At 38.1% G+C, this 59,633-nt stretch overlaps 1 protein-coding gene across 2 annotated transcripts; it reads left to right on the plus strand.

Moving 5' to 3' along the window:
* The first annotated feature begins 7,511 nt into the window (after positions 1-7,511).
* Positions 7,512-40,214, plus strand: F9 (coagulation factor IX). Of its 2 annotated transcripts, none has more exons than XM_050775538.1 (8): positions 7,512-7,637; positions 14,182-14,345; positions 14,534-14,558; positions 18,253-18,366; positions 25,527-25,655; positions 28,227-28,429; positions 37,616-37,730; positions 38,393-40,214. In XM_050775538.1, exons 1-8 carry the CDS (start codon positions 7,550-7,552, stop codon positions 38,938-38,940), a joined length of 1,386 nt encoding a protein of 461 aa, XP_050631495.1. In that variant the 5' UTR covers positions 7,512-7,549; the 3' UTR covers positions 38,941-40,214. The 2 variants fall into 2 exon arrangements, with proteins under 2 accessions (XP_050631495.1, XP_050631496.1); XM_050775539.1 differs by lacking the exon at positions 7,512-7,637 and adding an exon at positions 7,678-7,775.
* Positions 40,215-59,633: the final 19,419 nt, after the last annotated feature.

Here is a 59,633-nt window from a genome sequence, read left to right on the forward strand (position 1 = left end):
CAAAATCCAATACCCATTCATTGTTTTTAAAAATGTCATCAAGTCAAGAAAGAGGGATATTACCTCAACTAAATAAAGAACATCTACAAAAAGCTTATAGCTAACATACTTATTATAGAAAGACTGAGTACTTCCCCCATTAAGATCAGGAAAAAGGAAAGTATGCTTCTCTCACCACTGTAATTCAACATATGGTGGAAGTTCTAGCAACTGCACTCAGCAAAAAATATAAAGGCCTACAAATTGAAAACAAAGAAATAAAACTATACTGTTTGCAAATAACATGATTATATTTGTAGAAAACTCCAAGCAATCTACAAAAAAATGAAAAAGTCTCCTAGAACTACTAAATGAGTTCTGCAAAGTCAGAAGATGCAAAATCAATGTGCAAAAATCAGTTGCATTCTTATTTCATAAAAATGAATATGCAAAAACAGAAATTTAAAAGACAACAGCAAAACTCCTGAAACTAATAAGTGATTGTATAAGGTTGCAGGATACAAGGTTAATATACAAAAGTCAATAATTTTCTTATATACAAGCAATGAGCAAGTGGAATTTGAAATTAAAAACATAATGACGTTTACATTAGCAGCCACAAAAATGAAATTTGTGCATATAAATATAACAAAATATGTACAAGGTCTATATGAGAAAAAGTCCAAAACTCTGATGAAAGAAATGAAAGTAGAACTAGAGAAATATTCCATGTTAATGGATAGAAGACCCAATATCATAAAAATGTCAGTTCTTCCCAATGTCATTTATAGATTCAATGCAATCCTGATCAAAATCCCAGCAAGTCTTTTTTTTTTTTTTTTTGGATATTGGTTGGTTCTCACACAGCCATAAAATAATATCCAAGAACAGGTAATTTATAAAGAAAAGAGATTTAATTTACTGACAGTTCTGGATGGCTAGGGAGGCCTCAGGAAACTTAAAATCATGGTGGAAGGGGAAGCAAGACCTTCTTCACATGGTGGCAGGAGACAGAAGGGCAAGTAAGGGAAATTCCAGACACTTATAAAACCACCAGATCTTGTGAGAACTCACTCACTATTATGAGTAAAGCACAGGGAAAACTGCCCTCATGATCCAATCACCTCCCTCCCTCCACACATGGGAATTACAGGTCCTTCCCTCAACATGTGGGGATTACAATTTGAGATGAGATTTGGGGGGAGACACAGGGTCAAACCATATCATTCCACCCCTGGCCCCTCCCAAATCTAATGTCATTTATACATTTCAAAACCAATCATGCCTTCCCAACAGTCTCCCTAAGTCTTAACTTATTCCAGCATTAACTCAAAAGTCTAAGTCCAAAGTCTCATCCGAGACAAGTCCCTTCTGCCTATGAGCCTGTAAAATCAAAAGCAAGTTAGTTCCTTCCAAAATACAATGGGGGTACAGGCATTGGGTAAATGTGCCCATTCCAAATGGGAGATATTGGTCCAAACAAAGGGGCTACAGGTCCCATGCAAGTCCAAAATCCAGAAAAGCAGTCATTAAATCTTAAAGCTCCAAAATAATCTCATTTGACTCCATGTCTCACATCCAGGGCACACTGATGCAAAGGGTGGGCACCCATGGCCTTGGGCAGCTCCACCCCTGTGGCTTTGCAGGGTACAGTCCCCCACCCTAGCTGCTTTCACAGCTGGTGTTAAGTGTCTGTGGCTTTCCCAGATACATGGTGCAAGCTGCCTGTGAATCTACCATTCTGGGGTCTGGAGGACAGTGACCCTCTTCTCACAGCTCCACTAAGCAGTGAACCAGTGGGGACTCTATGGAGTGGGGGCTCAAACCCCACATTTCCCTCTGCACTGCCCTAGCAGAGGCTCTCCATGAAGACTCCACCCCTGCAGCAAACTTCTGCCTGGACATCCAGGCATTTCCATACATCCTCTGAAATCTAGGCAAAGGTTTCCAAACCTTAATTCTTGACTTATGTATACCTGCAGGCCCAACCCATGTGGAAGCTGCTAAGTCTTGGGACTTGCACCCTCTGAAGCAATGGCCTGAGCTGTACATTGGCCCCTTTTATCCACAGCTGGGACACAGGGCGTCACGTCCTGAGGCTGCACAGAGCAGTAGCATGGTCCTGGGCCCAGCCCAGAAAACCATTTTTCCTCCTAAGCCTCCAGGCCTGTGATGGGAGGGGCTGCTATGGAGATCTCTGATGTGCCCTGGAGACATTTTCCCATTGTCTTGGTGATTAACATTTAGATCCTCATTACTTATGTAAATTTCTGCAGTTGGCTTGAATTTTGCCCCAGAAAATGGGTTTTTCTTTTCTACCACATGGTCATGCTGCAAATTTTCCAAACATTTACACCCTGTCACCTCTTGAACACTTTGCTGCTTGGAAATTTCTTCTGCCAGATACCCTAAATCATCTCTCTCAGTTTCAAAGTTTCACAGATCTCCAGGACAGGGGCAAAATGCCACCAGTCTCTTTGCTAAAGCATAGCAAGAGTGATCTTTACTTTAGTTTCCAGTAAAATTATCTCCATCTGAGACAACCTCAGCTTGGACTTCATTGTCCACATCACTATCAGCATTCTGGACAGAACCATTCAACAAGTCTCTAGGAAGCTCCAAACACTTCCACATCTTCCTGTCTTCTTCTGAGCCCTCCAAAGTATTCCAATCTCTGCCTGTTACCAAGTTCCAAAGTCACTTTCACATTTTCAAGTATCTCTATAGTAGTACCCCACTTCTGGTACCAATTTACTGTATTAGTCCATTCTTACACTGCTATAAAAAAATACCTGAGACTGGGTAATTTATAAAGGAAAAAGGTTTAATTGGCTCACAGGCTATAGAGGTCTCAGGAAACTTATAATCATGGCTGTAGGAAAAGGGGAAGGAAGGACCTTCTTCACATAGTGGCAGGAGAGAGAAGGGCAAGCAGAGGAAATGCCAGATGCTTATAAAACCATCAAATCTCATGAGAACTCAACTGCACAGTATCACAAAAACAGCATGGGGGAAACCACCCCCATGATCCAATCACCTCCTCCCTCCACACTTGAGGATTACAATTCAAGATGAGATTTGAGTGGGAATACAGAGCCCAAACCATATCAGATATTGACAAAATGATTATAAAGTCTATGTGAAGAGGCAAAAGACCCAGAATAGCCATTACAATATTGAATGAGAAGAACAAAGTTGGAGGACTGACACTACCAGACCTCAAGACTTATATAAACCTACAGTAATTAAGACAGTATGATATTGGCAAAAGAATATATAAATATAATAGATCAATAGAATAGTATAGAGAGCCCAGAAGCAGACCCTCATAATATAGTCAACTGATCTTTGACAAAGGAGCAAAGGCAATAAAATTGACAAAAGATAGTATTTTCACCAAATGGTGTGGAACTGGACATGAAAAAAAAAACGAATCTAGACACAAACCTTACACCCTTCACAAAAATTAATGCAAAATGGATCACAGCCCTGAATGTAAAGTGTAAAACCAGAAAACTCCTAGAAGATAACATAAGAAAAAAAATCTAGATGACCTTGTGTTTGGTTATAACATTTTAGATATGACACCATAGGCAAGATATATGAAAGAAAAAAATGATACATTAGAGTCCATTAAAATTAAAATTTTTTTGCTCTATGATACACACTGTCAAAAGAATGAAAATATAAGCCACAGACTGGAAGAAAACATTTCCCCAAGCTATATCTGGTTAAGGAATGTTATCAAAAACATACAAAGAACTCTTAACAATAAGAAAATAATGAGTTATTTTCATGTAACATGGGCCAAAGAACTTAACAGACAACTCACCAAAGAAGAAACACAGATGGCAAAGAAGTATATGAAAAATTGCTCTACATCATATGTTATCAGGGAATTGCAAATTGAAACGACAATGAGATACCATTATATATCTATTAGAATGACCAAAATCCAGGACCCTGACAATACAATGCTAATGAGGATGTGGAACAACAGGAGCTTTTATTCACTTATTGGTGAGAATGCAGAGTGGAACAGCCACTTTAGAAGACAGTTGGGCAGTTTCTCACAAAACTAAACATACTTTTAACATATAATCCATCAATCTCACTCCACGCTATTCACTCAAAGGAGTTGAAAACATACATCCACACAAAAACATGCACACAGACATTTATAAAAACTTTACTTATAATTGCTAAAACTTGGAAACCACCAAGATGTCCTTCAATAGGTGAATAAACTGTGGTACATTCAGGCAATAGAATATTATTCAGGGCTAAAAAAGAAATGAGCTATCAAACCATGAAAAGACATGAGTAAAATTTAAAAGCGTATTACTAAGTGAAAGAAGCCAATCTGGAAATCTGGAAAGGCTACATAGTATGTGATTTCAACTACAGTCATGTACCACATAACATCTTGGCCAATGACAGAATGCGTATATGACAGTGGTTCCGTAAGATTATGATGGAGCTGAAAAATTCCTGTTGCATAGTGACATCATAGCTGTTGTAACATTGTAGCACAATACATCACTCAGGTGTCTGTAGTGATGCTGGTGTAAAGAAACGTACCGCACTATCAGTTGTATAAAAATATAGCCCAGTTATGTACACTACATAATACTTGATAACTAAAAACTATGTTACTGATTTGTGTATTTAATATACTATATTTTATTGTTATTTTATAGTATACTTCTTCTACTTATAAACAAAGTTAATTGTAAAATAGCCTCAGGCAGGTCCTTCAAGAGGTATTCCAGAAGAAGGAATTGGTATCAGAGGAAATGACAGCTTCATGTATGTTATTGCTCCTGAAGACCATCCAAGTGTGGAGGTAGAAGGCAGTGATATTAATGATCGTGACCCTGTGGAGGCCTAAGCCAATATGTTTTCTTGTGTCTTAGTTTTTTAAAAAAAGTTTTAAAGTTAATAAAAATAGAAAAAGCTTATAACGATATAAAGAAAGAAAATATTTTTGTTCAGCTGTACCATGTGTTTATGCTTTAAGTATTATTATGAAAGGGTCAAAAAGGTTTAAAAACTAAAAAGTTTATAAAATAAACACATTACTGTAAACTAAGGTTAACTTTTTTTTTTTTTTGAGACGGAGTCTCGCTCTGTTGCCCAGGCTGGAGTGCAATGGTGTGATCTCGGCTTGCTGCAACCTCCGCCTCCCGGGTTTAAGCAACTCTCCCACCTCAGCCTCCCGAATAGCTGGGACTACAGGTGTGTGCCACCATGCCTGGCTAATTTTTGTATTTTTAGTAGAGAGGGGGTTTCACCACCTTGGCCAGACTGCTCTCAAACTCCTGACCTCAAGTGATCCACCCATTTCTTGGCCTCCCAAAATGCTGGGATTACAGGCATGAGCTACCACACCTGGCCAGGTTAAACATTTTTTTAGAAATTTGGTGTGTAGCTTAAGAGGACAGTGTTTATAAAAATCTACAGTAGTGTATAGGAATGCCCTAGGCCCTCACATTCACTCACCACTCACTCACTGACTCACCCAGAGCAACTTCCAGTCCTGCAAGCTCCATTCTTAGTAAGTCCCCTATACAGGTGTACTATTTTTTCTTTTCTTTCTACTGTACTTTTTCTGTTTATGTACACAGATACCATCATATTATAATTGCCTACAGTATTCAGTATGGTAATACACTGTACAGGTTTGTAGCCTAAAAGCAATAGGCTATCATATAGCTTAGTTGTGTAGTAGGCTATGTCATCTAGGTTTGTGTAAGTACACTCTGTGATGTTCGCACAGTGATGAAATTGCCTAATAACACATTGCTCCGAATGTATCTTCATCAAACTGTACATGACTTTCTGAAGGAGTCAAAGCTATGGAGACAGTAAAAATGATAAGTGATTTCCGGGGTTGTGGGGAGATAAGGTAGAGCACAGAGGATTTTTAGGGCAGTGAAACTACTCTGTATAATACTATGATGATGGATATATGTCATTATACATCTGTCCAAACCTTTAGCATGGACAACACCAAGAATGAAACCTAAAGTAAACAACTGACTTTGAGTGATTATGATGTGTCAATGAAGATTCATCAATTGTGATAAATGGACCACTCTGGCTAGGCATGTTGATAATGAAGGAGGTTGTGCATGTGTGGGGAGAGGGTATATGGGAGATCTCTGTACCTTCCACTCAATTTTGCTGTGAATCTAAAACTGCTCTAAAAAAAAATAAAGTCTTAAAATGAAACACAATAGCATTCATAATTACTCCAGAGAAAATTAAATCCTTACGTATACACTTACTAAAACATGTATAGGATATACATGTTAAAAATTACAAAAAGCTGATGAAAGAAATAAAAGACCAAAATAAGTGAAGAGACACATGTGTTATGTTCCTGGATTGAAAAACTCAACACATTGAAGGTATCGATTTCCCCAAATTGACATACAGGTTTTACATAATTCCTATAAAAATCCCAGTAAGTATCTCTTTAGATACATATAAGATCATTCTAAAATTTATACAAGCCCTTAGAACAGTTAAAAACATCTTACCAAAAGAAGAATAAAGTTGGAGGAATCACTCTACCTATTATAAAGTCTTACTATATAGCTAGAATAATTATGACAGTGTGGTATTGGCAGAGGGATAACTACATCAATGGCACAAAAATAGCTAGAGAAACTGGAAGTAGACCCAAAACAATATGGTTAACTGACTTATGAAAAAATTTCGCAAGCCATTCAATCAAGGAAGGATGGGGTGGTTTTTTCGCTTTTTGTTTTAACAAATTGTGCTAGGTAAATTGGACATCTCTATGGAAAAAAAAAAATAAATGAAGGTGGACCTAAATGTCATACTTTACACAAATATTAACTCAAAATGGAGCATGGGCATAAATCTAAAACTTCAAACTGTAAAACATTTAGAAAAAAATCATCAGGATCTAGTGTTAGTGGAAGAGTTCTAAAAGTGATCCATAAAATAAAAAAATAAATAAACTGAACTACATCAAAACTAAAAAATTCTGCTCTGTGAAAGACCTAATTAAGGGAACAAAAGACAAGCTACAGGCTGGAGACAATATATGTAATCCACATATCTATGAAAGGACTCATATCTAGAATATATAAACAACCTTAAGAATCTGACAGTAAAAAAAAAAAAAAAAAAAAAATCAAATAAACTAACTGGACCACTCATACGTTGCTGATGGAAATGTAAAGTGGTACAGCCATTCTGGCAAACATCAGTGATCTCTTACAAAGATAAGACGTGTCCCAGTGATGAATTGTGCTGCCCCAGTAAAAGTAGCCACTATGCCTATCTTCATTCTGAAGATGTATCACTTCCTGTTTCAGCCTCAAATCAGCCACAGTGGCAGAAGCCCACAAAGTCAGAGGTGAAATTTAATAATGACCACTGCCCATTCTCTTCACTTGTCCCAAGAGGCCATTGGAAATAGTCCAAAGACCCATTAAGGGAGATGGACATTATTTCCCAGAAGTAAATACAGCTCAGCTTGTACTTTGGTACAACTAATCGACCTTACCACTTGCACAATCAGCTAGCAAAGGTTATGCAGCGTGTGAACATGATCATGGCAGAATCACCAGGCCTCATCACCATCTGCCTTTTAGGATATCTACTCAGTGCTGAATGTACAGGTTTGTTTCCTTTTTTAAAATACATTGAGTATGCTTGCCTTTTAGATATAGAAATATCTGATGCTGTCTTCTTCACTAAAGTTTGATTACATGATTTGACAGCAATATTGAAGAGTCTAGCAGCCAGCATGCAGGTTGGTAAGTACTGGTTCTTTGTTAGCTAGGTTTTCTTCTTCATTTTTAAAACTAAACAGATCAACAATGCTTATGATGCATTTATGTTTAACAAACGCTGTTCAGTTTATGATTTGGTCATGTAATTCCTGTTAGAAAACATTCATCTCCTTGGTTTAAAAAATCAAAAGTGGGAAAACAAAGAAATAGCAGAATACAGTGAAAAAATTAACCACATTATTTTTTGTTTGGGCTTACCACTTTGAAATCAAAATAGGAAATGAAAGCACAATGGTCTTATTTACACAAAAAGTCTGATTTTAAGATACATGACATTTCAAGGTTTTAGAAGTATGTAATGAGGTATGTCTCTAATTTTATAAAATATATATCTTCAATTTAAAGTTTTAGTTAAAACATAAAGATTAACCTTTCATTAGCAAGCTGTTAGTTATCACCAAAACTTTTCGTGGATTAGGAAAAAATCATTTTGTCTCTATGTAAAACATCTTGGAGTTGATATTTGGGGAAACACAATACTCAGTTGAGTTCCCTAGGGGAGAAAAGCAAGTCTAAGAATTGACATGAAGAGTAGGAAGTTAGCTAATGCAACATATATCACTTTGTTTTTTCACAACTACAGTGACTTTATATATTCCCCAGAGGAAGGCATATGGGGAAGAAATTATCCCATTTGGACAAACAGCATGTTCTCACAGGAAGCATTTATCACACTTACTTGTCAACCTTCTAGAATCAAATCTAGTAGCTGACAGTACCAAGATCAGGGGTGCCAACCCTAAGCACCCCCAGAAAGCTGACTGGCCCTGTGGTTCCCACTCCAGACATGATGTCAGCTGTGAAATCAGACTGAAATGCTGAAATAATGATTAAAAAAATACAGAGGTTAAACTAGCAACGTGAGTAAAGTCAAGGGATAAAGAAAATTTGTTGGAAAACTCACAAAGCAGGACATAAAGCAAGGTCATTAGACATATCTCATTAGTGTGACATCTGGGAGGACAAAGGATCCAAACCCTTTCTTCTATAGAAGTGGTGAGATGATCAAGGTAGAGGGCTTCTGCCTCCTTGAAGACTTCAGATGCTGGGGAAAGGACAGATAAGAATAAAGGTGAACCAGGCTTTTGGAGCAAGGGAAATAATGACTAGAGATAAACCTGAAGGGAAGTTAAATATATGATCCCCAGACAATACTAAGGAGAAAGGCAATGTGATTCTGCAGCCATTGTAGCCAGAGATAATAAGCCCTTGAGGAGGGGGCCAGGGGAATTTTTCTAAGGATGGACAGTATTAATGCAGCACTCTCTTCTGCTATTAAAACTCTCATTGGCTTCTAAAAGGAGTTTCTGTGAGTGATTTGCTGAGATGTTGCATTTTCATGGCTGCTGCCTTTAGGTATTATTGCAACAGTTTGGAATTTTGAAATTAAAACAGTTCTGCAAAACCGGTTTAGTTTTGTAAAGTGTATGCATCAAAGATGTCCTTCATTCATTCAGACATTACTGAGTTACAACTACAGTGCCAGGTACTGTGTCAGGGTATTAGGGGTATGGGGACAAACAAGACTCTCTCTTTGATCTAAAGCACCATGAGGCCAGGTGAGAAGTTTCAATATAATGTGATAAAATGTGCACCAGTTACAAGGGATCATAGAGAAAAGAACATATTAAATGGGGACACACTTGATAGAGAGAAAGTATTTTCATCTGGGTCTAAAAAGATGAGGTGTTCTCTCTCTTTAAATGTCTGACATAAGGGCATTTTATGCAAAGAAGATCACTCATGTGCAAAGACTCAGATTTGCAAGAACGTGAGGTATTTCAGGAGTTTTGTATGGTTCCATATGGAGTATGACAAGTGAGGCAGGTAAACTAGGCAGAGCTGGTCATCAGATAATGAAGGCGTTAACCTAAGGAGACTGGGCAATAAAATGCAATATAGAGGTACCAAAGTATAAACATAAGGAGTACGACTGATGGCTGATTTAGGATGCCCAGTCTGGCAACACTCTAATGAAATGATAGCTGGGGAGGGAGGCCATACCCAGACTAGGAGAGAGCAGTCTTGAGACTATTGCAATTATCTACGGGAGACACAAAGGCTGGAACCTGAACAGTACCTGTACAAAAAAAGGGGGGAGTTCAAATGATATTAAGGAAGTAGAAGTGGTATGACTTAACCATCTGGGTATAGGAGGAGAAATGGCTAGAGCCTTGGGCATTTTGTGTTTGATGTGATTATGGGCCACAGCATAATGTCTAGGAGAACTGGCTCGTTAGTCTGACTGCCAGAGTCTGAATCCTGATGTTTTAGGATTTTAGGTCTGATGTTTTAGTATGTTACCTTGGGCAAAGCCCTTAGCCTCTATGAATCTCAGTTTTCTTCATTTATAAAAATAAGATGATAGTGCCTATCTCGTGGGACTTTTGTGAGGATGAAGTGAGATAATGGATGCAAAGTTACTGAGCACAGTGTCCAACACAGCAGAAGCATTACATATACATCAGCTATTACTGGCTACATTATGATAATCGGTTAGGGAGTTAGAAAGATAATCTGAAATTCAGGAGACATATCTGACTATAGATGAGTATTTGGAACTCAGTGTTCTGTAAACAGTAGTTACAGCCACGTGTGTGGGCATCTAGAGAGTGAGCATGGATACTGTGATGCCTAGTACAGTGCCTGGCAGTAGTGGTTGTATGCTCAGTAAATTTTGTTAACAGGGTCAGGGCCGGACTAGGGTGTGGTAAGCAAGGCCTATAGGGCATAAATATACTTGTACACCCCGAGAAGTGAGGACCTCTTAAATATTGTGCCCTACGTGCCTTGTTTAGTTCACTCTTGTCCCAGCGCTGGCAAGTATGTATAAAGTGAAAAAGGAAAAAGCTGAGGCTGGAGCCTGGGAGAACCTTGGACTTCTCAGGGCCATGGAGAGGAACAGGAGTTAATCAATTCAAGTGCTGGATGGATAACAGGAGTTACAGCCAAGAGGGGAACCGGAATAGAGTGATTATTATAAAAAGAGTTTCCTAAAAAGGGAGAGATCAACAATTAGAAAATATTTAGAGCAGCCAGTAAATACATAAACTCAAAATTATTCTTTAGGTCATTTTGGATCGTGACAATAGTCATTTCATTATATAAATGTGATAAAGGAAGGAAAAGAGCTACACAAAAGTTATTAAAGAGCTAAAGAGAATGAAGAAATTTAAAATGGAAGAAAGTAGGGCCAAACATGAAAGGAGTAGGGAGAAAAAGAGATAACCAGCATATTGTCTCACTGATCCTGTCAACACCTGTGAGGTAGATATTCTTATTATACTACTGTTAAACCTATTTTACATTTGACAAAGTTAAGGTTCAGAGCTTATGTGACTTGTCCAAGGTCACAGGTCTAGAGGAGGCAGATACTTGATTCAAACCTATTTCTGTCTGATCTGATTCTAAAGTCTGTTTTTTCACTCAACCTCACTGTACAGTCAGTTCTCCCTGTGAGTTCCATAGCCACAGATTCAACTAACTTGCGGATCAAAAATATTCAAGAAAAAAATGGATGGCTGCATCCCTACTGAATGTGTACAGACTTTTTTATCTTTCATTATTCCCTAAACAATACAGCATAACAACTATTTACATAGCATTTACATTGTATTAGCTATTACGAGAAACCTAGAGATGATTTAAAGTATAAAGGAGAATGTGTTTAGATTATATGCAAATAGTAAGCCATTTTTATATCAGAGATGTGAGCACCCACAGATCTTGATATTTGCAGGGGGTCTTGCCACCAATTTTCCATGGATACTGAGGAACGACTGTAAATGGATGCAGGTATGGATGCTATTTAGGATTGTCCAGGGCCAAATAAATGAGTTGCTGAGCAGAGAGGTGGGTGGAGGCTGTGAGGCATCAATATGTGGTGGCATCCATCTGCAGTTCGGTGATTTTTTCCTTTATAGTCCTTGGCTGTCTGGGAAGAGAAGGATGAAGGCAGATGGCTGCTCAGATTTAGGGACTAGGATTGCAGGATAGGCACAGCATTGCAAAGAAGTGAAGGAAACTGAGAAATTTGGCAAATGAAGAGTTGAAGAGAGGCCTGGCATGGTGGCTCACACCTGTAATCCCAGCACTTTGAGAGGCCCAGGCGGGCAGATCACTTGAGGTCAGGAGTTTGACACCAGCCTGGCCAACATAGTGAAATGGTGAAACCCTGTCTCTACTGAAAATACAAAAATTAGCTGGGCATGGTGGCGGGCACCTGTAATCCCAGCTACTCAGGAGGCTGAGGCAGGAGAATAGCTTGAACCTGGGAGATGGAGGTTGCAGTGAGCTGAGATCGCACCGCTGCACTCCAGCCTGGGCGACAGAGCAAGACTCTGTCTCAAAAAAAAAAAAAAAAAAAAAAGTTGAAGAGAAAAAGTCTAGGCTAAATTCAAAGACAAAAAGTGAGCCCAAAAGGAACCTGAAGGGCAGGGAAAAGCAGGGATGTCAAGGGACTAGAATACTCCATAAAGTGAACAGCTGCAATGAAAATAAGGGAAGAAAGTTTAGTTCATCTCCGTTGCTTTCCTTTCCTTTTTACTTTCCTTTATCTTCCTTTTTGGAGTTAATCAGGAAGTAGTCCCAAATACCCCAGAAAGTTCATCTTATAAGCCCTTCGTCCTCTTGAGATGGTATCAGATATATTGCTAGACCCTTGAAGAAAGGAACAACTCCAGCAACTTCTTGAGTCCCTGTTATTAATCTTATACATACACACACATATATGTATATACATGAAAACACACAAACACGTGTGTGTGTATACAGCCATGCATTCCTTAACAATGGGGATATATTCTGAGAAATGTGTCATTAAGCAATTTCATCATTGTGCGAACATAATAGAGTGTACTTACCTAAACCTAAATGGTATAGCTTACTACATACCTAGGTTATATTTACGTGGCCTATTGCTCCTAGGCTCCTAGGATGCAAACCTGTACAGCATGTGACTGTACTGAACACTGTAGGCAACAGCAACAGTGGTATTTGTGGATCTAAACATAGAAAAGGCACAGTGAAAATACAGTATAATAACCTTACAGGACCACTGTCATATAATGTCATCATTGACCAAATGTCATTATGCAACAAATGATTATCATATATATATGATATATATATGTGTGTATATATAAATGTATACATGTATATATATTTATGTCATTATGCAACAAATGATTATCATATATGATATATGTGTGTGTATATGTATATGTGTATATATACACGTATACATGTATATATACACATGTATACGTGTGTGTGTATATATATACACACACACACACACACATACATACACAGAAAGAGAGAAAGAGAAAGAGAGAGAGAGGAGAGAGGAAGGAGGGAGGGAAGGAGAAAGATAATTCAGATAGAGACATCAATCCTAAAGGGTTCAGGAATGTCTCTACAGACTAGGTAGATGTAGCTTAAAAAAACCACACCCTGAATTCTAGAGAGATGTTCAGATCACTGCAATTCCTATTATAACCTTATGGGACCACTGTCATATAATGTCATCATTGACCAAATGTCATTATGCAACAAATGATTATCATATATATATATATATATGATATGATATATATGATATATATGTGTGTGTGTGTGTATATAAATACACACACACACATATACAGAGAGAGAGAGAAAAAGAGAGACAGAGGAGAGAGGAAGGAGGGAGGCAAGGAGAAAGATAATTCAGATAGAGACATCAGTCCTCCAGAGTTCAGGAATGTCTCTACAGACTAGGTAGATGTAACTTAAAAAATCCACACCCTGAATTCTAGAGAGATGTTCAGATCACTGCAATTCCTATAACACTTGCCAACCAACAGTGCTGTTGATCTGAAATTGCTTTTTCAAATTAATGCAGTGGTTTTTCTTTAACATCTAGTCACAGACATTGGGGTCACATTTGCAGCTGGACCATAATTAGGCTTCTGTTCTTCAGGAGACATTTGTTCAAAGTCATTTGGGCAACCATATTCTGAAAACAGCCCAGCCAGGGTGATGGATCACCTTGCAAGGATCCGCAATGAGCTATTTTCAAGTGATGACAAAGTGTGAAGTTAACTGCTCATTTGAGAACTTTCTTTTTCATCCAAAGTAAATTCAAATACGATTAGAAATCTGACCTTTTATTACTGGAACTCTCCTAAAAGTAAAATTGAATTTTAATTCCTAAATCTCCATGTGTATACAGTACTGTGGGAACATTACAGATTTTGGCTCCATGCCCTAAAGAGAAATTGGCTTTGGGATTATTTGTATTAAAAACAAAGTCTTTCTTAAGAGATGTAAAATTTTCATGATGTTTTCTTTTTTGCTAAAACTAAAGAATTATTCTTTTACATTTCAGTTTTTCTTGATCATGAAAATGCCAACAAAATTCTGAATCGGCCAAAGAGGTATAATTCAGGGAAATTGGAAGAGTTTGTTCAAGGGAACCTTGAGAGAGAATGTATGGAAGAAAAGTGTAATTTTGAAGAAGCACGAGAAGTTTTTGAAAACACTGAAAAAACAGTGAGTATTTCCACATAATACCCTTCAGATGCAGAGCATAGAATAGAAAATCTTTAAAAAGACACTTCTCTTTACAATTTTAAAGCATCCATATATATTTATGTATTATAAATGTTATAAAAGATAGGGAATCAATACCAAAACACTTTAAATATTACCATTAATTTGTCTTCTTTTATTCTTTATAGACTGAATTTTGGAAGCAGTATGTTGGTAAGCAATTCATTTTATCCTCTAGCTAGTATATGAAACATTTGAGAATGATGTGGGTTTTTTCTCTGCATAAATAGACAATATATTAAACTTTGCCAAAGAACCCAGAAAGATCAGTCCAACCCTCTAACCCAAATTGAATGGTGATATACTACAGGGTTATGCCAGTGTGGGAACTATTGCTGGTAAATAAGTTTAATCCTCCCTAGGTCTTCACAAAGAACATTGTTCCACCCCAGGAAGGTGGAAGGAAGAGACTGAAATGATTGTGTCTTAGGACCTGATGAAAGTTTGCATTCCTCAGTAAAATCAGAGAATGCTGATTGACTTAAATGTTTATAGCTTCCAAGTCCTCCTCATTATCATGGCCTCCAAACCCCTCCATGATTGTCCTTCCCCACCCTCCCCATTACCCTTTTTGCCTCCTCTGCTACTTCTCTCCTCGCACACTGGGCTCCAGCCACCCTGATCTTCCTGCCACTTCTTGCACACTCTAGGAATGCTCCCACTTTAGAGGCTTTATCTGGCTGTTTCTCTTATCTGGCTGTTCCCAACTTCCTGTGGGCTGGCTCCCTCACCTCCTTCAGGTCTTTGCCCAAATGTTACCATCTTAATGAGGCCTACCTTCACCATCTATTAATACTTCAACCTGTCCCAGTAGCCTTACCACTCCAGACACCTGTACAGTACCCCACTCTATTTTTTAACAGAGCTTTTCACCATCTAATGTATCATATAATTTCTTATTCATACTATTTATCATTTATTTTTTCCTACTCCACTAAAATGCAAGTTTCATGTTGGCAGGGATATTCAATTGTTTTGTTTATTGATATATTCCTAGCACCTAGAACAGTATCTGGAAAAGAGGTACTCAGTAAATATTTATCAAATGAATTGACCAAAAGAAGGAAAACTCAAAACTTTCATAACAACTAATTTTAAAACTACAATAACTTAAAATTCAGCAGTAGGATTTTGAGGGAGGGTAAGTTTCAAAGAGTGACTTACCTAGGACTGTCTGCATAAATAAAAAGAAATTAATCCAGATATCAAATTCACCAACTTCCATCAACTGGAAATTCAATTCTATTTCCTACAGTTTATGTTCTAGAGATACTACTGGACACTCTTTTACTCTGGTAACTCATAATTCCTCCACTTTTGTTTTTAAATCATGAGAGAAAAATAGTTGACTCTGTTACATTGTTTTATCTAACTTTTCTTGATCTTAGAAATGAATACTACCATGCCAACTTCTACTGAGGTGCCCCCTAAAGTTAGTCCAAATAGGTCTTTGTAATCTCCATTCCGGCAGAATTTAGAACTTTGAATCACATGATTTATTTCTAAAAGTAAATCCATGACTATTTTCCCCACCAAAAAATTCCTGACAATTAAACTCCTACAATCCCTTCATTGCTCACTCCTCACCCCCAGGATCGTATTTTAAAGTTGGTCCCTTGCCTTTTGGGCCACATAGGTACGCTGTTTGCTATACCACAGGTATAGCTATCTGGAAAACATGGAGGGCATTATTCTTTCACTACTGCTTCGTCAACCAAAAAATAGAACAACAAAAACAAGAACAAAAAAGAAACAAACTCCCTGCCTCTTTTCACTTGCAGTTGAGATTCCTAACCACTACAAAATTAGCCTATGTTTCTTCTCGCACATAGTAGAAACCCAGGCTTCTCACTGCTGTGTTATTCTGTACCATCAACTCACCACATAGAGAGCCTGGTTGAAGAAGAATGATTGTAGAATCACATTACTAGCATCCGTCAAGGACTTTCCAGTTTACAAAAGGCCTATCACATTTAACCCTCACACCATCCTTGTGACCAAAGCATTATTAACTCCATTTCACAGGAGAGTAAACTGAAGCTTAGGGAAGTTAAAAGAACTGCCAAAGGTCACCTAGTTGGGGAGTCATGAAGCCCGGAAGAGAAGCCAAATTCTCTACTGCTCAACCCCTTGCTTTCACTATTACACCTCATGGCCTTCAAATTTAAATGCAGTTACTCATTAAACAGGAACCTGGTAGTCTTAAACAGGAATCTCTCACTTGGTAAGGTCTTGTCTCTTGTTGTATTTGACCCCAACTGTCTATGGCTTTGCCTGAACCCAAAGTACACACAGACACGAACCCAAAGGAGAACCAAATGTGGGATAAAATGACACTCATTTTAGCGACATGTCTCGGCAAATGAGTTCCTGTGTAGCTGGCTGAAAGCCCAGACCCTTTCAGTAAAACATCCTGAATAATTCACATTTGTTGGTCTATAATATAAAGGGCAAATGTAGCTCATTTTTAGGCCAATTCTGAACATCAATAATAATAAACCAGAGATAACAGATTTTGTTTTCATAGAATTGGAACAAATTGAAGTATCTGTGCAAAAGCATATCAGATCTAGGGGCAAAGGGGACAAGGTCTAATTTTTGCAGCAAGCAAATTTTCCAGGGAGGGACTATTTATGATAAAGGGATATTAGTCTCTTAGTCAACAGAACCTGGATACACACTTCCGACAGAGAAGAGGGAGAAAAGGCAGGAATCTACACACCACATATCAAGGAGATTTGCTCTAAAATATGACTGATAATTAGAAATTTCTCAGTTTCCCCCTTTTCCCTCATTCTTTGATTCTTCTTGTTATCTTTATCTCTTACTCCTTTGTTTCTCATGTATTGAGTCTTACAGATCAAGCTCCCATTTTTTTCTTCAGGGATATTTTTCTAGTTCAAAGTGCCTACCATCTCCCTTCTGGTTCTATTCATCATTCTCTCCCGAAGCTCCTTTAGAAGTGTGGATTAAGGCAGAGCACTAAGAAACCAGACTTAAAGGTTCCCTTCTCATTCTGACTTTTCTCCTTTTGCCTATTCCTTCCTCCTGTTTTCTTACCATCAGTGTCTTCAAAGACTTTCAAGTACACAGTAAGTGTAGAAACTTCAAGAAAGGCAGAATGAAAACATAACCAATGCATACATAAATAAAGCACACTGTGGAATCTTTTTAAATTCTGTATGATATATCGAATGCTGTCTCTCACATTACCTAGACTATTTGAAATCTAATTTATAGAACACAGACTATCTTTAAGCAGTAACAGATGCTTCTGATATCTTTTCTATTGTCTTGAACTATTACTGCATATGATACATCAAAGTTAAGTGACAATACAAGAAAGCAGATTCATTTGCTCCATGCCTAGGCTGTCAGTTCCTAAAGTGGAAACACCATATATTATCTAGCTCAGTTTGCTCTACAAGACCTGCAATAGAGCCTTGTGTGACACAGAGATAATACTTGTTGAAGCAATTAAATTTGACTTGGAATTAACTCTGCCATCATTCTACAAGGAAGGATTGAAAATCCTCACCCTGTTCTGATATAGTACATTTCTATACAAAAACGTCCTGCTCCATCTTCCCTTGCATTGCATAAACTATGTACATGCCTTCCTCAGGGCACTTTCCTAGGACAGTGTCAGCCTAAGGATCTTTGTTTGGGTGGCTTTTAGAAACTCAGGAAGACAGGAGCATCATATGCCTATAGGCAGCTGGCTTCCAGGTCAGTAGTTTTGCTCTGACCCTAAAATCAGACTCCCATCCCAATGGGTATCTACAGGGGAGGACTGGGCATTCTAAGCAGTTTATGTGCCAATTCAATTTCTTAACCTATCTCAAAGATGGAGATCAGTGTGAGTCCAATCCATGTTTAAATGGTGGCAGTTGTAAGGATGACATTAATTCCTATGAATGTTGGTGTCCATTTGGATTCGAAGGAAAGAACTGTGAATTAGGTAAGTAACTATTTTTTGACTACTCATGGTTCAAAGTTTCCCTCTGAAACAAGTTGAAACTGGAAAATGCAATATTCGTGTATCATAATTTTTCTTAAAAACGTACTTTCAACGCTCATAAACATTTCATTTATAGTTATGGTTTTCAGGATATGAGTTGGAGAAGCTATATTAAAATCAATAACAATATTTGGTAACTAATATTAAGTGATAATGATGTTCTACTCACTTATTAATCCTTAATACAACCATATGTGGTTAGTGTTATCATTATCCCCATTCTATGTAGATGAGAAAACTGCAACTCTAACATCCAAAAATTACAGAGGCACAAATGGTTTAGACAGGACTTAAACTTCAGTGTGACCAAAACCCATGCTTCTAACTACTATATTTAACACTCAGAGAAAACTGAACCCAGAAAATTGAAATCATGACTAAATTGCTATCAACGTAGGTAGTGAAAGTCAATTAAGTGCAGAACTGGAGTATGACTGGCCAATTATCCCATATATTAGGAATTCTCCACATGTACAGACCACTTCATATGCTAAATTTGTTGACAAAATTCAAAGCTCATTCCTGAATTTGACTATATTGATTACATCAAAAGTATTACATAACAACCTTAGAATCCTTGTGTACCTTTTCTTCTCAAAGCCTAGACTGTTTCATTTTTCGAGGTTTCAGTAATTGGAGCAGTAAACCCATGTCCTTTGCCTACTTGTTTATCACCTCCAGATGCAATATTAAGGGTACTGTGATTGTGAAATGCACACAGTGCTAATGAGGAATTCACTTTCTACTCTGACACTCCAGAAGAATAGAGATGCAATCCTAAGGAAGAATTTAACACCACAGGCTACCTGACTAAGGATAAAGAGTAGAAAATTAGCAGGACTCTATTAAGGCATTATAGCAATCCACCTGACAGATGAAAAAGGCATGAAATGAAATGAAATGTAGCAGCTACACTTGTCCTATTGAGATAGGAAAAAAGTCGCCTGTAATGTTGTTCAGAAATCCTTTCAGTACTAAAAAGAAATTCATTGACCATCTTCCTTTGGGCTCAAAAATTTCTTAGAAGGTAAGAAAAGGAAAAGGTGACAGGGCAAAGACATTTGAAAAGAAAGAAAAGACTGAATGAACTTGCACACCTGGCTTGGACTCCCATTCCTTTAGGTTTCCATTGTGGGGACAAACTAATGCCTGGGTTACCGTTCTTGAGAGTGTGTTAATTGATTCAACATCTCTGAAGTGCTACTTTCATCTGAAAGGTTATAATTTGAAATTCAGATTTACCTGGATAAATTTGATCTTGCTATTGTGGAAACCTCTAGAAATCCTTGGAGTAGTTACTCATTATCAGCTTAAATAATATAACCGTTGGAGCTGAGAGAATGAGTAACTCAATTAGTCTCAGTTACAACTGAAGGGCACATTGTGGTAAACTATAATTGAAAACATAAATATCTTTACCTAGTTTAAAAATAAAGATGCTTTAAAAGGAGAAAGGGAATAACCCTGAGGAATGTAAATAGAAGCACAAACTTTTACAACAGAGTTTACTACATGTGTGGCTATGTTCCACACAGCAAAAATGCTAAGTCTACAACTGACACAACTTGGATACTCTCATGTTCCCACATTTTGGTTTGGTCAGGGCTGTGCAGTTGTACTGCAGCCACCACCACTCCTGGCCTCTAAGGTATATTGATCTGACCCACCAATCTGATCAAGTTTTAGAAAAATATTTTCAGCCCAGTTAGCTCACAAACAAAATGAGAATTCCCACAAATTGCTCTTTATCTCAGACAATAGAAGAAAGCAACAGCAAAAGCATAAACAAATTACCATTTCAGTTTGTTGCTTCCAGTTAAAGACTAATTTCAACAGCTACTAGATAGCAGAGTTTATGGGGCATCTCGGCCCCAAGTCTTTTGTCGTATGTGGTCTTGAAAAAAAGAAAGGAGATTTTCATCAATACGTTTTTTTTGTCATCTTTTTCCCTTGTTCATCAGGCCCTTCACTGCGAGAGAGAGGTATAAACATTCAGGGCATGCTTTCTAGTTAAAGAATATTAATTGGCTATTGGGTCCCTTAGGTTAGAATAAAGACCTCTGTATGATGTTCCCAGCTGTACATCAAATCCAAATATCTCTCAGATAAATGAAGGTCTGTAAGAATTTGGTCATTCCTGTCTCTTCTAAAGAGTAACAGAGGCATTTTCTCAGAATAAAGCAGAATGGAAAGAAAAAAATCACAAGCATGTAAACACCTTTTTCAATTTTCCAGCATGTCACAGACACTGCTGTCTTATTTGCTACATATTTCTGAGGAGTGAAAAAAGGAACTATGTTGAGTTTAGCTGAAGCACAGCATATTTTGTGGTAAACTTGTTAAATAAAACATCTTTTGTCCAAGCTTTGGTTGTCATACCAGTGGATATATCAGTAAATATAAAGGCAGAATAAAATACAGCAGAACATACTAACATTTGTAGTAGGCATGAAGGGAATTAGAAAGTGTTTGTGTTAACATGGAGGGAGAAAAACAGATGCTTTGAGATGTTCTTCAAAAGATATTCTAGGCACTGAGACCCCCTTCAGGACCAGAGAGAGTCCATACCCACCACAGTACCTGACATATAAATGCTCAGTAATTGATAAAGGAGTCCCATTCTAACTGTTCCTTAGGCCCTGCTCTATGGAACTCTCCCCTGGAAATCCTTGTGCCATTATTTTATTTCTGGAATCTTCAGCCTTTTAGCTGAGGGCAAAAGATTGCTGATTAGGAAGCAATATTTCCCACCTCCTGCACAAAACAAGCCAAAGATCAACAGCAGCAGCAACATACTGGGCCCTAAAGGGCAATGACAAATGTGGATAATGATACAGAGTTCTGGTTACTTCTTAGCCAATGACACAGAATCACAATTGAGAAAACACAGAGTTTATTCATTCCCATTGTGCATGCCCTGGACAAACCGAGCTGCACCTTTCGTAATGTATCACAATCTCATATTGACGGAACACTTTCTACAGGTAATGTTTGATTTGGCTGAACACTTTAGCATTGCTTCGTAGCAACAAAATGACAGCTAGTAACAAAAAAAAAAAAAAGATCCAGGGATATTACCACTGTTAGTGAGGAGAAAGGCCTTTAAATTAATTAATTAATTAATAGGACCAAGTGCCATCTTTCTGGATCATGCCCTTAGTGGATTATTGGTAGCAAAGGTTAAAGCTCAAGCTGGTTCCTTTGTCCCCCCTGCCAAGAGTTGATTTGCCTCCCTTTATTTCCTGAAGTATCAGTAAGGACTAAGAGCTAATTATTACAGTTGGCTATGCTAGCACATGTAAAATAGAGTTTAAAAGTTTAGATTCGTCACTCAAAAATTCATATTCTCCAAAACCATACAGTCACTCTGTTAGCCTGTGTTCCCCCAGAAAAAAAAAAAAGTCACAAGCTTATTTATTAACATGTGCAATCCCAGGGGGCAAGAGAAAAGAACTGAAGAGTGAGGCAGAAAGGAAAAGAAAGCCAATAAGAGGATGAGTTATCAAACTACTCGTATCTAACTGCAATTGATTGCTTAACTTCCTGGGACTGTCTCCAATAAGTCAAATTGGTCTCAGGTTAGTCCACCTGAATGGGAAGAAGAGGTGAAAGAATTTGTCAGTATCTGTCTCTTATTGGTTAGAAGTTCGACTTATGGGGAATTAACTCCCTCACATTTCTTAGTTGGATATGCTTGGGTACCGAGAGGGTCATATGGCATCCATGCCTCAGCATTAACAGGGAAGCTTCAAGGCAAAAGACACCTAGTGGAGCTGTGAGCCAAGGCAATTCAAGGATACACCCATAGGAGGTCGGGTGAAATCCACCCAGAGCTAATCACCACCATGCTGGAAAAAGACACAGGTGAAGCTGAGCAGAATGAAGGTGGTGCATAGGAGGTATCTAATGCAGTCACTCATTTTCAAACTTTTCATGTTATGATTGCACTGGCCACTGAGGATTTCTATTAAAAGTGTTACTGTTGTCAAACATGCACATAAGGGGAAAGGTGTCTTACATTGTTTATATTCCTGTGCTGCTCTAGAAACAGAAATAGGCTCAAGAGCAGAGCCTGTGTTTCTTAATTCAGCAGGTCTAAGCTAACAAGTCCCGAAACATGCTACTTCCTGTTATTGGTATTGCATAGGAGAAACAAAAGGAAAGCACAGTAATTAGAAAATACAAAACAAGATGGCAGGAATCACCCAAATATATCAGGACACACAATTATTGTGAATTGGGGTTAAACTAATCTATTAATAATGACAACTTTCGGTTTGGAGTTAAAAATTTAATTGTATACTGTTAACAAAATTGATACCTAAACTAAAATTACACTGGGAGGCTAAAATGAAGGGATGTGAAAAGAACTATCAGGTAAAAACTAACAAAAAGAAACTAGCAAAGCAATCTTAATATCAGACAAAATAGAATCCAAGAGGAAAATCATTTCAAAAGACAAGAGATATTTTTTATTAATAAGGGGAATTGCATAGGAGAGTAAAGAAAATGTGGGCCACTGGAATGCTTAGCACTAATGACATATTGGTCTTTGGTCTTCAGTTACCGTACAGGACCCTATTTCATTCTTTTATGTTTGATATGTAACCACCTCAGCCAGCTTCAAGTTGCTTTTTGGCCCTAATGGACTTACTAACGCTATAATTTCCTTTTTAAAAAATGTTTTATTTTAGGTTTAGGGGTACATGTGAAGGTTACATAGATAAACATGTGTCACAGGGGTTTGTTGTACATATTATTACATGATGCAGATATTAAGCTCAGTACCCAACAGTGATCTTTTCTGCTCCTCTCCCTCATCCCACTCTCCCCTGTCAAGTAGACCCCAGTATCTGTTGTTTCCTTCTTTGTGTTTATAAGTTCTTATCACTTAGCTCCCACTTACAAGTGAGAACATGCAGTATTTGATTTTTGTTCCTATGCTAGTTTGCTAAGGATGATAGCCTCCAGCTCCATTCATATTCCCACAAAAGAAATAATCTTGTTCTTTTCTATGGCTGCATAATATTCCATGGTATATATGAACCACATTTTCTTTATCCAGTCTGCCATTGATGGGCATTTAGGTTGATTCCATGTCTGCTATCCTAACACTGTAATTTCTAAAGACTTCCAGGTTTTACTTTTATAGGTAACCTGTTAAACAGTCTAGCTCGGGATGCCAAGCAATTTCTAGAATAACTAAGCAATAGAAATTACACTTCAATTCAGAAAGGCAGTATCTACATGAGATTATGGAATTGCTGTTGCTTTTTGTGTTCACTGAAAAAAAATTAGTAAAACTGTAACTTTCAGAAAAAATGCTTGTACATATAGAAAACCCAAAGCATCTAAACAATTAAAATAAATAAATAAGTATAGAAAGGTTACTGGATACAGAGTCAACATACAAATATCAATTGCATGTCTATGTACCAGCAATGATTCAAAAATGATTTTATAATAGCATTAAAAATTAGATGCTTAGTAATAAATGTGAGAAAGGTGTGCAAGAACTCTACATAAAAAATTATGAGACACTATTGAGAAAAATTAAGGCAAACCTAAATAAATGAATAGGCAATGTCCATCAATTAAAGGATACAATATAGTATACATATCAAATATTTACTAATGGATTCAATGCAATACCAAAGTGCCCAGCAGGCTTTTTTTGGTGGGGGGAGGTCGGGCAGGATTCATAAGCTAATTCTAAAATGCATATGGAAATACAAAGACCCAAGTATAGCCAAGACAGTTTTGAGGAAGAATAAACTTGTACTACTTACACTACTAGATGTCAAGACTTATTATCAAGTTACATTTATTAAGACAGTGTGGTACTGACACAAGGATAGACAAATAGATGAGTGAAACACAATAGAGTGCTCAGAAGCACACCTGTACTTATATAGAGGCTTGATTTATGATAGAGGTGCCAGTGCAGTAGAGAAGGGAATTGTTGGTGTTTTCAATAAAAAGTGATAGGTCAATTAGATATTCATATGGCATGAAGTATAAAACAATAACATTTTATATTCATAACTTGCAGAAAGTAAAAATTTCTTAAAATACAAAAAGTGATCACCATAAAGGAAAAGATTGATAAACTGGACTATATTAAAACTAAGAACTCCTGTTCAGCAAAAGACACTACTTTGACTGAAAAGACCAGTCACAGACTGAGACAAGATATCTGCAATACAGACACCTAATAACTGAACCCCATACAGTGATGGTGGGAATTTAAGTTCGTACAATCATTTTAGAAAATTGCTTGGCAGTATCTACTAGATCTGAACATCTGATCCAGTAATTTCACTCATAATTATAAGCCAGTAAAAAGGCATGTTTATGTCACCAAAAGATATATACAAGAATGTTCATTACACTATTATACATAACAGCCAAAAACTGGAAACAAACCAAATATCCATTAACAGTAGAATGAATAAATAAAAGCTGTAATAGTAATACAATGGAATACTACACAGCAATGTATACTGCTACACAAAACATGGATTAATCTCATAGACAAAATGTTAAATGAAAGACGCAGACGAGTACATATTGTGAACTTCTGTTTATAGTTCAAGAGCTGGCAAGAACTGTTTACTGTGTTAGAAGTCCAGGTAATGGTAACCTATAAAAAGGAAAAAGGGTGGAATGATTGGGAGGGAGCATCTTCTGGGGTATTGATAATGTGCTATGTATTGGTCAGTTTAGTGTTTACATAGGCTCATTTACTTCGTGAAAACTTATACTAAAATTTTGTGTATTTTTTGAATATATGTTATACATTAATAAATAGGGTTTTTAAACCTGTAGTCTACGATTTAGTGAAAGTAGAATATCCAAACAGTTAGTTTTAAACCAATCCATTATAGTGCTACCACCATTTTTATGCCTTATTGAGAAGTTTATTTTACCTTTCTTTCCACTCTTAGTTCAAGGCTCCAAAATTTCTCTCCCCAATGTACATTGGGGGCAACATGAATGCCCCCAACGTATATTTGACCCATACACGAGTCAATATTTCCATGTACTTTTTAGAAATGCGTGTTAAATTATGCTGTTACTGTCTATTTTGCTTCTTTTAGATGTAACATGTAACATTAAGAATGGCAGATGCAAGCAGTTTTGTAAAAATACTGCTGATAACAAGGTGGTTTGCTCCTGTACCGAGGGATATCGACTTGCAGAGAACCAGAAGTCCTGTGAACCAGCAGGTCATAATCCAAATAAGAGTTTTTAAAGAAAATCTGTATCTGAGCCTTCAACATTTTAACAAACCTACATAATTTTAATTCCTACTTGAATCTGCTTCCTTTTGAAATCATAGAAAAGATCAGTAGCTTGAATTAGACCAATTAATTTTCTAGATTGCATCATATTTTAAACTATGTAATCATCTACAACCTGAATTCTTTTCTGTGTCCAATTTGTCCAATTTTTTCTCTAACATTTATATCACAAAGCAATTAATTTGTGTGATTTCTGCATATATATTTGTAATTCATCAAGTCAAATCAATGTAGTAATACTATATCATAAAATATACACAAATAATTGAGTGGATAGGCTTCTAGTACAAGGACGGTAAGTTTGAAGCATGATTCCATCTGGGCTGGCTAGTTTACTCTGAGAAAGTTATTTTTTATTGTTGGGTCTGAAGCTGAGTTTACACAATTGGTGTCAGAATGATTCCGGCAATGAACTGTTTTAAGTTCTGCTAGGCTGGTCAGCACAATCTATATGGCTGTGAACAAAGCAATGTTTCCCAGTCATATCAACCATGCCACCATTTTAACAGCTGATTAGTGTATTCAGAGCATCTCCACTCCATGTTCGTATGGCTCTTATCTAAAGATGAAAGCAGTAGACACTTTTATGTTTTGAAAAATTTAGGCTCTTCAGGGTCAATTATATTTGATAAATGAGGGGCTTTTTTTGAAGCAAACTAGATATAATTTCTTTTGCATTTCTAAAGCATAATATCTTATTAAATTGGTACATTAAATCGTGTACCATTTCTCTGTAACTGGTTCCAGTACCTATCTCAGCACTATACCAGGCAGAGGAAATTAAAGAAAGAACCAGTGCCGAGACCAGCTTGGTCAGGGAGACCCTAACCCAGTGGCACTAGAGGAATTAAAGACACGCACACAGAAATAGAGTATGGAGTGGGAAATCAGGGGTCTCACAGCCTTCAGAGCTACGAGCCCCGAACAGAGATTTACCCGCATATTTATTGACAGCAAGTTGGTCATAAGACTTACTAAAACTATTCCTTATGGGAAATAAAGGGATGGGTCTGGCTAGTTAACTGCAGCAGAAATGTGTCTTTAAGGCACAGATCACTCATGCTATTGTTTGTGGTTTAAGAACACCTTTCAGTAGTTTTCCGCCCTGGGTGGGCCAGGTGTTCCTTGCTGTCATTCTGGTAAACCTACAGCCTTCCAGCGTGGGCGTCAAGGCCATCACAAGCATGTCACAGTGCTGCAGAGATTTTGTTTATGGCCAGTTTTGGGGCCAGTTTATGGCCAGATTTGGAGGCCTATTCCCAATAAACCAGAAGGCAGGAATATATATCCTGCAACTAAAATGAAGAATCTCTAAGGCTTCGGGGCCTGCCCACTTGTCCTTCTGCCTGGTTCTTCACATATGCTGTCTCAAAGCTAGTCTACCTTGAGAGGAGCATGAATATGTGTGTGGGTGTGTGTCTGTGTGTGTATTTTAACCTTAAAAACCTAACTTCCAGTATAGACAGATGGCATAGTAGCTAAACCCTTACAAGCTCTTCTATGCTATAAAAGAGAAACAGAATTGAGAACCACCTCCAACTATTAAGTGTTATATTTGAATATAGCCTTAGCTTTAGCAGAACAAGTAGGCCAAACTTAAAATAAGCTTTTCTGCCTTTTCAACGATAATGGTCCCTTTTCTGTAGCCATTGTTGATCGTGTACATTTATACATAAGTATTTTGAACTAATTTCCTGGTTTCTCAACCACTTGCTGTCTTCACGATACTTTGTCGCAGCTGGTTGCTATAGAAATGTCTGTTACAAGGAATGTGGCTTGAAGGAAAGTGAGAAATGAAAATGAAATCTGAAGTGACTTTGTTTGACTACAAATTCCCATTCTGGTAGTCCCCAGTGTATCAATACATTATTTTTCTTCAGAAAATAAACGAACCCAAGGAAAAATGGTGGGCAGGTCCTGGTGAATATGACTGTGATAATTATATTAGCAATCTCTTTGGCTAATATTTGAAACCCAGGTAATTGAATCACAATGATCTCTCCCCAGAAAATAACGTAAAATGCACCTTGGAATCTAGAAGGCATTTTAGTCTGCAAAAGAAACCTTCCTAATGATAAGCAGCAGAAGTCCCATTTACCAAATTGGAAAGTTAAAGTTACAAAGCATCAATCTTCAGACTTCCATTCAGGGATGGCAACTGGGAGTAAGACTTTTTAGTAAAGAAACTAAACAGAAAGTCATTAGACTCTATAAAAGTCTTACCAAATTTGATTCTGGAACACCTATTCTATTTCCGTAAAGATGATGAATTCCAGAGCCAAGTGTTCTTTTCATGAAGGATTTGAAAACTGTCCATGAAAATAATGCAATCAACCTTTTAGCTTGAGATTCTATTCACTGATTAGATTTTTTTAAATACTGATAGGCCTGCTTCTCAGAAGTGACAAGGATGGGCCTCAATCTCAATTTTTGTAATACATGTTCCATTTGCCAATGAGAAATATCAGATTACTAATTTTTCTTCTGTTTTTCTAGTGCCATTTCCATGTGGAAGAGTTTCTGTTTCACAAACTTCTACACTCACCCGTGCTGAGACTGTTTTTCCTGATGTGGAATATGTAAATTCTACTGAAGCTGAAACCATTTTGGATAACATCACTCAAAGCACCCAATCATTTAATGACTTCACTCGGGTTGTTGGTGGAGAAGATGCCAAACCAGGTCAATTCCCTTGGCAGGTACTTTATACTGATGGTGTGTCAAAACTGGAACTCAGCTGGCAAGACACAGGCCAAGTGGGAGACTGAGATTATTTTACTAGACAGCCCTATTGGGATGTGAGAAGTATTTAGGTAAGTTTCAGCACTAACCAATGTGAGAAAGCCTCCAGAGATGAGCAGCTGGTGAAAGAGAGGCCCAAATCAGCTACTATACAGGTCAGGAAGAATTTGGCATTAAGGAAATGCATAGCATGATTCCAGACAGGCAACTGGTCAACGACATGAAAGTCTGGAAGAAAGGTCACAGGGTACTACTTCAGCCTCAGCCCTTGCAAAAACTGGTGAGAGTTGGAAAGTCTTTCGGCCAAGAAAAATTGGATTATTTAAAAGGGGGTAAAGAAAGGGACTCAGGGAGGAAGGATTAAGGCAAGAACTAGGTTCCAAGAAACAGCATCAGAGAGTGTCTTGGTCTACAGCTATAGTTCTCGTGGTAGCATCAGAATCACCTGGGAATATGGAAATGCAAATTCTCCTACCCCCACCCTAGACCTACCAAATCAGAATATCTAGGGGGTGGGGCCCAGCAATCTGTGTGCAAACAAGCACTACAGGTGATTTTGATGCACTTTATAGTTTGAAAACTAGGCCAGGTGCAGTGGCTTATGCCAGTAATCCCAGCACTTTGGGAGACTGAGACGGGAGAATCGCTTAAGCCCAGGAGTTTGAGACCAGCCTGGGCAACATGGCGAAACTCCATCTCTATAAAAAAAAATATATATATGTAAAAATTAGGTAGGTGTGATGACTCCCACCTGTGCTCCCAGCTATTTAGGAGGCTGAGGTGGGAGAATCACCTGATCCTGGAAAGTTGAGGCTGCAGTCAAACGTGATCACACCACAGCACTTCAGCCTGGGTGACAGAGTAAGACCCTATCTCAAAAAACGGAAAAAGAAAAACACTGGCCCAAAGGAAATGAACTTGTTACAGAAGCCAGGGTTCAAAACACCAAATGATGGACTTGTTGTACCTAGTCCTTCCAGTGTGCTCTGCAGACATTTCTCCAAGTGTGGTCTGCAAACAACCTACATATGTAGAATTACCTATGCACATTTTTCATTTAACAACCATGAGCTACATTTGTAGCAAAATCTGGGTTGTAACTTAGCCTACAGCTAAAGCCTAAGAGATTCCATCTGTGAGAAGGAATAACCCACCTCTTTGGCCCTACTCCCCAGGCAGGAAGCCAGGATGGTCCTTATATAAAGTTGTGCTGTCCAATAGGTAACTACTAGCCATATATGGCTATTTAAAGTTAAATTACCTACAATTAAGTGAAATTAAAAATTCAGTTCCTCAATTGCACCTGCCAAATTTTAAGTGCATAACAGCCACATGCGGGTACTAACTACTGTATTGCAGAGTGCAAGTGGAGACAGAACATGGTATTACTGCGGAAATTTCTATTGGATAGCACTTATAATCGTTTAGTCTAATTTTAAACTCCCTAGTTGCCACAGTCATGATTTGGTAGTAATTTCACGGATTTCTCTACTGAGGTTTGAATCTCTGCCATTAGAGACTGATAACTTTAAAGACTGCAATGATCAAACTGGTAACAATTTAAGCCAGAATCAGGTAAATCTCCTGAGTTTTAACAGCACTGGAATTTTTCTGGGACTAGCTGTGTATCTATCCAGGATTCTTGAGAATGCCTGCCATTTTCCAACATAATGGATGTAAGATATTACACATATACCTGGGGATGGGGCAGTAGGTATAACTGCACAAGCATTGTGGAGAATGGTATCAAAGAGTGGCAGAACATCACAAGCAAGGTTTTCCCTTTCTTTTACCTTTGCTTTTTAAAAAGACAATATTTGCTGGACCTGATCTTATAGACCATAAATGGGACACTGTACGTTCCTTTTTACCTCCTCTGTTTCTACTTAAATGCATCCTATAAGGGCTGCTTCCCTTACCCACCATAACCCCTTCCTTCACTCATCCATATCTTTGCTCTTCTTCACAATTCTGTAATATTGACCTTCTTTATGAACCTTTCCTGGAACAACCCCTCTTGAGTGCAAGCACTCTTATTATGCCTTCAATGTATTTAATATCCATGTATCTAATTCTAATTTTGTCATTTGCGTTCTCATGTATTTTCATTCATTAGGTGTCCAACTTCCATGGATAACATGGTTACAAAAAAAGATCCTACTTTATGACAATTATCTTCCTTGGGTTTGTGAGACATAGAACAGTGCTTACAGTGGGGGACCCAAGAACCCCGGAAAATATATTAGCTAAGAAGATAACTTCCGTTTTTAAAAGTCCAAGATTAAAAAAAAAAAAATGTATGCTTTGTGAGTTTAGCATTGTCTCCTTGTCATTCCAGAAATGAAATGGCAAATACATTTAAATCAGAACTAAAAAGGGGAACAGGGTATAAAGGCTCAGTTTAGTCACATAATTTCACTTTCTCACCCACCCTCTTTAAACCAGATGTTTGCCAATGTGTTAACAATGCAGATCTTTCCTGAAAGAAAGTTTAGTAACTCAAGCAGACACTTTATTTTCTTTTCAAGCAGAAAAGACTATGAGATGGTGGTTGTGGCTGTTCTGGGAGGGAGAAGATATAAATGATACACATCATTTCAAATTATGTCATGACCTTCTCACTGCACACTTATAGTTACTGTCCCTGTTGTCTTTTTGCTCTCAAGCCTAGCTAAGATCATTTGGAATGTTCAAGATCACTCATACATGCATGTGCACACATGCACGTGCACATAGGTTCACTCCCTATTTCATCCATATGAACTAAGATTACTGACCTGGACAGATTCAAAGCACTAACTTTTATTCTCTTCCAAAGGCAAGAAGCTGAGCTACTTTCCAGAATAGTTGTGAAAGACCCTGTCATACTTCTGCATTGCTTCCTCCACACCACCTCCATCTAGTTCCTTATGAAAGGTTACTGGTTTTCAAAAATACGAGATAAATTGAGTGTATAAAAGTCATTTCTAGACAAAATGAAACAAACCAGAATCTCTCCTCATTTGTGGATGGGCCACCTCCACCATGTCATGGTTAATCTGCAGGAGGAAATACTAGATTTGATTGCAGATCAGACTGCAGCAAACCTGCTGTGACTAAGGCATCAAGAGAAAGCAAGCAACAGCTGGGGCTTCAGTGGTGAAAACATTATATATCTAGCTTTGAAATATGAAATACTATTTAGCAGTGTCACCTAGAAAAGAGTGTTTCAAAATGCTGATGCTTCATAAGAACCTTTCTCTTCAGAGTGGTTTCTTTTATCTTTCAAATTAGCCAGGGTGAGAAATAAAGCGATCACTTGGTGAAGAAATCTCACAAAGAACAACATGGTTCACTTTCATCTTGAGTAACGAACAGACTGAACAAACTAGAAATGTTTAGTCTGTTAAAGAAAAGGTGAGCTGTTTGCAAGAGCCACAAGGGAAAAGGGAAGACAGCTTCTTTGTGGACTTAAGGGTGAAAGTTGCAAGCGGGCAGGAAGATTCTGACCTCCATTAAGAAAGCCCTTCCCAACCAACAACCACTGGGTTGGTTGCGTAGGTTGGGCAGCGTTAGGAGCAAATGTTGATTGAACAAATGTTTGTCGGAATTGTTGACTTAAAGAGCTGTTCTGTCACTGGGGACAGGAGCGGCTGGATAGCCCCATTCAGGGAGAGGGCATTTGTTCACCTGGCGAGAGATCAGAGCAGGCTAAGGGACCGCTGGGATCCTGTCCGGCTTTGAGACCCTACAGAGCCATGTTCACCTAGCACGTATCCCGTCTGCGGTCGCGCTCCTTCTTACCTTATTCCAGGGCTTTCACCTCAGCTTGCCAGGCTGGAGCCAAGGGCCAACGCAGCCGCGCCTTGCTCGCGACGGTAGCTTCCCAGGAGCCCCCTATGGTTCCGGAACGGCGCTGCCGGCCCCATTCTCTTTGCTACCTCCTAAAGCCAAAGGCACTGGCGGGCCGGGCCAACTTCTAAAGTCGCGCGAGATTAGAAGGTCTAAGATAGGAACCGCGTGAGGCCAATGGAAGGAGGTACTTCAGTTTCCCTCCAGATGCCCAGCGATGGGCTCAGAGCTCCTTGAGAACTCGGGAAAGGAAGCAGGGTCTCTGAAGAAATACTTCAGGAGTAGAAAGAGGAAGCTAGAGGGTTAAATGCACTACACAGGAACAGAAATGAGTTTTTCTTAGAGTAAGTATATGTCTAGAGGTGTAGTAAGCTAAAACAAGTCTTGAATTGCATACCGCTACGTAGGGAAAAAATGAAAGCCTTTGAACATTAGTGAAAAAAGGGAAACTGTAACGCCTGTATTACTAGATAGCTTTCATCAACAACTCAAAAGCGAGAGATTTGAAGAAGCAACAAAGCTTTAATTTGGTTTGGATCCCATGGCCATGACCCTGCCAGCCGACAATTCTAGGCATGCGCAAACTGGCCCCCAAAATTCCTCCCACATTTCCAAAGAACTATTTGGCCCTTTATGTGAAGTACCTGGTTTTTCCATTTTCTGTTTTACCATAGGCCTCAGTTCGGTGTGTGGCATACAGTCTTCAAATATTTAACAATTTGAAGATGATTCTATCAGATTAAAAAAAAAGAATACAATGGAAGCCAAGTGATTAAGCTTTCCTTGTGCTCATATTAAGTTGTAGCATATGCATTTACCGATGGTTAACCGTATTAACCTACAGAAAATGTCCAGGGAAACGGTCTGTTTCTTATTCTATTTTTGACCTAAAAAAAAAATCTTTAAAATGTCTTAGCAGTTTCCCCTGTCTCCACTTCCCTCAGCTTTGGTCTGAAGCTACCCTGTACAGCTAGCTACAGAGATTCAATCCTTTCTGTTGGATTAGGACACATCCCAGTGGCAGATAGCATGCAAAGTTATTATATGTATGAATCAGAACTTGTTTTTCCTTGGGGCCAGGATGTTGCACTAAGGTCTTAAGACTATAGCAATATCTTCACTTGAAAAAGGTAGCCCTCTATTATTCCTATCTCAGATGATAAAAATTCAATTAAGAGGAATAAGAACGTGACATATGTAACCTCACCTGGCTCTACAAAGCTAATCTGGACAGACATTTAAACAATTATCCTCTAAGATTATTTGATGAAATGCACTTCAATGACTAGCTAACCATTAAAAACCAAAGTGAGCATCCCATCTGTTCCCAGCCAAATGACCTAGAGCAAAGGACTAGGCAAACCACATCTGTGGGCATAGCAAGCTGTACATCACAGACAAATGAATTTGCTTTGTATATGAGTGAGAGCAAACACTCTTTATTGTAAAGCTTGGGTGGGTAGGTAGGGAGAATAATGGTTTTGCTGAAATCACAGGGAATGGTTATGATGGAGTTAAAGGTCAGGAAGAGAACAAAAGGGTAAGAGCTGTTCTGGGCTGGCATCATCAATGAAGAGCACAAATTCAGATGTGAATGTATATTTTGTAGAAGCATGTGTGTGGTTGGTGTGTGTATATATGTGTGTCTGAAAGAGGGAAAACAGGCTCCCATTAGACTATGACTAACAAAAATGTTTGACAGATTATAACTCAGATGCCTTACTCAGAGCATATGCCTTCCCATTTTCCCCATTATTCCCCAACATGATGTCTTAAAAAGTTCTTAAAAAGAACTTTTCCTTGACTGAGCAGACATCTCATACCCCAAATAGCTAATATTTTGATGGCTATGATCCTGAATGACCAAACATTCCAAAACCAAATAGTTTGTAATATCTTTAAATGCAAATATATTTTAGGCCTTTTCCTTGGCAAGGATGTTTGGTCAGGGGTTGGCAAAAATAATGCTCTTCAGACTTAAAAGAACACAACCGTATTTCTTAGCCATCCACCAGAAAGTAGTAGAAGCTCCAGGAAACAAGTCTTTGTCAGCTACATCATAATCTCTCTGCCCAGGGCCTATGGATGTCATTCATCCTGGCCTAACTAGCCTACTGGGCTGAGAGATGTTCAATTTCCCCACTAATACACTAGCCAGAGGAGAAGCACCGTGATATCATTGCATGTTAATTCTTAATTCCAATTGCTTAAACAGATATGTTCAGTTGTAACTATCATGACCAGTATATAACAGTGTTGGCCAAGTTTTATTGATGCTGAAAATCAATTGGAGTTACAGCCAGACACATGGTCTTATGACCGGCGTACTTACACAGGGCTTTGCACTCAGACAGATCATGCATCTGGGGTTTACTGCTTTGCATTTTTGTTTTGTAACTGAAGTCTGATGAGCCAGCCAGAGCATGGGCTACCTAGGGACCTGAAACCCTGCAACCCCACTTCTCACCACCTCCCAGGGTGATTTCTCGACCCCCCACTCCCCTACCACCTGGTGCCTTAGCCAGCCCTGGCTCTCCCTCCAAACACCTGCCCAATGACCACTGCCACCCCATGGTGCCCAGACATACTCTCCCTCCTCATCCCTACCCAGCTGCCACTGCCACTCCTCTCCCCCGGTGGGGACATGGGCATAGGTACAGGGAGAGTTAAGGTTGGTCAGGTGCACATGCCCTATGCTGTCTTGGAAGGTTGCTTGGCCATGTGGCATCTCTGGACCAAGAATGTGCCACAGCACATTTGGAGGCTGAAAGGTGGGGGCACACCCCTTGTCTACCTCCATTTCAGGCATGGAACACATCCTGGCATGAAAGTTGAGTCCCTTGGGAATCATGTCTCCACCTTGATTGGCACAGTAGGCCAATGACAAGGGAAGATTAACACACCCTCCCCTGCTGGGACCCAGCATCCTGTGGCTGGCAGGCAGGGGATCCTAAGGACATATGGGTGTTAAATTGTAGGGTGCACTTCCTGGACACCTTTGAGGGTCTGCACTGCCCCAGCAAATATCCCCATGCTAGAGGGAGCAAAATATTAAATGGCGAATTTAAAAAATGTAACATGATGGGTTGCAAAAGAGACTACAGAGGAAAGAAAAAAGTTTTGTATTTTAGCGTCTTCAATGGCACCTTTCTTCCTAGCTTTTGAACAAGGAGCGCCACATTTTTATTTCTCACTGAGCCCCACAAAGTATGTAGCCATTCCTGCTTGGAGTGAAGACTTTTAAAACATAAAGATTATCAAGTCTTGGAAATTCTGATTCAGTAGATATATAACAGGTCTCTAACTTAATTATGTAAAGAATTCTGGAGGGCTTCATTTTACCCAGTCCCACCCACCAAATATTCTGGTAAATTAAGCTTGGATTAGCCCCCAGATCTGCATTTTGTAAGGATGATTTTATAAGGATGATTAGCCCTCAGATGATTCTACGGCAACTGGTCCACAGACCATGCCTGGACTGAAATTGGGTGCTTAGGAGCACAAATTCTGGAGCCGGCCAGACTTGAGTTTGCTTCCTAGCTTTACCAACTGACCTCAGGGGAGTTAGCGTTTCTCTCTAAACTTTAGTTCATGCATCTATAAATATATTAATATCACATCATAAGGATATTATGTTGTATTAAATGTCTATAAACCCCACAATGATTAACCCAAAGTAAACCCTCAAATAAATGTTCAAAAAAATTAGGAAAATTGTTAAGTCTGGGTTGTATGCACACTGATGTTTGTTATATTATGTAGTTTTTTCTGTATTTTTACAACATTTCAGAATAAAAAGCAACAGCTAGGAGAAGAGGGAGATGGCCAGGCGCAGTGGCTCATGCCTCCCAGCGCTTTGGGAGGCCAAGGCGGGCGAATCACGAGGTCAAGAGATCGAGACCATCCTGGCCAACATGGTGAAACCCCGTCTCTACTAAAAATACAAAAATTAACTGGGCGTGGTGGCATGCACCTGTAGTCCCAGCTACTCGGGAGACTGAGGCAGGAGAATTGCTTGAACCTGGGAGGCAGAGGTTGCAGTAAGCTGAGATCTCATCACTGCACTCCAGCCTGGTGACAGAATGAGACTCCGTCTAAAAAAAAAAAAAAAAAAGATAAGAGCAGGAGAGCCAGAGTATGAAAAAGGAAGTCAGAGCCCTTTAATGACTCAGCCCTTAGGTCTCCAGGTAGGAGGCTAGTGCTTCAGTGTCCAGGACACAGTAGGCGTTCTGTAAATTAAATTCAGGACAAAAAGAACATGCCCCAAGGACCATCTGATATCCACTTAAAGTGATGGACCACCTCCTTTCCCTTGTTTATGAATGGGTTTATGCCTAAGACTGCGTGCACTTTAATACAAGGGCAGTCGTTCAGAACTAGTCAGCGCCTGAAAAGGATTTACCAAATGTTGAGTGTGCCCTCTAGTGTTCACACTTCCCAGCTTTCTTCCTGTAAAGGTGGATCAAGGCACTTGCTTACAACTGGAACTGAAATCCTCCAAGTCGATCTAGACATTGAGATGGAGAAAATATTCATTGTCCACTGTAATTATGCAACGAATATCCAGCTGAAATAATGAACTGGCCTCTTATCTAACAATACCCAGGCTCAATGCGTCACTCCTTTGTCCACTTTGCCCAAAATTCAACCACAGCTAAGTTGACATTTTAGGACAAAGGCAGCTTACCATCCAGCCAGAGGGGAGTAGAGTATGGTTAAGAGAGAGTGGAAAGAATGAATGGGCCCTGCTATTCCTCACTGCCTGCATGGCTATAAGCACAGTCCTTATGGAGGCCTTAGGTCTTGTTTCATAATATTCCAGTTTGGAAAGGGTTTGAAAAGACCTCCTAGAAAAATCAGTAGTTTTTCTTTTTCAAGTAACATGTAGCAAAAAAATTTCATCATGTAGGCACAGGGAACACCCTAATAACTATTAATCTCAAGGAGTCAAGTCAGTGTGTTTCCTACTGTACCTGCTGTATCCCCATGAAGCAAATTTTGCCATCAGAGAAACTGACTCATGGGGAAAAATATCCAAGAACCTCAAATCACCAAAAGAAGCCATTTCTCAGATCTGCCTCAGCTTAAGCTTCCTTGTCTCTGTGTGTTGCTTTCAATGCAGTTACATAAATGGCTTTTTTGTTTATGCACCGGAAACACTAATTCATCTGCAAAGCTCACATTTCCAGAAACTCCATTTCTGCCAGCACCTAGAAGCCAATATTTTGCCTATTCCTGTAACCAGCACGCATATTTATTTTTTTCTAGATCAAATATATTATGCAGTAAGAGTCTTAATTTTGTTTTCACAGGTCGTTTTGAATGGTAAAGTTGATGCATTCTGTGGAGGCTCTATCGTTAATGAAAAATGGGTTGTAACTGCTGCCCACTGTGTTGAAACTGATGCTAAAATTACAGTTGTCGCAGGTAAATAAAGAATAATAATCTGCAGCACCACTAGCTCTTTAATATGATTTGTACACCATATTTTACTAAGGTCTAATAAAATTGTTGCTGAATAAATTGGGCTAAAGGCAGAAGGGTCATAATTTCAGAACCCAAGTTGCACCATCCTCCAACCCTCCATAGTTCTTTTGATGTACCCATATTATCACTCCTTTCAGTGAGGTACAATTAGTTATTGATGTAGTCATTTCCCTACCAGAAAGTCTTCCCAAAAACCAGTATCATGTCACTGATCCTTTTGTCTCTGGTGCTTGGCACAACCTGTAGCAGGTTCTTAGAAAACAAACATTTGAATTAATGGCCAAATGAATTTGTGCTCAAAAAAGGGGTCAGAATACTTGAAATTTGGAAAATCTAGGATAATTCATGACTAGTGGTTTCATTATCATCAATGAAAAGCTTATAACAGCATGAGTGAACAGAACCATCTCTATGATAGTCCTGAATGGCTTTTTGGTCTGAAAAATATGCATTGGTTCTCATTACATTTAACCAAAATTATCACAATAGAAGAATGAGATCTCTGACATTGCCAATTAGGTCAGTGATCCCGAGTAGACCCTTAGAAAATCTGTGTATGTGAAATACTGTTTGTGACTTAAAATGAAATTTATTTTTAATAGGTGAACATAACATTGAGGAGACAGAACATACAGAGCAAAAGCGAAATGTGATTCGAATTATTCCTCATCACAACTACAATGCAACTATTAATAAGTACAACCATGACATTGCCCTTCTGGAACTGGATGAACCCTTAGTGCTAAACAGCTATGTTACACCTATTTGCATTGCTGACAAGGAATACACGAACATCTTCCTCAAATTTGGATCTGGCTATGTGAGTGGCTGGGGAAGAGTCTTCAACAAAGGAAGATCAGCTTCAGTTCTTCAGTACCTTAGAGTTCCACTTGTTGACCGAGCCACATGTCTTCGATCTACAAAGTTCACCATCTATAACAACATGTTCTGTGCTGGCTTCCATGAAGGAGGTAGAGATTCATGTCAAGGAGATAGTGGGGGACCCCATGTTACTGAAGTGGAAGGGACCAGTTTCTTAACTGGAATTATTAGCTGGGGTGAAGAGTGTGCAATGAAAGGCAAATATGGAATATATACCAAGGTATCCCGGTATGTCAACTGGATTAAGGAAAAAACAAAGCTCACTTAATGAAAGATGGATTTCCAAGGTTAATTGATTGGCACTGAAAATTAACAGGGCCTCTCACTAATCATTTTCCCATCTCATTATATTTGAATATATACATTCTATGATTATTGCTTTTTCTCTTTACAGGGAAAATTTCATGTTTTACCTGAGCAAATTGATTAGAAAATGGAATCACTAGAGGAATATAATGTGCTAGGAAATTATAGCCATTTCTAAGGGCCCAGCCCTTGACAAAATTGTGAAGTGAAATTCTCCACTCTGTCCCTCAGATACTCTGGTTCTCCACTATAGCAACTAACTCATCTGATTTTCCCTCCTTAGCAGATTCCATCTTCCCGATCTTCTTTGCTTCTCCAACCAAAACATCAATGTTTATTAGTTCTGTATACAGTACAGCATCTTTGGTCTACTCTATCACAAGACCAGTACCACACTCATGAAGAAAGAACACAGGAGTAGCTGAGAGGCTAAAACTCATCAAATACACTACTCCTTTTCCTCTATCCTATTCCTGAATCTTTTACCTTTTTCAAATCCCAATCCCCAAAGCAGTTTTTATCTTTCTTACTCCCTCTCTCCCTTTTACCCTCCACAGTCATTAAAGGAGAGATGGGGAGCATCATTCTGTTATACTTCTGTACGCAGTTATACATGTCTATCAAACCCAGACTTGCTTTCATAGTGGAGACTTGCTTTTCAGAACATAGGGATGAAGCAACGTGCCTGAAAATTTGGGGGGAAAAGTTTCTTTCAGAGAGTTATTATATATATATATACACACACACACACACACACACACACACACACATATAATGGAAGCAATAAGTCATTCTAAGAGCTTGTATGGTTATGGAAAAAAAGCTGACATTGACGCAGATATATTGTACTCTTTCTAAAAATTAATAATAATAATGCTAACAGAAAGAAGAGAACAGCTCATTTGCAGTCTACAACTAGTAGAGACTTTGAGGAAGAATTCAACAGCGTGTCTTCAGCAGTGTTCAGAGTCAAGAAAGAAGTTGAAGTTGCCTAGACCAGAGGACAAAAGTAACATGTCTCCTTTAACTGGCATGCCCCTGAAGTGGAGAAGGGTGCAGCAGGCTCGAAGACATAAGTCATTCCAATCAGCCAACTAAGTTGTCCTTTTCTGGTTTCATGTTCACCGTGGAACATTTTGATTATAGTTAATCCTTCTATCTTGAATTTTCTAGAGAGTTGCTGACCAACAGACGTATGTTTCCCTTCGTGAATTAATAAACTGGTGTTCTGGTTCATACCTTGGCTTTTTGTGAATCCCATTGATGTGATTCAGCCACCCTGTATTTGATGATGCATAGGACTACTGACAAAATCACTTCGACCCCGCCAAGCTGCTGCCTTCTCTTGCCCCCCCCTCATCCCCAGCCAGGCCTCACTCTTGCTAATTCCTTTAGTTCTTTTAGTCAATATATTTTTGTCTTCGCATATAAGTATAAATAAACATATTTTTAAATTTCTTGGCTTGGTCCAGTGGCTCATGCCTATAATCCCAGCACTTTGGAAGGCCAAGGTGGGTGGATCACCTGAGGTCAGGAGTTTCAGGCCAGCCTGGCCAACACGGTGAAACCCTGTATCTACTAAAAATAGAACAATTAGCTGGGCGTGGTAATTTGTGCCTGTAATCCCAGCTACTGGGGAGGCCAAGGCAGGAGAATCACTTGAGCCTGGGGAGCAGGGGGTGGGGGAGGTTGCAGTGAGCCGAGATCGCACCAGTGCACTCCTTCCTGGGTGACAGAGTGAGATTCTGTCTCAGAAATAAAATAATTAATTAAATAAATAAATACATTTCTTGAGGCGTTTCTTGTTAAATCATTCATGGAGAGGTATCCCAAATACTACATTCAACAAAACACTCTGAAAAATGTTTTCAAATGCAATATAACATAGCAGAGATTTGATGCTCTGTTATCCAGCTTTCATATAAGGCAGTGTGAGCTGTGTTCCAGAGAGGAAAGTGGTCTGAATCCACCTGAGACAGAATTGGGTCTAACTAGCTGTGAGTATGGCCTTCAATAAATCACTCTCCATTTGGAAATTCGATTTCTCCACTTGTATAATGGAAGAGTTTGACAGGATGCTCTCCAAAATCCCTTGCAATTTTGTTAGTCTGTGATTTTATGTTTTTATTTTTATGTCTTCATTCAACAAATATTCAAGGAGTAATTGTTGTGTGCCAAATACCAACAGTGTTCATTAAATTGCAATTCAGATTTTATATATATAGTTATAATAATGTATAATGTATATACATTGCTTTGTGAGTGCCTGTTACACTACTAGACAGTAGTTGCTCAATAATTGTTAGCTGAATCCGAATTCATGTTTATCCCAGAGTAGCAATTAGTCTTGTATTGAGTATCATGAAAGAAGGCCATACTTAAATAAGAATAATGCCTGGAGTTTAGATTTTATGAACAAATGAAAGGAAATTGGTTCTGCTTTTGTTGACTAAAGGAGGGGAAGAGAGAAGAGACACTATAATTGTCTGCCTCAGATTTAAGGATGATGCTAATTCATGCATTAAACATGTTACTTCAAATTTGAATGACCAAAGGTCTGTAGCCTCAGCACTTCAAAATTGGTAAAAGTAAGATGCTCTGGCCTTGTTTCCATAGAGACCACCCCTTACAAAGGCACCAGTGGGAAACTGGCCTCAGGACTCCTGTGATTGGTCTTCTCTGTGGTAGAGAAAGGAGCTCCTGGACCCATAAATCTCTAAGCTACAGTTCTTTTGGTCATGGGCTCAAAAATGATTGAATTCATCATGAGCCACCTGTGGCATATTGCCACCACTAAACATGTGGGGCCTTTAAGCTCACTAAGAGCCAATGTCCTCGGAGACAGCCCTGACTGGATTCTACCTAGGGCATTTGCAATTGCCATATAAGAATCATAAGTGCTTTCAAAATCACTGTAGCTAATTTGCCTACATAGACTAAAACATGCTGCCATTATATTGGAAGTGACAGATTAAAATAGAACTCTTACCAAGTGAAGGAAAGTGTGCTAAGATAGTGCAGTCATTTTAACTTTCTGTTTAAGTATGATTGTTTTTAGTTCTTTTGAATATTTAGTTGTTTTATAGTGACAGGAATGAAGTACTGTCCAATTTTCTCCCCCAAGGAAAAAAGAAAAGGTGTTCTTCCTTACTTAACTGAACCAAAACAGACTAGTTTACAAAATTGCCTAATTAGAATTGCTAAACACATTCCAAATGCTTACAGTCTAATCCAGGAATGTCAGAGCTGCAAGGGCCCTTAAACACTGTCTAATCCACTCCACTCATTTAGCAGATGAGGAGATTGAGGCCAACATAAGGCCAGGCCCAAGATAACACAATGACAGCCAGGACTAGAGCTCAAGTCTCCCACCCTGCACTTTGAAATAATAATGCTTTCAACTGGGGTGCATTAACTCTACTGTCTATATTTTTAGGGCAGCTGGGGCATTCTGCATTGGTGGTAATCCTCTCAACAACCCTGGGACTGAAAAACTGCCTGGAATTCTTACTATCAATTCTCTAATTGACCAAAAGGTGACAAAATCAAGAAACCAATAGGTAGCTTGGAAAGCAAAGTGGCAGTCAGATAACAAACTGGAGCTTCCACCCCTGGCTCATAGCAGGTACTCAGTAAATACATGTAGAATGAATGTGTGGTGCTAGTGTCTGGCGTTTAGCCCAGCTGTGAGCACTGGGCCTTCCAGATGTGACATTTGACTACTATAGCACATTCAACAGTGTCATCTGGCAGACAGTCATTCCAGCAACAATTCACCTTTATTCACTGCAACTGTGCTGGGGAAGACGTGTGCACATGGAGGTAGCAGGTTACTCCAGAAGCTGTTGTTTGAGGGTTGAAGGCATGCTTCAAAGGCCCACCGAAGGTGAGATTCTAACAATGCATTGCACCTGCGGATGATTGGGACCCAGATTACAGCTGCTGAAAGGCCTGTCTGAGTAAAGCAATCAGGAATCAGAGCTCTTTCTGAATCTGAGGCTTATGCCATCTAAAAAATCTCAGGGTTAAAGCCATAAAAATCAACATGTTCTGTAAACTATGGAAACTATTGAAAGAATCACAGCAGGCAAAGGACTGTGGGACCCCTGCTCTCTTCAATCAATCCAGGCCCACAAATCACTTTACTCATTTTTTCCTATAGTAGTTTTGAGGCAAATCTTTTTCATCCTGACTTTGGGGCTATGGACTGCCTTGAGAGTTCTGAGTTAATCTTGACTTCTGATATAGGTATCAAAAGGGAAGAAGAGCAGACAGATCTTTTCTTGCATATGTGGACAAAGAGACAAAGACTTCTGGTAGAAGGCAAAGACATTTTCTCCATGCCTTCACAGAATTATTTCAAACTCCTGGCCAGGTCATAGGAGAGCTATCCTTCTATTCCCTTGGTTAAGAGAAAGCTGGAAATAGAAACAGGAATATTCCAGGCCAGGCATGATGGCTCACACCTGTAATCCCAACACTGGGAGGCCGAGGCGGGCAGATCACTTGAGGTCAGGAGTTCAAGATTAGCCTGGCGAACATGGTGAAACCCATCTTTACTAAAAATACAGAAATCAGCCAGGCGTGGTGGTGCACGCTTGTAATCCCAGCTACTCAGGAGGCTGAGGCACAAGAATCACTTGAACCCGGGAGGCAGAGGTTGCAGTGAGCCAAGATCATGCCACTGCACTCACATCTGGGTGACAGTGAGAAAGAGAGAAAGGGAGAAAGGGAGAAAGAGAGAAGGAAGGAAGGAAGGAAGGAAGGAAGGAAGGAAGGAAGGAAGGAAGGAAGGAAATGATTCCAAAGACTTTCTTTCAGTTGCTTCATTGTAATGTTAAATGAGATCCTAATTTATAAAAATTTACCACCATAGTAAATCTCCCTGATACCATCACTCTTAAACCTTTAGAAATGCTAGAGTATCTAGCTTCTCTAGATCAATAACCACAAAGAGGCTTAAGTGCTGACCTCATAAAAATAAAGAGTTCCCATGATTTACACATTACGTGCTTTCGTGAATATCTATGTATAAAAGCCTATTTTCCTCTTGGACTGTATTACAAAAATAAGTATGCATTTTCATAAGATTCAAACCCAGCTCTAAATGTAAGACGCTGAATTAAGAATGTAGCAATGTATGAATGAAAAGGAAGGAAAAAAGCCATTGCTAACCACAACTCTGTGCAAAACTCCCCGTCATCTAACGTAGGAATAAGATATTTATCTTGGCTTATCTAGAAGATGGCCGAAGAGGAAGAGCTCCAGCCTCCCGCTCCCAGCATGAGTGACACGGAAGACGGGTGATTTCTGCGTTTTCAACTGAGGTACCGGGTTCATCTCACTGGGTGGTGTCGGACAGTTGGCGCTGGTCCGCGGGTGCAGCCCAACCAGCGAGAGCTGAAGCAGGGCAAGGCATCGCCTCACCTGGGAAGTGCAAGGGGGAAGGGAATTCCTTTTCCTAGCCAAAGGAAATTGAGACACACAACACCTGGAAAATCGGGTAACTCGCACCCTAATATTGCGCTTTACCAACGGTCTTAGCAAAGGGCACACCAGGATATTATATCCCACACCTGGCCCAGAGGGTCCCACGCCCACGGAGCCTCACTCATTGCTAGCACAGCAGTCTGAGATCTAACTGCAAGGTGGCAGCGAGGCTACAAAAGCCAAAATTGACAAATGGGATCTAATTAAACTAAAGAGCTTCTGCACAGCAAAAGAAACTACCATCAGAGTGAACAGGCAACCTACAGAATGGGAGAAAATTTTTGCAATCTACTCATCTGACAAAGGACTAATATTCAGAACCTATAAAGAGCTCAATCAAATTTACAAGAAAAAACCAAACAACCCCATCAAAAAGTGGGCAAAGGATATGAACAGACACTTCTCAAAAGAAGACATTCATACAGCCAACAGACACATGAAAAAATGCTCATCATCACTGGCCATCAGAGAAATGCAAATCAAAACCGCAATGAGATACCATCTCACAACAGTTAGAATGGCAATTATTAAAAAGTCAGGAAACAACAGGTGCTGGAGAGGATGTGGAGAAATAGGAACACGTTTACACTGTTGGTGGGAGTGTAAACTAGTTCAACCATTGTGGAAAACAGTGTGGCGATTCCTCAAGGATCTAGAACCAGAAATACCATTTGACCCGGCCATCCCATTACTGGGGATATACCCAAAGGATTATAAGTCATGCTGCTATAAAGACATATGCACATGTATGTTTATTGCGGCACTATTCACAATAGCAAAGACTTGGAATCAACCTAAATGTCCATCAGTGACAGACTGGATTAAGAAAATGTGGCACATATACACCATGGAATACTATGCAGCCATAAAGAAGGATGAGTTCGTGTCCTTTGTAGGGACATGGATGCAGCTGGAAACCATCATTCTCAGCAAACTATTGCAAGAACAGAAAACCAAATACCGTGTGTTCTCACTCATAGGTGGGAATTGAACAATGAGATCACTTGGACACAGGAAGGGGAACATCACACACCGGGTCCTATTGTGGCGAGGGGGGAGGGAGGAGGGATAGCATTAGGAGATATACCTAATGTAAATGACGAGTTAATGGGTGCAGCACACCAACATGGCACATGTATACATACCTGCACGTTGTGCACATGTACCCTAGAACTTAAAGTATAATTTAAAAAAAAGATATGTATCTTGAACACATAAGGGAATACGTCATAGGAAGGGAGACAGGGAGTCTGAGGCAGGTGAATTGCTTGAACTCGGAAGTTTGAGCAGCCTGGGCAACATGGCAAAACCCTGTCTCTACAAAAAATACAAAAATTAGCCAGGCATGGTGGCTCACACCTGTAGTCCCAGCTACTCAGGAGGCTGAGGTGGGAGGATCGCTTGAACCTGGAAGGTTGAGGCAGCAGAGAGCCATGATTGCTGATTGCACCACTGCACTGCAGCCTGGGTGGCAAAGTGAGACCTTGTCTCAAAAAAAAAAAAAAAAAAAGAAAGAGAGAGAGAGAGAGAGAGAGAGAGAGAGAGAGAGAGAAAGAAGGAAAGAAAGAAAGAAAGAAAGAAAGAAAGAAAGAAAGAAAGAAAGAAAGAAAGAAAGAAAGAAAGAAAGGAAGGAAGGAAGGAAGGAAGGAAGGAAGGAAGGAAGGAAGGAAGGAAGGAAGGAGAGAGAAAAGAAGGAAGGAAGGCAGCGAGGGAGAGAGGAAGGGAAAGGAAGGGAGACAGGAAAATACAAAAAATAAAAGGCCTCCTGCATTCTCTTTCTTCCTAGGCTATAAGGAGGTGTTATCATTAATTTCTAGGAAATGTAAAAAAGATTAGCCTAGGAAACTATGGTTATAACCCTGGCCTTTTTAATCTCCTGTTTTGTGTTTGTCATCTCCATAAGCTGTATCTACCCCTCTTATCTGTGTTTTCTGTGCTCATTTAGGTAGCTATTTTGTTTTTGTACCTTATTTTTATAGATTTAGCTCTTAGCTTTCATTTCAATATCTTTCTCCCTATAGCTATTACCCAATCAAATAACCTTGTAATAAAGTTTACTATCTGAACAAAACTGTTGTTCTTGGCCACAGGGATTTCATTTCTCTCAATATGCCTCCCATATTTTAGATGTCCATGTTCTCTTCCATACACTCTGTTTCTAGTCCTAGATGAACAAGCTTAAGATTAGAATTTCCACTTTCTTGGTTTAGAAAATCTAGATTTAAGTAACAAATATGCTAAAAGGACAGGTGCACATTACCTAATAATTCAGAAGTCTTAGTACACTCTAACAAAGAATTTTACTGAACACTTTCTATGTACCTAGCTCTGTATCTATTTCCTAAAGTGCAATGAACGATATGCTGGAACTGGCATATACGAACTAACTCTCAAAAACCAATGTTAAAAGATAAACTTTAGACAAAATAAATTCAACTGGAGGTCATTATATTAAGTGAAATAAATGAGGCACAGAAAGATAAACATCACATGTTCTAACTTATGTGTGAGATCTAAAGATCAAAACAACTGAACTCATGGACATAGAGACTAGAAGGATAGTTACCAGAGACTGGGAAGGGTAGTGGGGGGTTGGAGGGTAAGTGAGGATGGCCAATGAATAAAAAAAAAAAAAAAAAAAGAAAGAAAGAATAAGACCTAGTGTTTGATAGCACAACAGGGTGACTATAGTCAATAATAATTTAATTGTACATTTGTGATAACTAAAAGAGTGTCACTGGATTGTTTGTAAGGCAAAGCATAAATGCTTAAGGTGATGGAGACCCCATCTTCCATGATGTGATTATTACGCATTGCATGCTTGTACCAAAATATCTCATATATTCCATAAATATATACACCTACTATTTACCCACAAAAATTAAAACTAAAAAAGGAAAAGAAAGAAAAAAATTCAACAGAGTTTATTTGAGCAAAGAATGATTCATGAATGGTGTAGCAGTCAGAATCAGGGGAGCTTCAGAGGGCTCTGCTGCAGCAGCCTGAGCAGTGCGTTTTTATGGGCCGACAGAGAAGGAAGACAAATATATTTGATTGGTTAGAGTGGAAAGACCCTAGTTAGAGGTGAGTTGGCGATTTCTGATTGATGAAGTCTCTAGTCTCCTTTTACTGTTTACATTGGGCTACAGTTTGCTCATGTAGGAACTTAAAGGCCTTCCGCGGTCTAAGTTGGGTGTCCAGTGGCTTCCCCCCGCCCCCGCGCCTTTTTTTTGAGAGTCTCACACTGTTGCCCAGGCTTGAGTCCAGTGGCCTGATCTCGGCTCACTGCAACCTCCACGGCCCAGGGTCAAGCGATTCTCCTGCCTCAGACTCCTGAGTAGCTGGGATTACAGGCGCACACCACCACATCCAGCTAATTTTTGTATTTTTAGTAGACACAGTGTTTTACCATATTGGCCAGGCTGGTCTCAAAGTCCTGACCTCAGGTGATCTGCCTGCCTCGGCCTCCCAAAGTGCTGAGATTACAGGCGTGAGCCACTGCGCCAGCCATTTTTTTAACACCAATTTTGCACATCACTTCCCAACTTCCAGTTCTGTGTCCTCACCTTGGTAGCTTGAAATCTGCCACGGTAGGAGTCTTTACACCATAGAAATCAACAAATGGCACAAAGAGAGTTTTGGTGCGTCTTTTAAGGAGACCCAGTTGCTTACCATTTGCCAACATACAACTGGACACAATATAATTGTGTGACTAACAATTCGTCATTTTTGCAGTTCAGCTACTCAATTATTGCTATGACTGAGCATTGAATTCACATTGTAAATTAAAATATAAAGGTTGTTTAAGGAAGCAAAACGTTCGTGAAGTAGAAATATTGAGAAAACCAGACCTTTAAAGATGTTCACAGATGGTAACAGATACTTTATGTTGTAAAATAAAATGTAACATTTCTTAAGTGCAAATATTTCTCCTACAACACATTCACACATTGTAATCCACCAAGGTTTATTTTATGATATTTTTCTGCTGTGCCAGTATGTCAGTTCATGGTAATTTGTAAGATACTTATAAAAACTGTGGAAAAGAGTTCTTGACTGCTATTTTTGGTAAGTATGTAAGAAAACTAAAGAAAAAAAAATCCCACCGGGTTGTATGGAAGCTAAGTTTGATGCAGTTTCACTACATTTCAATCAGGGGTCACGACATTTTATTCCACTTTTCCAGTACTGAACTAAAGTGAGCAGAATGTTATACAGTGTAAAATGATTTTGACATTTAAAAATGTGTTAAGAATAATATCTTGAATTCCCAAGTACCAACACCCATCCATTTCTCATCTTTTATTTCTCTCTCTCTCTCTCTCCAGAGGTAGTTATCTTTCTTAATTTGGTGTTCATCATTATCCAGCATGTTCATATACTTTAACCCTGAACTATCCATTAAAATATATATTTTGTTTTGCATATTTTAAAGTGTTATAGAAATGCTATCATATTGTCTCTATCCTGCAATTTTTTCCTGTGGGATTCATTTATGATGATATGGGTAGCTCTGGGTCATTTATTTTAGTTTCTATATCAATTTGATTGTATGATATTCAATAAACTAGTTATGTAACCTTCTGTTCACGGTAATTCATGTTGTCTCCAAATTTTTACTCTTCTAAACATTGCTGCTATAAACATTCTGGCACATGTGTGAGCCTTCGTGTGGGGTACATCCTTAGGAGTAAAAATGCTAAGCCATAGAGCATTCACTTTAACTGTACTTGGTATTAGCAAATAGCTCACTAAAGTGTTAACAGTGTATGCACCCAGTAGTAACATGTGCAAGTTCTTGCTTCGTGTCCTTCCCAACACTTGGTATTTTTAGAAATATGGGCAGATTTTTAAGCTAATAATATTCATACATAGAATGCCTACTTTTGCATTGAATCCAGGTAATTTGAAACTATTTTTAAATGTATGACTACAGTCCTATGTGCTTTTTGGGGTCAGGAAAGAAATTATTTTAGCCTCTAATATGAGATTCCAAAATGTCCATTATGATATTTCTCTTTTAAGTCATTTTTATTATGGTTGTAAAGTTGTGGCTCACTTAATTACTTAACATGTTATCATTTGGTTTCTTATAACTTCCCATGTAAAAGGGTGCTTTCACTATCAAACTGTGCTATAAACTGTCAACTAAGATAACTCAGCCCAAGTTCTTCTCATGCTTTAAATTTTTCTGACTTTCTCTTCTCCATTTCTGCTTCATTATAATTTTTTAAATTTACTTTTTTTTTTTTTGAAACAGGGCCTCACTCTGTCACCCAGGCTGGAGTGCAGTGGCATGATCATAGTTCACTGCAGCCTCGATCTCCTAGGTCCAAGCAATCCTCTGCCTCAGCCTCCCGAGTAACTGAGACTACAGGCACGTGCTACCATGCCTGGCTAATTTTTTTTTTTTTTTTAAGAGCTGGGGGTCTCACTATGTTGCCAGGGCTGGTCCTGAACTCCCAAGCTAAAGCAATCCTCCTGCCTTGACCTCTCAAAGTGCTGCGATTACAGGTGTGAGCCACCACACCCGGCCATAATTTTTTCATTTGTTCTCCAGAAAGGTTGTGTTTGTCGTTTATTTTGGAAATAATCAAGTTAGTGAGTCTTACAAATTTTTAGATGAAATTTATCTTTGAAATGATTTACATTTTGTTTTGGGTGGGTTTCAGGAAAGTTTCATTTAGCTTAAGAAACTTAATCTTCACAAAGTTCAACTTCATTGGCTGTTCTCAATACACATTATGAGTCCTATTTGATGGACACATGCTGAAAATACCAGCTCAGAATTTAATGTGTTTATTCATACATGCAAAAATGAAGTGATCAATGTAGAGTGGCAACTAAGCCCTCACCAAATGCAAAGGACAATTTAATACTTAACTATGTCATGACATTTTTAAAAATGCATTTTGAAGTAAAAAGTAATTTTTTAAAAATCTGGTTATCACTTTTACTAAATGCCTTTTGAACAGCATAAAGAGTTTAGTTTTTGTCCATAACACTGGTTTCTTCCCATTTTTTCCCATAAAACCCCTTGCAAACTGACCAGTCGAAATCAATGTGAGGAAGTGTACTGAAATGTAATAAAAATGACTTGTTTTGATATTTTATTGCCTGAGATTTGACTCATTAAACTCCGTAGAGTCTGCTGCCCTGAAGGAAGAAGGCTCCTGTGTTCTAATATTTACTAAATAATAAGCATTTTCCTCAGAGTCTGTTGAGTGAAACCAGGTTGATTTCTGACTAAACCCAAAACAAAATCACTGACCTAATTTCTCTCCAAGTTAAGTATTTCTTCTGCTCTCCTACACTTTCCACAATGTATTATGACATTTTTCTCCTAAGAGAATGTAATCACTTAGATGTCAGGGTGGCTTTTATAACCCAACCATGTATTTTTTTTTTAGTTGTTTTTTTTTTTTTTAATTATTGTACTTTAAGCTCTTGGATACGTGGGCAGAACGTGCAGGTTTGTTACACAGGTATACATGTGCCATGGTGGTTTGCTGCACCCATCAACATGTCATCTACATTAGGTATTTCTCCTGATGCTCTCCCTCCCTTAATCCCCCACCCCCTGAAAGGCCCTGGTGTGTGATGTTCCCCTCCCTGTGTCCATGTGTTCTCATTGTTCAACTCCCAATTATGAGTGAGAACATGCGGTGTTTGGTTTTCTGTTCTTGTGTTAGTTTGCTGAGAATGATGGTTTCCAGCTTCATCCATGTCCCTGCAAAGGACATGAACTCATCCCTTTTTTATGGCTGCATAGTATTCCATGGTGTATATGTGCCACATTTTCTTTATCCAGACTATCATTGATGGGCATTTGGGTTGGTTCCAAGTCTTTGCTATTGTGAATAGTGCTGCAATAGACATACGTGTGCATGTGTCTTTATGGTAGAATGATTTATAATCCTTTGGGTATATACCCAGGAATGGGATTGCTGGGTCAAATGTATTTCTGGTTCTAGATCCTTGAGGAATCACCACACTGTCTTCCACAATGAACAACCATGTATTTTATATTGTGAGACTCATGTGTAATTTTGGAAATATCACCAATAGCATTTTACTCCTCAAATAACACAGGAATAAAACTTGAATACATATTTTATTTTTCGGGGAGTTCTTTGGAGATGAATTTAAGTTGATTAACTACTTCACTGATAGTGCTGATATAATTTGGATGTTGTCTCTGCCCAAATCTCATGTTGAAATGTAATTCCCAGTGTTGGAGGTGGGGCCTGGTGGGAGGTGATTGGATCATGGGGACGAATTTCTTGTGAATGGTTTAGCACCATCCTTTTGGTACTGTCCTCATGATAGTGGGTGAGTTCTCACAAGATCTGGTCATTTAAAAGTGTGAGGCACATCCCCCATTGCTCTCCTGCTCCTCCTTTTGCTGTGTGATGTGCAAGCTCCCACTTGGCCCTCTGCCATGATTGCAAGCTTCCAGAGACCTCCGCAGAAGCATCTGCCACTGTGCTTCCTGTACAGCCTGCAGAACCGTGAGCCAACTAAACCTCATTTCTTGTAAATTACCCAGTCTCAGGTATTTCTTTAGAGCAATGCAAGAACGGCCTAATACAAGTGTTTTCTCAAAAGACCTCAAAACAAATTTAAAGGCAAAAGAGGTAGTTATCCTGTGATGGGATGCCTATTAAGACATCTAAAACCATCTCAGTGTTGTTTTATTTTAATGAAAGATTCAGTCAAACCAAGGTTATAGGCTTCTCTCCCCACTCCATATTAAGGCACATGTTCTAGCTCCCAAATGGGCTGTGAAAGAGATCATTAGGTCTGGCAATTCCAACTAAAGAGTCCTTTGCAGAAGAAAGTTATAGAACAGAAAACAACTGCAGGTATCTAGGTGCTTTCCGGGATTCCTTGAGCTTCAGTATATGGAAGCGAACTTTCTCAGGGTATGGAAGCATGCACTCATAAACATGGCTATCTAACCTTTGAAACTGCTTTTATTGCTATCTTATAGATTTGAGTAAAGCAACTTTTTGAGCAAAACATTTTACTCCGTCTCTGGTCAGATCTCTCTCTTTCTCTCCTCTCTCAAAGAGAGAATCAGGAAGCAAGGCTGAAGGTAAACATTAATCTAAAAATACTTATGGTGCCTTTAGGAGAGTATCACTGATAAATGAGAGGAAAGTTATTTTTAATGTATAATTGATGTTATACTAAACTGAAAAAAGTATAAGAATGAATTTAAGGTTGAATATTCTTAATGTGGAATATATACAAGTGCATTTGCATTGTAAGTACATTTACAATGTGATTAAGTTTTTGAAGAAAAACTTAAAGGGAAATTGCTGCTATATTTTAGAGTAATACACATTTATAGCCCAATAAAATTAAGACAGTACAGTTACATTTGTAAACATATACAAATATAGCATTCATGTACAGTGATTTAAATATTAAATTACCATAACAGAACCCAGCATTGTTTTAAATGATTAAAACCTCTAGTTTACTACCATGAAATTAAAACACTTTGTGCAGAGGGACATTGCTATTCAAGAATTTCATTTCCCTAATTCTGTCTTCTAATCACAGTGTTAGCACACAAAATAAATGTATTTTGATTTCAATCTGTTGTTGTTGCAGAAGCGTTAAGTGAAATGTCAAGCATATGGACACTTTAATGAGTAACTTATAAATCTACCATCAGGAATTCCAGCAACTGGACATTAGAAGATTTATAATTTACAAGTACCTTTAGATAAAATACAATTGGTTTGCCATCCAGATTGTTCCATCAGATGATACCACTAGCAAAATCTATTATCTTGATACAATACATAAACCTATTTGAAAGACAAATTATACATTATATAGCTATTATGTTTATTGTTTTTATTAACCAATCACAGAAAAACATGCACCTAATATGCAACTTGAAAGTCCAACTCACAACTCATGATTCAAAAAGCAGAAATTTCAAACCATTGTTTCAGAAGTCCATAATATAAAATACTCCAAACATAAATTTAATATTGCCTGCAATGACTGGCCATTTGCTTCAAAAGAAGTGATCACAGTGTTTATATATTTAAAAAAGAGAAATCTATATATGTACTTTAAAAAAAAAACTAAGAAGAAATACAACTTCAGAAAATCTTTTCTAGAATAAATTTTTCTAGAAAATTGAAAAGTAACTAAAGACATTGAAAAGCAGATTTTTATTAAGAAACATCTGCGGTACAGATAACAATATTTAACTTAAAGCTGTGATTTGTACCTAAACTTCAATGCATAAAATGTAAAGTTTAACATGTCAAAACTACAGGATGTTTAGCTTTGGATCATCTTAAAACTATAAGATAGCTCTGACAACCCTAAAGGTCAGTCAGCATGCAAAAGAGATCCTTCAGAACATATCTCTTTGGGGTATTATAATCACAGAGATAGCACAAAATTAAACAATAAACTATCAATTAACACAGGAGTTTAAAATCTCTGATTCTCTGTCTTCTCTCTTTGAAGTTTTGCTACTGAAAAGTTACCCAAAAAATACAAGGAAAACTTTTTATCTGTAAAAGTTCAAAAGATTTCAGATTTTCAGGTGAAATCTAAACAGATGCTGTAAAAAACTTTAATTGGCAACAAAATAGCACCGCAGTTTTGCGTGGGGGTAATGGAAAATGCGAAGATGTTTCTTGCAAGGCTGAGAAACTGCAAATGACGAAGTTCACCTCAATGCTGAGAAAATTCCTGTAAATGTCATGGGCAGTGTAAGATAACCTGACTACGGTGCTGTTTATCTGTAACACTTTTAGGAAATATAATATAGTTCACACCCTCAAAGAAAATATTATTTTTAGAATGTCTATTCAATCTCCTTGAATTCAAGGGGAACTCGGTCTCCTTGTATTACTCAGAACAGCAGCTCCAAAATAATTAAGAATGATGTTAACACTCAAATGAATTTTAAAGCCAAAACATTATCTGTGCCGTAACTTCTAATGCTAAGTGTGAGGATTCAAAAGGTCCATCATAAACTCAAGGTGATGTCTTCTGGTTATTAATTTTAATGTGAAAGTTATTCAGTTTCATAATTATTAAAGGAATCTATTTTATAAAAGAGATAGCTTCACTGAAAGCAAAATAAAATAATTAAGATTCTCTTCTTCTGCAATGAATTTTTATAAATATTGTACTAATTATGCCATATGCATGAAGATAATAGGAAACATGTTAAATGCATAATATCAGAGAGATGTTTACATTCTGTTTGCCAGATTATAAATGAAACTCTCTAACATATTTTTAAAACCTAATGCTGTTGACAGTTGCATACTCAGTTATAATTTCCTAATCCACTGATGGACACACATCACAATATATTTTTATAAGCCACAAAATACTATTTCGCTCTGTGCAATATAATGAGAGGATAGATCTCAATCAAGACCACTTGATATTGTAGCATTCAACCAAAATCTACTGTGAAGTATTAATTTGTCATTTCAACATAAGTCATAAATGCATGTTATTTGAAAGTAATCTATTTTAATAATATCTTAAGTCAGGGGCTTCTAGAGAACACAGATCAATGGGACCTTTTCCTTTTATCTAGTATCATACCACACAATAATAAATGCTTAAAATGCTGATGATATAACAATACATTACAAAAGAAGAATATTGAAAACGTGCACTCACAGTAGAAATAAAGTGGCTAGAAAGGAATAATGTGAGTTTCCCCCCCAAATAAAATGTATTACATTGATAAATGTATAGGTAAGCCCTTCACTGCCCGAAAAATAAGCACAGACCCCAAAGTAGACTGAAAGTGTTGTTTTTCCATACACTTTTCAAAGGGTGCTAATATGCCCTAAATCTACTGGGATTAGTTAACAGTAATAGAATAATTTCAAATTAAAACGAATCAAATATATAATTTTATATGCCCTGCATTACAATTAGCTAAAAATTAATGTAATTAACTTTGTCCTGAATTAAATGTGAGGAGATCTGGCTCTATACTTAAAACGATGATGATAAAAGTGATGGAAAATGTACTCTGAGTCTTCTTAATGTTGAGTACGAATGTTTATATGGAAGTTAGATCAGTACATTTTGTGTTTTCACTTTTGAATCTTGGAGACCTGAGCACAAGAAGGAACTTTTTTCTAGTATATACATTACAGTATTATTTTATGGCTTTATTGGGTTTTTTAAATTGCTTCATAAAGAACAATTTATTTAAAACACTGATTTATATGTCTTGATTCAAACAGTTCTTTGAGCACATATATTAAGTGACCCGTGTTTCTTATTTCTGTTGTCTCTTTCTGTGTCTTTACCTCTCTCTCTCTCTCTCTCTTCATTAACCATTTAAATAAGCATGAAATAGTTGGCAGAAAGCTGGCTATATTTATTTTCAAACTTAACAACTCTTCAATGCGATCGGTTAATTCTGGGGAAAATGTGACTAATTAGAACTATTTGGCTTTTGAAAGTGTTCAAAATGTTACTGTCTTAGATTTTATCCTTTTCTAACATGTATATATTTTTTAAGTTGTAAACTGCTCAATTCAGCATGTGTAATGTTTCTTCGTATTTATCTGATACTCGTCTTTTATAGCTACTGCTTTTTGTCTTTTTTTTTTTTTTTTTCCATAGGTTATTGGGTTACAGGTGGTATTTGGTTACATGAGTAAATCCTTTAGTGGTGATTTGTGAGATTTTGGTGCATCTATCACCCGAGCAGTATGCACTGCACCCTATTTGTAGTCTTTTATCCCTCGCTCTCCGCCCACACTTCCTCCCAAGTCCCCAAAGTCCATTGTATCATTCTTAGCCTTTGCATCCTCATAGCTTTTTGTCTTGTATAAGAAATTGTTAACTATTCAAAGTCATGACAACATCATCCTGTTTGTTTTTAGGAGATTTATTATTTTAGCTTTAATGTTTAGATATGTGATCCAACTCAAATTAATTTTTGTGTATGAAGTGAGATATAGAGATGGAGGTTCACTTCTTTTTCCATATGGATACCCAGTTGCCAAACATCATTTGTTAAAACAACCTTCCTTTCCCCATTTAAATGACTTGACCCCTTGATTTAAAATGATCATGTATATGTGGGACTATTTATGAAATCATTACCTTTCTATACTTACACTAATGCCATATTGTATTGATTACTGTAGTGTATAAGGGGTATCGAAATCAGGTACTTAAGTCCTCCCAATTTTTAAGGTTCTTCTGTACTAGATCCTTTGCCTTTTAACATATTTTTTAGAATAAATTTGTCTTTTAAATTTTCAAAAGGAGTGGCTGAGATTTTGATTTTGATTGCATTTAATCTATAGGACAATTTGGGGATAATGGGTTTCTTAACAAAATTGACATTCCCAAATCATGCACATGGTATAGCTCTCCTTTTATTAGGTCATCTTAAGTATATCTCAGCAATGATCTGTAGTTTTCAGTATAGAAGCCTTGTGATCTGTTATTAGATTTATTTCCATTTATCCTATATCTTATGTTGCTAATATAAATGTTCTTTTGAAATTTTATTTTTAAATTCTTTGTTGCTAGGATATAGAATTATAATTTATTTTTGTAAAGACTGCACATTGTGGCCTTGTAAAATCCACTTACTAGTTCTAGTAGGGACTTGAATGTAAATTCCTTACAGTTTTGTACATATACATGATCTGCTAATCATGACGGTACATCTTCTTTTTTAATCTTTTAGTTCTTTAATATTTTCCTCGTGTTATGGAACTGACTAGGACTTCCAGTATAATGTTAAATAAAAGTGGTCAGTGAATATCCTTGGCTTGTTTCCAGTCTTAGGGAGAAAGCTTCCAATATTTCACCATTAAGTATGATGCTGTGGGTTTTTGTAAGTGTGCTTTATCACATTGAAGAAACTCCCTTTATTCCTTGTCTGCTGATAGTTTTTGTCATAAATGAGTATGAAGTTCTATCGATGGTTTTCTTGTATCTATTGAAATGATTATATAATTTTCTTCCTCATTATGTTAATATGATGAATTACATTGATTTTCAAGTGTCTAATACAGGTATTTAAAGCCACACATTTGCCTCCCTCTTTAGCTGCATCCACAAATTTTTTGATATTTCGAGTTTTTACTTTCATCCAATTTGAAATAGCTCAAATTTCCCTTGTGCTTTCTTCTTTGCCCCATGTATTGTATAGATGTGTATTCTTTAATAACAAAATACTTTGGATTTACTGATTTCTAAGATTACATCCTGACTATATGATTCCAATCTTTTGAAATTTATGAAGACTTGTTTTATGACACAGAAGGTAGCCTATCTTGGTGAAGGTTCCACGTATACTTGAAAATGATGATACATTCTGCAGTTGTTGGGTGTAAATTTTTAATAAATGTCAAATAGTTCAGGTTGTCAGTATACTAGATTTTGGATTACTAATTAAGTAGTTCAATAATTATCTAAATAATTTAACAATTAGTGCAAAAAGCCTTTGAAAGGTGACCCAGATTAGAGTTCTCAAACGAACAAATGAGAAGTGAGTCCATTTGAGCGGTTCCCATGTGACCCAGCATTTCTATTAAGCCTCATTATCCTTAGATTTCATTGTATGTTATAAATAAAATTTGGAACCAAATAAGTTACACCTAGTGTGTTTAAACAGTGTACAATTACCTGGAATTCAAACAAACAAACGACCAAAACTAGGACTTCGGAGGAATTATGTCCATGTAAGAATCATCTTATTTAACAATTAATTGATTTTCCTTTTCTGTGCTACCTTTTAACAGACAGCTAAGTGTCACTTAGAGGAAAAGTCTACAAGAAAACGGGTTTATATACAGAAATGTTACATACTAAGGGTTAAGTTAATAGAAATGAACATCAGATTAGCTCCCAATGCTTCATACTACCTTCACACATAAGTCTAGGGTATAGACACAAGTGTGTTTGTATATGTGTGTCTGTGTGTGTGTAGCAGAGACCTACCACAAAGAAATAACATGCTCCGAGGACAGTGTAGAGCCACACACTAGTAAAGCATTCTTGGACAGTAAGGCAGGTACCTTAAAAGCATATCCTCAGTATTTAATTCTGAAGAGTATCTTACAAAACACCATAGTATCTTAAATCTCTTTCAAGACTAGCAGCCTTATAGGGAAAAGTCTAATGTGCCTTTAAATTTTTCATTCATAAATTTAAAACTATTAAAGAAAAAAAAAATCCTAGCTAACATAATGTGTTGGCTGCTTTATTTCTAACTGCAGAGAGGTCATTACTCTATGCCAATGTCATCTTTGGTGAAGCTTTAACATTTTCAGTCTTCAAATTGTGTACAGTTTATTCATATTATACCTGCAACTTTGGCATTCCGAAACCTATGGTCACCAATTAAAATATGTAAACTGTTTCCAAGAATCAGACCTTCTTTTCTTCTGTTTAGATTTTTCACCAACCTAAATAATAAATGAATTAGTAGCCAACAATGGTAATACTAAGTGAATCAAAACAAACACATTACATTGCAGCTCAAACTTTCACAAAGCTATTGCATGTGTTCAAAAACCTTCATGACCCTGTGCTTGAGTCCTTTAAGCAACCTACAAAGGACTTTGGTTATTAGAAAAACTTATTACTTTAATGAGCCATCATTAACTTTTAACTCTGTGTGTACCCTCTCCCACCTATAGGGTTAGAGTACACAGTCAATGTAGCATTTCAGTTCAAGTTATTAAGCCAATGAAGACAGAACTGTTACACTTAAAATTTCCAAAAGAATTATGGAAGTTTCATTCAATCCAAACGATATTTGCTTCCTGCTTGGGTTCTCTCCTACCTAAACAGTATATTTGGCAGAACCATCTTTACAATCAGTACTGTATAAAGTCAAAGACATAAGGGTAGAATGATAAGACTAAAAAGTCAATATTTGAACTGATAAACAGAAGTGTAGCCATGTTGTAAAGTAGTAAAGTGTGGTCTCTGGCACACAGTAGGCATTCATTAAATATGTGGTTAATGAATGACTTAAATGACCACATGGAATGTGATCTGTAGCCATTACAAAGCCCAGACATATCAACTAAAACATCTGAGCCAAAGGTAAACTACAAAAGAACATGCAGACTCATAGCATGTCATTCTTTCAAAGCATTTTTCACTCACCAAAGG

The sequence above is a fragment of the Macaca thibetana genome, chromosome X, assembly GCF_024542745.1.
Source record: "Macaca thibetana thibetana isolate TM-01 chromosome X, ASM2454274v1, whole genome shotgun sequence".
NCBI classification, from domain to species: domain Eukaryota; kingdom Metazoa; phylum Chordata; class Mammalia; order Primates; family Cercopithecidae; genus Macaca; species Macaca thibetana.

Bases quoted from the DNA above. Each gene is read 5' to 3' on its own strand.
- F9 (XM_050775538.1), top strand. From the start codon at position 7,550: ATGCAGCGTGTGAACATGATCATGGCAGAATCACCAGGCCTCATCACC. The intron at 7,638-14,181 runs GTTTGTTTCCTT...TTTACATTTCAG, and splicing joins ACTCAGTGCTGAATGTACAG to TTTTTCTTGATCATGAAAAT. The intron at 14,346-14,533 runs GTGAGTATTTCC...TATTCTTTATAG, and splicing joins TTGAAAACACTGAAAAAACA to ACTGAATTTTGGAAGCAGTA.